General features: G+C 35.0%; 4 protein-coding genes across 5 annotated transcripts; 1 reads left to right on the top strand and 3 right to left on the bottom strand.

The window, feature by feature from the left end:
- Positions 1-37838: 37838 nt before the first annotated feature.
- Positions 37839-42217, bottom strand: LOC139862378 (uncharacterized GPI-anchored protein At1g61900-like). 2 transcript variants are annotated; one of them, XM_071850972.1, is made up of 8 exons: positions 41929-42217; positions 40948-41054; positions 39822-40670; positions 39160-39405; positions 38870-38887; positions 38452-38592; positions 38145-38189; positions 37839-38030 (listed from the first exon to the last, which is right to left on the bottom strand). In XM_071850972.1, the coding sequence occupies exons 2-8, from the start codon at positions 41003-41005 to the stop codon at positions 37954-37956; spliced, it is 1434 nt and encodes a 477-aa protein (XP_071707073.1). In that variant the 5' UTR covers positions 41006-41054; positions 41929-42217; the 3' UTR covers positions 37839-37953. The 2 variants fall into 2 exon arrangements, with proteins under 2 accessions (XP_071707073.1, XP_071707074.1); XM_071850973.1 differs by having other exon boundaries at positions 40972-41054.
- A 2618-nt stretch (positions 42218-44835) lies between these two features.
- On the bottom strand, positions 44836-50104 carry LOC139864587 (putative calcium-transporting ATPase 13, plasma membrane-type). Its single transcript, XM_071853168.1, has 2 exons — positions 48698-50104; positions 44836-46327 (listed from the first exon to the last, which is right to left on the bottom strand). Exons 1-2 carry the CDS (start codon positions 50077-50079, stop codon positions 44932-44934), a joined length of 2778 nt encoding a protein of 925 aa, XP_071709269.1. The 5' UTR covers positions 50080-50104; the 3' UTR covers positions 44836-44931.
- A 706-nt stretch (positions 50105-50810) lies between these two features.
- LOC139862235 (peptidyl-prolyl cis-trans isomerase FKBP16-3, chloroplastic-like) lies at positions 50811-59215 on the bottom strand. Its single transcript, XM_071850803.1, has 7 exons — positions 59129-59215; positions 58429-58712; positions 57927-58010; positions 57627-57676; positions 57452-57500; positions 57007-57081; positions 50811-51144 (listed from the first exon to the last, which is right to left on the bottom strand). The coding sequence occupies exons 1-7, from the start codon at positions 59157-59159 to the stop codon at positions 51022-51024; spliced, it is 696 nt and encodes a 231-aa protein (XP_071706904.1). The 5' UTR covers positions 59160-59215; the 3' UTR covers positions 50811-51021.
- Positions 59216-60023: 808 nt separating this feature from the next.
- LOC139861425 (uncharacterized) lies at positions 60024-63648 on the top strand. Its single transcript, XM_071849815.1, has 3 exons — positions 60024-60135; positions 60240-60292; positions 62181-63648. The coding sequence occupies exons 1-3, from the start codon at positions 60078-60080 to the stop codon at positions 63558-63560; spliced, it is 1491 nt and encodes a 496-aa protein (XP_071705916.1). The 5' UTR covers positions 60024-60077; the 3' UTR covers positions 63561-63648.
- The last annotated feature ends 8441 nt before the right edge of the window (positions 63649-72089 follow it).

The following is a 72089-nucleotide window of genomic DNA, read 5'->3' as shown; positions in this document are numbered from 1 at the left end:
TTTCATGCTTTATGTAAAATAAGCGGTATTGTAAGTTTGTAAAATATTGTATAAAAGTTTGAACGCGAAATATTATTATAATCAGTTTTTCATATAGAATTGTAGTAGTTGAATTGTATATTAGCTACTAAGTATGAACTTAACGGGTAGGTACTACCCGAATTTAAACTTATAAAACGCTAATATGAAGAAAAAGCTTTTATAAATGAGTTCATATTATGCTACGAAATACTATTAACTACTCTTAATATTTTGTATGATTAACTTGTTCCATTTGACTATTTTGAAGGAAATGGCACCGACTACTCGACACACCGTGAATATGAATGAATAGGAATTCCGTACTTTTCTAGCTTCAAACATAGCCGCAGTACAGGCTGCGCTACATACCAACAATAACCTTGGATCTAGCAGTACAAGAAATCGTGTAGGATGCACCTACAAAGAATTCACTGCCTGCAAACCTTTGGAATTTGATGGAATCGAAGGACCGATCGGATTGAAACGGTGGACCGAGAACGTCGAATCGGTGTTTGCCATAAGTAAGTGTACTGAAGAGGACAAAGTAAAGTACGCTACGCATACCTTCATAGGTTCTGCGTTAACATGGTGGAATACCTATCTAGAGCAAGTGGGACAAGACGATGCGTACGCACTACCGTGGTCAGCATTCAAGCACTTGATGAACGAGAAGTACCGTCCCAGAACCGAGGTCAATAAGCTCAAGACAGAACTTAGAGGGTTACGAACCCAAGGATTTGATATTACCACATACGAAAGACGATTCACAGAATTGTGCCTATTGTGTTCGGGAGCATTCGAAGATGAGGAAGAGAAGATCGACGTGTTTGTGAAAGGATTACCAGAAAGAATCCAAGAAGATATAAGTTCACACGAGCCCGCCTCCATACAACAGGCATGTAGAATGGCTCACAAACTAGTGAACCAGATTGAAGAAAGAATTAAAGAACAGACTGCTGAAGAGGCCAATGTGAAGCAAGTCAAAAGAAAGTGGGAAGAAAACGGTGATAAGAATCACCAATACAATAACAACAGCAATTACAACAATAATCGCAACAATTATCTCGACAATCGCAACATCAATCGCAACTACAACAAACGGCCCAACAACAACAACAACAACAACAACAACAACAACAACTACAATAATCATCCCAACAACAATAATAACCGTAACAACAACAACAATCAGAAGCAGCTATGCCAAAGGTGTGAAAAGTATCACTCGGGGTTCTGCACCAAATTTTGCAACAAGTGTAAAAGAAATGGTCATAGCGCGGCGAAGTGTGAGGTCTACGGACCAGGGGTTAATAGAACGAAAGGAACAAATGGTGTCGGAATGAGTAATGGCGGAGCAAGTAGTGTCGGAGCAAGTTATGCCAATGTAGTTTGTTATAAATGTGGAAAACCGGGCCACATTATTAGAAATTGCCCGAACCAGGAGAACACGAATGGACAAGGCCGCGGAAGAGTTTTCAATATTAATGCGGCAGAGGCACAGGAAGACCCGGAGCTTATTACGGGTATGTTTCTTATTGACAATAAATCTGCTTACGTTTTATTTGATTCGGGTGCGGATAGAAGCTATATGAGTAGAGATTTTTGTGCTAAATTGAGTTGTCCATTGACGCCTTTGGATAGTAAATTTTTACTCGAATTAGCAAATGGTAAATTAATTTTAGCAGATAATATATGTCGGAATCGAGAAATTAAACTGGTTAGCGAAACATTTAAGATTGACTTGATACCAGTAGAGTTAGGGAGTTTTGATGTGATAATCGTTATGGACTGGTTGAAAGAAGTGAAAGCAGAGATCGTTTGTTACAAAAATGCAATTCACATTATACGAGAAAAAGGAAAATCCTTAATGGTGTATGGAGAAAAGGGCAACACGAAGCTACATCTTATTAGTAATTTGAAGGCACAAAAACTAATAAGAAAAGGTTGCTATGCTGTTCTAGCACACGTCGAGAAAGTACAAACTGGAGAAAAGAGCATCAATGATGTTCCCGTCGCAAAAGAATTTCCCGATGTATTTCCGAAAGAATTACCGGGATTACCCCCACATCGATCCGTTGAATTTCAAATAGATCTTGTACCAGGAGCTGCACCAATAGCTCATGCTCCTTACAGACTCATCCCCAGCGAGATGAAAGAACTGCAAAGCCAATTACAAGAACTTTTAGAGCGTGGTTTCATTCGACCAAGCACATCACCGTGGGGAGCTCCTGTTTTGTTTGTCAAGAAGAAAGATGGTACATTCAGGTTGTGTATCGACTACCGAGAGTTGAACAAACTTACCATCAAGAACCGTTACCCACTATCGAGAATCAACGACTTATTTGATCAACTACAAGGCTCGTCTGTTTATTCAAAGATTGACTTACATTCCGGGTATCATCAAATGCGGGTGAAAGAAGATGATATTCCAAAGACTGCTTTCAGAACACGTTACGGTCATTACGAGTTTATAGTCATGCCGTTTGGTTTAACTAATGCACCAGCTGTGTTCATGGACCTTATGAACCGAGTGTGTGGACCATACCTTGACAAGTTTGTCATTGTTTTCATTGATGCCATACTTATTTACTCAAAGAATGACCCAGAACACGGTGAACATTTGAGAAAGGTGTTAGAAGTATTGAGGAAGGAAGAATTGTACGCTAAGTTTTCAAAGTGTGCATTTTGGTTGGAAGAAGTTCAATTCCTCGGTCACATAGTGAACAAAGAAGGTATTAAGGTGGATCCGGCAAAGATAGAAACTGTTGAAAAGTGGGAAACCCCGAAAACTCCGAAACACATACGCCAGTTTTTAGGACTAGCTGGTTACTACAGAAGGTTCATCCAAGACTTTTCCAGAATAGCAAAACCCTTGACTGCATTAACGAATAAAGGGAAGAAATTTGAATGGAAGGATGAACAAGAGAAAGCGTTTCAGTTATTGAAGAAAAAGCTAACTACGGCACCTATATTGTCATCGCCTGAAGGGAATGATGATTTTGTGATTTATTGTGACGCATCAAAGCAAGGTCTCGGTTGTGTATTAATGCAACGAACGAAGGTGATTGCTTATGCGTCTAGACAATCGAAGATTCACGAGCAAAATTATACGACGCATGATTTGGAATTAGGCGCGGTTGTTTTTGCATTAAAGACTTGGAGGCACTACTTATATGGGGTCAAAAGTATTATATATACCGACCACAAAAGTCTTCAACACATATTTAATCAGAAACAACTGAATATGAGGCATCGTAGGTGGATTGAATTGTTGAATGATTACGACTTTGAGATTCGTTACCACCCGGGGAAGGCAAATGTGGTAGCTGATGCCTTGAGCAGGAAGGACAGAGAACCCATTCGAGTAAAATCTATGAATATAATGATTCATAATAACCTTACTACTCAAATAAAGGAGGCGCAACAAGGAGTTTTAAAAGAGGGAAATTTAAAGGATGAAATACCCACAGGATCGGAGAAGCATCTTAATATTCGGGAAGACGGAACCCGGTATAGGGCTGAAAGGATTTGGGTACCAAAATTTGGAGATATGAGAGAAATGGTACTTAGAGAAGCTCATAAAACCAGATACTCAATACATCCTGGAACGGGGAAGATGTACAAGGATCTCAAGAAACATTTTTGGTAGCCGGGTATGAAAGCCGATGTTGCTAAATACGTAGGAGAATGTTTGACGTGTTCTAAGGTCAAAGCTGAGCATCAGAAACCATCAGGTCTACTTCAACAACCCAAAATCCCGGAATGGAAATGGGAAAACATTACCATGGATTTCATCACTAAATTGCCAAGGACTGCAAGTGGTTTTGATACTATTTGGGTAATAGTTGATCGTCTCACCAAATCAGCACACTTCCTGCCAATAAGAGAAGATGACAAGATGGAGAAGTTAGCACGACTGTATTTGAAGGAAGTCGTCTCCAGACATGGAATACCAATCTCTATTATCTCTGATAGGGATGGCAGATTTATTTCAAGATTCTGGCAGACATTACAGCAAGCATTAGGAACTCGTCTAGACATGAGTACTGCCTATCATCCAAAAACTGATGGGCAGAGCGAAAGGACGATACAAATGCTTGAAGACATGCTACGAGCATGTGTTATTGATTTCGGAAACAGTTGGAATCGACATCTACCGTTAGCAGAATTTTCTTACAACAACAGCTACCATTCAAGCATTGAGATGGCGCCGTTTAAAGCACTTTATGGTAGAAAGTGCAGGTCTCTGATTTGTTGGAGTGAAGTGGGGGATAGACAGATTACGGGTCCAGAGATTATACAAGAAACTACCGAGAAGATCATCCAAATTCAACAACGGTTGAAAACCGCCCAAAGTCGACAAAAGAGCTACGCTGACATTAAAAGAAAAGATATAGAATTTGAAATTGGAGAGATGGTCATGCTTAAAGTTGCACCTTGGAAAGGTGTTGTTCGATTTGGTAAATGAGGGAAATTAAATCCAAGGTATATTGGACCATTCAAGATTATTGATCGTGTCGGACCAGTAGCTTACCGACTTGAGTTACCTCAACAACTCGCGGCTGTACATAACAATTTCTACGTCTCGAATTTGAAGAAATGTTTTGCTAAAGAAGATCTCACTATTCTGTTAGATGAAATCCAAAATCAACGAAAAACTTCAATTCATCGAAGAACCCGTCGAAATAATGGATCGTGAGGTTAAAAGACTTAAGCAAAACAAGATACCAATTGTTAAGGTTCGATGGAATGCTCGTAGAGGACCCGAGTTCACCTGGGAGCATGAAGATCAGATGAAGAAGAAATACCCGCATCTATTTCCAGAAGATTCGTCAACACCTTCAACAGCTTAAAATTTCGGGACGAAATTTATTTAACGGGTAGGTACTGTAGTGACCCGAACTTTTCCATGTTTATATATATTAATTGAGATTGATATTTACATGATTAAATGTTTCCAACATGTTAAGCAATCAAAGTTGTTAAGACTTGATTAATTTAAATATGTTTCATATAGACAATTGACCACCCAAGTTGACCGGTAATTCACGAACGTTAAAACTTGTAAAAACTATATGATGACATATATATGGATATATATATATAGTTAACATGATACTATGATAATTAAACATATCATTAAGTATATTAACAATGAACTACATATGTAAAAACAAGACTACTAACTTAATGATTTGTAAACGAGACATATATGTAACGATTATCGTTGTAAAGACATTTAATGTATATATATCATATTAAGAGATATTCATACATGATAATATCATGATAATATAATAATTTAAAATCTCATTTGATATTATAAACATTGGGTTAACAACATTTAACAAGATCGTTAACCTAAAGGTTTCAAAACAACACTTACATGTAACGACTAACGATGACTTAACGACTCAGTTAAAATGTATATACATGTAGTGTTTTAATATGTATTTATACACTTTTGAAAGACTTAAATACACTTATCAAAATACTTCTACTTAACAAAAATGCTTACAATTACATCCTCGTTCAGTTTCATCAACAATTCTACTCGTATGCACCCGTATTCGTACTCGTACAATACACAACTTTTAGATGTATGTACTATTGGTATATACATTCCAATGATCAGCTCTTAGCAGCCCATGTGAGTCACCTAACACATGTGGGAACCATCATTTGGCAACTAGCATGAAATATCTCATAAAATTACAAAAATATGAGTAATCATTCATGACTTCTTTACATGAAAACAAAATTACATATCCTTTATATCTAATCCATACACCAACGACCAAAAACACCTACAAACACTTTCATTCTTCAATTTTCTTCATATAATTGATCTCTCTCAAGATCTATCTTCAAGTTCTAAGTGTTCTTAATAAATTCTACAAGTTCTAGTTACATAAAATCAAGAATACTTTCAAGTTTGCTAGCTCATTTCCAATCTTGTAAGGTGATTATCCAACCTCAAGAAATCTTTGTTTCTTACAGTATGTTATCATTCTAATACAAGGTAATAATCATATTCAAACTTTGGTTCAATTTCTATAACTATAACAATCTTATTTCAAGTGATGATCTTACTTGAACTTGTTTTCGTGTCATGATTCTGCTTCAAGAACTTCGAGCCATCCAAGGATCCGTTGAAGCTAGATCCATTTTTCTCTTTTCCAGTAGGTTTATCCAAGGAACTTAAGGATGTAATGATGTTCATAACATCATTCGATTCATACATATAAAGCTATCTTATTCGAAGGTTTAAACTTGTAATCACTAGAACATAGTTTAGTTAATTCTAAACTTGTTCGCAAACAAAAGTTAATCCTTCTAACTTGACTTTTAAAATCAACTAAACACATGTTCTATATCTATATGATATGCTAACTTAATGATTTAAAACCTGGAAACACGAAAAACACCGTAAAACCGGATTTACGCCGTCGTAGTAACACCGCGGGCTGTTTTGGGTTAGTTAATTAAAAACTATGATAAACTTTGATTTAAAAGTTGTTATTCTGAGAAAATGATTTTTATTATGAACATGAAACTATATCCAAAAATTATGGTTAAAATCAAAGTGGAAGTATGTTTTCTAAAATGGTCATCTAGACGTCGTTCTTTCGACTGAAATGACTACCTTTATAAAAATGACTTGTAACTTATTTTTCCGACTATAAACCTATACTTTTTCTATTTAGATTCATAAAATAGAGTTCAATATGAAACCATAGCAATTTGATTCACTCAAAACGGATTTAAAATGAAGAAGTTATGGGTAAAACAAGATTGGATAATTTTTCTCATTTTAGCTACGTGAAAATTGGTAACAAATCTATTCCAACCATAACTTAATCAACTTGTATTGTATATTATGTAATCTTGAGATACCATAGACACGTATACAATGTTTCGACATATCATATCGACACATCTATATATATTTCGGAACAACCATAGACACTCTATATGTGAATGTTGGAGTTAGCTATACAGGGTTGAGGTTGATTCCAAAATATATATAGTTTGAGTTGTGATCAATACTGAGATACGTATACACTGGGTCGTGGATTGATTCAAGATAATATTTATCGATTTATTTCTGTACATCTAACTGTGGACAACTAGTTGTAGGTTACTAACGAGGACAGCTGACTTAATAAACTTAAAACATCAAAATATATTAAAAGTGTTGTAAATATATTTTGAACATACTTTGATATATATGTATATATTGTTATAGGTTCGTGAATCAACCAGTGGCCAAGTCTTACTTCCCGACGAAGTAAAAATCTGTGAAAGTGAGTTATAGTCCCACTTTTAAAATCTAATATTTTTGGGATGAGAATACATGCAGGTTTTATAAATGATTTACAAAATAGACACAAGTACGTGAAACTACATTCTATGGTTGAATTATCGAAATCGAATATGCCCCTTTTTATTAAGTCTGGTAATCTAAGAATTAGGGAACAGACACCCTAATTGACGTGAATCCTAAAGATAGATCTATTGGGCCTAACAAACCCCATCCAAAGTACCGAATGCTTTAGTACTTCAAAATTTATATCATATCCGAAGGGTGTCCCGGAATGATGGGGATATTCTTATATATGCATCTTGTTAATGTCGGTTACCAGGTGTTCACCATATGAATGATTTTTATCTCTATGTATGGGATGTGTATTGAAATATGAAATCTTGTGGTCTATTATTATGATTTGATATATATAGGTTAAACCTATAACTCACCAATATTTTTGTTGACGTTTTTAAGCATGTTTATTCTCAGGTGATTATTAAGAGCTTTCACTGTCGCATACTTAAATAAGGACGAGATTTCGAGTCCATGCTTGTATGATATTGTGTAAAAACTGCATTCAAGAAACTTATTTTGTTGTAACATATTTGTATTGTAAACCATTATGTAATGGTCGTGTGTAAACTGGATATTTTAGATTATCATTATTTGATAATGTACGTAAAGCTTTTTAAACCTTTATTGATGAAATAAAGGTTATGGTTTGTTTTAAAATGAATGCAATCTTTGAAAAACGTCTCATATAGAGGTCAAAACCTCGCAACGAAATCAATTAATATGGAACATTTTTAATCAATAAGAACGGGACATTTCAGCATGTTAGCCACTTTTTCTAAATCACGAAGTACAATATTCGGATATATTGAGTCAAAATAATTTCTTAACCCATTGCGTAAAATAGCATTTGGGTTCCCCGCAATATATGCGTCAAAGTAAACACATCGTAACTTATGGATTTCCCAATGTGATATCCCCCATCTTTCGAACGAAAGCCTTTTATAAACCCAGGCATTCTTGGAACGTTCTTCGAATGTCTTACAAACTGATCTCGCCTTAAATAGTTGTGCCGAAGAATTCTGACCGACTCTAGACAAGATTTCATCAATCATGTCTCCGGGTAGGTCTCTTAAAATATTGGGTTGTCTATCCATTTTGTGTTTTTATACTGTAAAATAGATAAGAGTTAGATTCATAAAAAAAAATACTTATTAATACAAGCAATTTTTACATATATCATAAAACATAAGCACACTATATTACATATATTACACCACACGAATACAACTATCTTATTCCGACTCGCTTGTTTCTTCTTCTTCGGTTTTGGTTCGTTTTGCCAAGTTTCTAGGGATATATGATGTTCCCCTAATACGAGCCGTAGTTTTCCACATTGGTTTAGAAAAACCTGGTGGTTTAGAGGTTCCCGGGTCATTGTTACAACTTAAGGACTTCGGGGGTTGACGATACTTATAAAGTTCATCGGGGTTGGAATTAGATTTCTCTATTTTTATGCCCTTTCCCTTATTATTTTCTTTTGCCTTTTTAAATTCAGTTGGGGTAATTTCTATAACATCATCGGAATTCTCGTCGGGATCCGATTCATCGGAGAATTGGTAATCCTCCCAATATTTTGCTTCCTTGGCGGAAACACCATTGACCATAATTAACCTTGGTCGGTTGGTTGAGGATTTTCTTTTACTTAACCGTTTTATTATTTCCCCCACCGGTTCTATTTCTTCATCCGGTTCCGATTCTTCTTCCGGTTCCGATTCTTCTTCCAGTTCCGACTCTTCTTCCGGTTCCTCTTCGGGAACTTGTGAATCAGTCCACGAATCATTCCAATTTACATTTAACTCTTCATTATTATTAGGTGAGTCAATGGGACTTGTTCTAGAGGTAGACATCTATCACATAATATCAAACGCGTTAAGAGATTAATATATCACATAATATTCACATGTTAAAAATATATAGTTTCCAACAAAATTTGTTAAGCAATCATTTTTCAAGTAAACACGGTCGAAGTCCAGACTCACTAATGCATCCTAACAAACTTGATAAGACACACTAATGCAAAATTCTGGTTCTCTAAGACCAACGCTCGGATACCAACTGAAATGTCCCGTTCTTATTGATTAAAAACGTTCCATATTAATTGATTTTGTTGCGAGGTTTTGACCTCTATATGAGACGTTTTTCAAAGACTGCATTCATTTTAAAACAAACCATAGCCTTTATTTCAACAATAAAGGTTTAAAAAGATTTACGTAGATTATCAAATAATGATAATCTAAAATATCATGTTTACACACGACCATTACATAATGGTTTACAATACAAATATGTTACAACAAAATAAGTTTCTTGAATGCAGTTTTTACACAATATCATATAAGCATGGACTCCAAATCTCGTCCTTATTTAAGTATGCTACAGCGGAAGCTCTTAATAATCACCTGAGAATAAACATGCTTAAAACGTCAACAAAAATGTTGGTGAGTTATAGGTTTAACCTATATATATCAAATCGTAACAATAGATCACAAGATTTCATATTTCAATACACATCCCATACATAGAGATAAAAATCATTCATATGGTGAACACCTGGTAACCGACATTAACAAGATGCATATATAAGAATATTCCCATCATTCCGGGACACCCTTCGGATATGATATAAATTTTGAAGTACTAAAGCATCCGGTACTTTGGATGGGATTTGTTAGGCCCAATAGATCTATCTTTAGGATTCGCGTCAATTAGGGTGTTTGTTCCCTAATTCTTAGATTACCAGACTTAATAAAAAGGGGCATATTCGATTTCGATAATTCAACCATAGAATGTAGTTTCACGTACTTGTGTCTATTTTGTAAATCATTTATAAAACCTGCATGTATTCTCATCCCAAAAATATTAGATTTTAAAAGTGGGACTATAACTCACTTTCACAGATTTTTACTTCGTCGGGAAGTAAGACTTGGCCACTGGTTGATTCACGAACCTATAACAATATATACATATATATCAAAGTATGTTCAAAATATATTTACAACACTTTTAATATATTTTGATGTTTTAAGTTTATTAAGTCAGCTGTCCTCGTTAGTAACCTACAACTAGTTGTCCACAGTTAGATGTACAGAAATAAATCGATAAATATTATCTTGAATCAATCCACGACCCAGTGTATACGTATCTCAGTATTGATCACAACTCAAACTATATATATTTTGGAATCAACCTCAACCCTGTATAGCTAACTCCAACATTCACATATAGAGTGTCTATGGTTGTTCCGAAATATATATAGATGTGTCGAAATGATAAGTCGAAACATTGTATACATGTCTATGGTATCTCAAGATTACATAATATACAATACAAGTTGATTAAGTTATGGTTGGAATAGATTTGTTACCAATTTTCACGTAGCTAAAATGAGAAAAATTATCCAATCTTGTTTTACCCATAACTTCTTCATTTTAAATCCGTTTTGAGTGAATCAAATTGCTATGGTTTCATATTGAACTCTATTTTATGAATCTAAACAGAAAAAGTATAGGTTTATAGTCTGAAAAATAAGTTACAAGTTGTTTTTGTAAAGGTAGTCATTTCAGTCGAAAGAACGACGTCTAGATGACCATTTTAGAAAACATACTTCCTCTTTGAGTTTAATCATAATTTTTGGATATAGTTTCATGTTCATAATATAAATCATTTTCTCAGAATAACAAATTTTAAATCAAAGTTTATCATAGTTTTTAATTAACTAACCCAAAACAGCCCGCGGTGTTACTACGACGGCGTAAATCCGGTTTTACGGTGTTTTTCGTGTTTCCAGGTTTTAAATCATTAAGTTAGCATATCATATAGATATAGAACATGTGTTTAGTTGATTTTAAAAGTCAAGTTAGAAGGATTAACTTTTGTTTGCGAACAAGTTTAGAATTAACTAAACTATGTTCTAGTGATTACAAGTTTAAACCTTCGAATAAGATAGCTTTATATGTATGAATTGAATGATGTTATGAACATCATTACTACCTTAAGTTCCTTGGATAAACCTACTGGAAAATAGAAAAATGGATCTAGCTTCAACGGATCCTTGGATGGCTCGAAGTTCTTGAAGCAGAATCATGACACGAAAACAAGTTCAAGTAAGATCATCACTTGAAATAAGATTGTCATAGTTATAGAAATTGAACCAAAGTTTGAATATGATTATTACCTTGTATTAGAATGATAACCTACTGTAAGAAACAAAGATTTCTTGAGGTTGGATGATCACCTTACAAGATTGGAAGTGAGCTAGCAAACTTGAAAGTATTCTTGATTTTATGTAACTAGAACTTGTAGAATTTATGAAGAACACTTAGAACTTGAAGATAGAACTTGAGAGAGATCAATTAGATGAAGAAAATTGAAGAATGAAAGTGTTTGTAGGTGTTTTTGGTCGTTGGTGTATGGATTAGATATAAAGGATATGTAATTTTGTTTTCATGTAAATAAGTCATGAATGATTACTCATATTTTTGTAATTTTATGAGATATTTCATGCTAGTTGCCAAATGATGGTTCCCACATGTGTTAGGTGACTCACATGGGCTGCTAAGAGCTGATCATTAGAGTGTATATACCAATAGTACATACATCTAAAAGCTGTGTATTGTACGAGTACGAATACGGGTGCATACGAGTAGAATTGTTGATGAAACTGAACGAGGATGTAATTGTAAGCATTTTTGTTAAGTAGAAGTATTTTGATAAGTGTATTGAAGTCTTTCAAAAGTGTATAAATACATATTAAAACACTACATGTATATACATTTTAACTGAGTCGTTAAGTCATCGTTAGTCGTTACATGTAAGTGTTGTTTTGAAACCTTTAGGTTGACGATCTTGTTAAATGTTGTTAACCCAATGTTTATAATATCAAATGAGATTTTAAATTATTATATTATCATGATATTATCATGTATGAATATCTCTTAATATGATATATATATACATTAAATGTCTTTACAACGATAATCGTTACATATATGTCTCGTTTAAAAATCATTAAGTTAGTAGTCTTGTTTTTATATATGTAGTTCATTGTTAATATACTTAATGATATGTTTACTTATCATAGTATCATGTTAACTATATATATATATCCATATATATGTCATCATATAGTTTTTACAAGTTTTAACATTCGTGAATCACCGGTCAACTTGGGTGGTCAATTGTCTATATGAAACATATTTCAATTAATCAAGTCTTAAAAAGTTTGATTGCTTAACATGTTGGAAACATTTAATCATGTAAATATCAATATCAATTAATATATATAAACATGAAAAAGTTCGGGTCAATACACAACAAGTATCCAATAATACTTACAATCAGCAAAGACCTAATTTTCAAAACAAACCACCACAAACCGATGATAAAAATCCAAATTTAGAAGATATGATATCGAAGCTAGTTGATTCTCAAACTCAATTTTTCACATCTCAGAAACAAACGAATGAACAAAATGCTCAAGCATTTAGAAATCAACAAGCTTCGATTCAAAATTTGGAACAAGAAGTGAGCAACCTAGCAAGGTTAATAGGTGAAAGAAAATCGGGAAGTCTACCTAGTGATACAAATGCTAACCCCCGGAATGAAACAGCTAAAGCCATTACCACGAGAAGTGGTATCACACTTAAACCACCTGAAATACCTGTAATTTCTGATGAAGCTATTCCTACTCCACAAGAACCACAATCTGATCAAGATAAGGAAAAAGAACCGGTAGTTGAAAAGGTTAATGAAGATAACACAGTTAAGGTTAAACCTTATGTTAAACTATACCAACCACCACTTCCTTTCCTGAGTAAAATGAGAAAAGAAAGACTTGAAGCCGAGCAATCCAAATTCTTGGATATGTTTAAACAGATAAATGTAAATCTTCCTTTCATTGATGTGATTTCAGGAATGCCTAGATATGTTAAATTTTTGAAAGATCTAATCACAAATAGAAAGAAAATGGAAGAACTCTCAGCTGTTACTATGAATGCTAATTGTTCTGCAGTGCTGTTGAATAAGATACCAGAAAAATTATCAGATCCAGGAAGTTTCACAATTCCATATTTTCTGGGTAGTCTTAGTTCAATAGAAGCATTGGAAGACTTAGGTGCTAGTATAAATCTAATACCGTATTCACTATACACTAAACTAGACCTTGGAGAATTGAAACCAACACGAATAAGCATACAACTAGCCGATAGATCAGTAAAATATCCTAGAGGGATAATGGAGAACATGCTAGTTAAAGTTGGTACTTTAGTATTTCCAGTAGATTTTGTTATTCTGGACATGGAAGAAGATTCTCGAGTACCTCTCATATTAGGAAGACCATTCTTAAACACGGCTAAAGCAATAATAGACGTGTTTGGTAAGAAAATGACCCTAAGTATAGAGGACGAGAGTGTTACCTTTTCAGTTGATAGAGCCATGCAACAACCGCAATATGCAGATGATACATGTTATTATATTCAAACTATAGAATCACATGCAGAATTGTTAGAAGAATTTCCAGAATTACAAGGAACAGGAGAATGTTCTTTAGGAGAAGGAACTGAACCAATTGATGAAACTGAAATGTTAGCTACACTTATGGCTAATGGATATGAACCAACAACAGAAGAAATTCAAATGCTAAAAGAGGAAGACAGATATCGATATAAATCATCGATAGAAGAACCACCGACATTAGAGTTAAAGCCACTTCCAAACCATTTGGAATACGCTTATTTACATGGTGAATCTGAATTACCTGTAACAATATCGTCTTCTCTTACTGAAAATGAAAAATCTCAACTCATTTCTGTGCTAAAAGCTCATAAACCAGCTATTGCATGGAAGATTCATGATATTAAAGGAATAAGTCCTTCGTATTGCATACATAAAATCCTTATGGAAGAAGGTCATAAAACATATGTGCAACGCCAAAGAAGACTAAATCCTAATATGCAAGATGTTGTTAAGAAAGAAATTATTAAACTGCTTGATGCAGGTTTAATTTATCCAATTTCTGATAGTCCATGGGTAAGCCCAGTTCAATGCGTGCCTAAGAAGGGTGGCATGACTGTCATCACAAATGAAAAAAATGAGCTTATTCCTACTAGGACTGTAACAGGATGACGTGTTTGTATTGATTATAGAAAATTAAATGACGCCACCAGAAAAGATCACTTTCCCTTACCTTTCATTGATCAAATGTTGGAAAGATTAGCCGGAAATATTTACTATTGTTTTCTTGATGCTTTTTTCGGATATTTTCAAATTCCAATAGCACCCGAGGACCAAGAGAAAATCACATTCACGTGCCCTTATGGTACTTTTGCTTACAAACGCATGCCATTTGGACTTTGCAACGCCCCTGCAACCTTTCAAAGGTGCATGATGGCGATTTTTCACGACATGATAGAAGAATGCATGGAAGTTTTCATGGATGACTTTTCAGTCTTCAGTGATACATTTGAATCATGTCTAGTTAATCTTGAACGAATGCTTATTAGATGCGAATAATCAAATCTAGTACTTAATTGGGAGAAATGTCATTTCATGGTTAAAGAAGGCATCGTTCTTGGTCATAAAATTTCAAAGAAAGGAATTGAAGTGGATAGAGCTAAAGTAGATGTAATTGCTAAACTTCCACATCCCACCAATGTTAGAGGAGTTAGGAGTTTTCTAGGGCATGCCGGTTTTTACCGACGTTTCATAAAAGATTTTTCTAAAATTGTCACTCCTATGAATAAACTCCTTGAAAAGGATGCTCCATTCATCTTTTCAGATGAATGCATCAAATCTTTTAATATACTTAAAGAAAAACTCACTAATGCGCCGATCATGATAACTCCAAATTGGAATCTACCGTTTGAACTTATGTGCGATGCAAGTGATTTTACAATGGGAGCCGTTTTAGGACAAAGGATTGAAAAACGATTTCAACCTATATATTATGCTAGTAAGACGTTACAAGGAGCACAAACAAATTACACAACTACTGAAAAAGAACTCCTTGCCATTGTCTTTGCTTTTGACAAATTTCGATCATATCTCGTTCTAGCTAAAATAGTGGTCTATACCGACCATTCTGCTCTTAGATACCTATTTTCGAAACAAGATGCCAAACCAAGATTAATCCATTGGATCTTACTCTTACAAGAGTTTGATATTGAAATCCGAGATAAAAAGGGAGCAGAAAATCTCGCCGCTGATCATCTTTCTCGTCTAGAAAATCCCGAATTAGAAGTTCTAAATGAATCAACCATACAAGACAACTTTCCTGATGAATATCTATTGAAGATAGATTATAATGAAATTCCATGGTTTGCAGACTATGCAAACTACTTAGTATGTGGATTCCTTGAAAAAGGATTATCGTACCAAAAATGAAAGAAATTCTTTAGTGATATAAAACACTATTTCTGGGAAGATCCACATTTGTTTAAAAATTGTCCCGATGGAATAATACGCCGATATGTATTTGGATATGAAGCTAGTCAAATTTTAAACCATTGTCACACAGGACCAACAGGAGGACATTATGGGCCTCAACTCACAGCAAGAAAAGTTTATGATGCTAGATTCTATTGGCCTACAATTTTTAAAGACGCACACCTTCTTTACAAATCCTGTGATGCTTGTCAAAGGACCGAAAAAATAAGTCAACGTGATGAAATGCCATAAAATATCATTCAAGTATGTGAAGTATTTGACATTTGGGGTATTGACTTTATGGGTCCATTTCCAAAATCTCATAATAATCTCTACATTCTCATTGCCATTGATTATGTATCTAAATGGGCGGAAGCACAAGCTCTCCCGACTAACGATGCACGAGTTGTAGTCAACTTTTGAAAACGTCTTTGTGCCAGGTTTGGAACACCGAAAGCTTTAATAAGTGATCGGGGTACTCATTTTTGTAATAATCAACTTGAGAAAGTTCTCAAAAGATATGGAGTAACTCATAAAATCTCCACCGCTTATCATCCACAAACAAGTGGACAAGTTGAAAATACCAACCGAGCATTAAAACGTATTCTAGAGAAAACCGTAGGATCAAATCCGAAGGAATGGTCTATGAAATTGGAGGATGCACTCTGGGCTTTTAGAACAGCCTACAAAACTCCAATTGGTACCACACCTTTTAAACTCGTTTAAGGAAAAGCATGTCATCTTCCAGTAGAAATTGAACACAAATCATTTTGGGCTTTGAAGACATGTAATCTTGATTTACATGAAGCCGGACATCTACGATTAAGTCAGCTAAACGAATTAGAAGAATTAAGACATGAAGCATACGAAAATTCGTTAATCTATAAGGAAAGAACGAAGAAATGGCATGATAAAAGAATTAGAAGTTCAAAAGAATTTAAAGAAGGAGACAGAGTTCTTCTTTTCAATTCACGATTCAAGCTATTTCCTGGAAAATTGAAATCAAGATGGTCTGGACCATTCATAGTCAAAAGAGTTTTCCTGTACGGAACGGTAGAATTAATAAATTCAAATGGGATTGAATTTAAAGTTAATGGTCACAGAGTTAAACATTACATAGATAGTCCAATGGAAGTTGACAACGAAGTTAATCACAATTTCGACACCACAGCTAACTAAGTGTGGGGAGAATCAAGTCTTTAAAGGATAATATGTATTTCTGTTAGAGTTAGATTTTCTGTTTTCGTGTAGTTCTCAAAAATGGAACCCGAATGGTCTTTCCCTAGCAGACCATAAAGAACTAGTCTTCTTCCCCCATTCTGAATTTTTATTTTTTTTAGGTTTTACGAGATGAAGACTTCCTGTGAACTAAACCATGGTTTAATGCTACACGCTTTGATCACTAAACGTAATAATGACACCCTTCTAAGTGAAATAGTATCATTAATCAGAGGTAAATTGGACGGAGTAAGAAAAGAATCCAGAAACGAAAATAATAAGTTACAGTTTGGTAAAGGAAAATCAAACTCTGCAGCGAAAAGAAGAGCACGACACCTTGAAAGATATCACAAATGCGGAAAATGGTCACACGAAGGAAAATGTTCGACGAATCAGACATATTTCAATACCGAATTTGTTACTTTATGCATAGATGGACCGTTCATATGTTTAGAAGAAAAAACGTTGAATGCTCGAGGTTACGCCTATGTAGCTATGGAAAACCAATTAGTCCGACTATCTTATGAGTGGGCTAGAGCATATCACTAAGAAATCTATCTCACAGGTAAGTATGTACAGTTTTTATTTTTATTTTTATTGCTTTTAACCTTTTGATAATAAACGCTAAATCGTTCGCTATAAAGTATTAAATTGGTACTCAATAAAATTAGGTTTTGCGACCGAAATTATTGATATCATACAAAAATTTATTACATCACTGCGAAATTTACCGTTTATTCTTAAGGTATAAATTTCTTTAATCAATCAACCCAAAATATTTCAAAAATTCGTCAGGAGTAAAACTAGGTAATATAGCCGAAATTACTTTACCGAAAAGAGGGGCATATATTTTTGATAATATTTGATTGATTAAAGTGGGATAAAAGACCAAAAAGATTTTATTTTATTTTTACTTTATTTTTAAAATAATATTGTAAACTTTTTAAATCAATATATTTAAAATTGTAAATATTTGAAAAATTAATATTTTTAATATAAGTTTGTATGTATAAAAACAAAATTATAATTTAAGTTTGGTGTGAATTTTTAATATGAATTTTTAATTTTATGCATTTTAAATTTAAGTTTGGTGTGAATTTAAAAACAAAAATTTACTTTATTTCGTTAAGTTAAAAATTTGATTTTTAAAATTCGTCGTGAGTTGAAGACTAGGTCGTTGAACCGAAATTGCTCTACCCGAGGGAGGGACGAGAACTTTTATTATCATTATTTTTAATCTTATTGAACTAAAGTATGCCAAAAACATAAAAAAAAAAAAAAAAAAAAAACCAAAAATCTTTACTTTTAAAACTGCGCTTAAAAATTGACAAATTTTAAAATTTTGTCGAGGGACGGACTAGGACAACGATCCGAAACGCCCTCATCCTAAAAAGAAACAAATTTTTAAAATTTTATTAATTATGTGTTTTATAAGTTATAAAGTTTTATATATATAAAAAAAAAACCAAAATCACTGTACCCGGACCCCCATGCGATCGCATGGGTTTTGAACTTCAACTCCATGCGATCGCATGGAGCTGAAAATCAGGCCAGGATCATATAGCAGTCGACCTGTTCTGTCTCACCACAAAACACACACATATACACGAAATCCTCTCAAAATCTCACCAAATTTCACCAAATTTTCACCGTAATTCGTCAAATTTCTCGCTCTAATCGTGAAATTGTTCAGAAGTTTATCAAGAAAGGTAACAATTACACCCCTAAACCTCTTTAAATTTGATTTTTAGTGTTCTTGAGCTATATTTTTCCTAATTTGATTTTGTTAGTTTCTAGTGTAATTAGAGTTAAATTGTTAGTATTTTATGCATGTATAACCTAGATTGATGCTATTTAACATGATTTGAAGCCAAAAACTTCAAAATTTTTAGAAATCTAGGGTTTGTGTTCTTGAGCAATTTGGGGCTTTTTGATATAAACAGGTTATGGCCGATTTTTGTCATGAATTATTGCTAAATTGAGTAGTGTAACATGTTTAGGTAGTTAAATGATCCAAACATTGATCCTAAACATGATTTTTGGAGATTAAAGTGGACTTTTTAGGTGCAAAATTAATGAACTTGATTAATTTGATATAATTTGTTGGGATTTAACAAGTTTCAAAATGCTTAAAACATAATAAGAATCAAACTTAGCGGAAGCATGTAATTACCAATTTTAGACTTGTTAAACTTTAACCAATTAAAGTTAAATCCCAATTAGGATCAAGTTGTGAGACATACTTACAAACTACAAGATAGATGAGAGATTATACCTTCTCCAAGCTATGTAGTTGATGATGAAAATGATGATGAAGAATAGAGCTTCAAATGGATGAAACCTCAAGTAGTTATACCCCAAACTTATGCACCAACACCTAGCCTTTGGTTAGGATTTAATTACACTTAAATATAGACTTGCAAAATTGAATTTAGAACCTCCTATTGGCACCAAAAGGCCACGGCCTACAGCTCAAAATTGAGCAGAATTCTGCAGTTTTTTATGTCTTTTTTTGCATGTATCACTTGAGAGAATAAGTGCAATACTTGGTAGAAGTGTTAGGCATGCTTATGAGGAGTTGTGTAGTATTAAAAGTAACAAAACAAGCATGTGAACCCTTCCTTGGAGTCCAAAATTCTGCCACATATTTGTTTAATAATAATACTTGTAAGTTTATAAAAGTTTATAAACTTATTATAAACTTATGTATTATTTTGTTACTTGTATATTTTATAAAACCTTTTATAAAATATAACACAATATAATCATTTAAACCCATAAACAATTATATATAAATTATCCAAATAATTTATCTCAAGTGATAATATTTTAGAAACCCGATTTTCTAAAATCCAAGTGTCGCGTATTTGTTTAATGATCCAATCGTTAAGATCAAATACGTATAAGGTGTCGGTAAGTTTTTTATTGGGTATGACCCGACTTGGATCATAACATATTAGCCACATTAATTTAATATGTCTCTCGGGCATACGAAATACCTTCATAATTGCCATTTGAGACTTGTTTAATTGTTAGTAATGACTATTTTGACATGTTATTTGAGTTAAATTCTTATGAACTTTGTCTACATTTTCATATGTGCTTATTTGAAAAAGTATAGAATTGTAAAAATTATGAAAATGCATATAAGTTTAAGTTTGATTTAACATGTTATTGTGATTGTTTTAAATTATTATTTTGCTAACACTAATGCATATTTGGATGTACAAATTTTGTATTTAATGTGTTTTGCAGAGAGCCGATACTGGAGGTTCATAATCATCATCATCTAGACGACCTGCTCCAGCTCCAGAACCAGAACCAGAAATGCAATATGAACCTGAACCAGAACAACAACAGGAACAACAACATCAGCCTGATCAACATGTACCTTATTATGATCCACTACAGTTTGTTAATGAATTCATAGTATTTCCGATGCATCCACCTGTAGAATACCCAACGATCCCTGAACACACATTGCATCCTAATCTGAGATTCGATAGACGATGGAGAGATTACCCGGCATATCAAAGTAATAAATTCAAATTAGTAACGAAAGATGTAGAGGTGCCTAGGGTAATTGATTGGGATCCTTTGGAAAGGGCCCAACTTGCTGACCGTGTTAGGGAGCATTTGATACAAAGGTATGACAGTTCTTCTTTTACAGATTGGGAATGATTATTCACCATTCGTAGACCTGTATATAAGGAATGGTGTGTAGAACTTATGAGTACTATAGCATTAAATGTAGATGCAGATAGATTAGATGATAGAAGTTTTCTTAGGTTTATACTAGGCGGTAGGATGTACAGGATGTCCATGCTGGACATGGCCAGGGCATTACAGATATATACGCCCGCTGAATTACTACTACCAGATTGTATGAATTTGATTTATCGTGGTGAAAGGGTAGATAGGAATTTTGATGCGAACGCCGTTTGGAGGTGTATGTCCGATTATAATGTTTTTGGGCGGGGAGGAACACATACCTACTTACATATTAACAGAGCCGAGCTTCATATAATTCATAGATTTTTGGCTAACTCGATTACATAGAGAGGTCACAACAAGGAAAATTGAACTTACATGATTTATTTTACCTAAAGTGTATTCGAGACCCAAGAGGCTTTGTTAATATCCCCTACTGTGTTGGTTTTTATTTATCTAAGATGGTTGAAGGAATACAGGAATGGGGGATAATTGGAGGAGGTATTTTTGTTACTCTCATTGGAGAGTATTTAGGTGTAGATAAGAACCAAGGGGGTCCACTTATGGAATGTAGGGAGCAGGTTGAGCTTTTAGGATTGAAGGTTTATGCGGGTGCTAAGGTATTGAAGAGTAGACACAACCAGGCAATACCCTATGTAGGTAGTCAACCTCAGGTAGAGAGAGGCTCCGACGAGGAGATGGAGGAAGCGGATGACATTAGGGATGTCATTCGGGAGGCTATGACTGATGTCTACCAGCGTGTAGAGGAGGTAGATATGACAAACGCGGAGAGATTTTGTCGGATGGAGCAGTGGCAAGCCCGAAATGATTACGAGCATTCCCGGCAATGACAACATAATAGATGGGACTATCATCAGCGTCAGATTATGAGCCGGCTGTCACCGCAGGAGCCCTACATCCCGAACCGACCATCTTACTATCCTCCACACTAGCCCGAGATGAGACCGCCATTCACTCTCTACGATCCTAACCAGGCCTACCAGTACACCTATCACCAACCATGGAACCCGAACGATAACATGAACTGGAACCCCTATCCAGATTGATTTAGTTCCGGTTGGTAATTTATATGATTTTTAATTTTTATTATTTCTGTTTATTTATGTTTAAATACATTATATTATGATACTTTTATTGTAATATTTAATATTTTTATTAGGTTGTACTAATATTTCATATTTGATTTGAAAGTGGGATTTTAAGTCCCATTTCAAATTATCATGCATATTTATATTTGTATTGTATGTATATTGTCGATTGTACAAAACAGGGTAAAACAGCGCATTTAAATCCAAGATGTCATGTTAAATCCAAGAGATACAGAGTGATCACTCTCTTTTAGATTTAACTTTATCAGGCCTTGGACATCTGACTCTCAACGAATAAGAGGGACAAATTCCATCTTGACTACATACGTCCTAGATATATACTTTGTATCACACCTGAGCTCTTCCTTATGAACTACCATATTTCAGAATAGTGAAGGAAAGAATCAAGGCACAATACTTGGTAAATATCCGATTCCAATATGTATCTCAGGTCAGAGGATACAATGATATTCACCTTTACTCAAGATTACAAGTGATCAACCACAAAGGCTCTATTTAGTAAGTCTTGAGAGCGGGTCTTCCAATATTTGTATCCCATAAATATCTATGAACCTTGGTTGCAACCTTGCCCCACATTCATCCCGTGAATGTATACCAATCCAAGTTCATAATAGTCTAAACCTCACACTTGTTCCCACAAATGTAATCGACTACGGAATTTAGAATAATTACTTATTCATGGATAAAATATGCAAAATAGGAACATGACTCAAAATAAATTAATACCATAATTATATTTATGAGTTTGAACAATTTCGTTCCGTTACAATACTTAAAACAGATCATGACCAATCACTAGAATATCGAAGCCCTAATGCACAAACATGTCCTGCATGCTTTGCTCCATGTAAGAGCTTCGTGAGAGGATCCGCTATATTAAGATCTGTGTGAACTTTGCGAATACATATCTTTCCCTTTTCAACTTCATCCCTTATATAGTTGAATCTCCGCTCAATGTGACGTGTCTTTTGGTGAGCACGAGGTTCCTTGATTTGAGCAATCGCACCCTCGTTGTCACAAAAGATCTCAAGAGGGTCCTGAATGGAAGGGACTACTCCTAAGTCGTCGATGAATTTCTTCATCCATGCAGCTTCCTGAGCTGTCAATGAGGCGGCAATGTACTCCGACTCTGTAGTGGATAATGCAACAACATCCTGTTTTGAACTCTTCCAAGAGACCGCACCTCCATTTAACGTGAAGACATAACCGGACTGTGATCGAGAATCATCTCGATCAGTTTGGAAACTCGCGTCCACGTAACCTTTTACAGCGAGTTCCTCCTCACCAGACCCATATATTAGAAACATATCCTTAGTCCTCCTAAGGTATTTCAATATTCTTTTGATAGCAATCCAATGACTGTTTCCTGGGTTATTCTGGTATCTACTTGTCAGGCTTAGAGCGCATGACACATCCGGTCTCGTGCATATCATTGCATACATGATTGACCCAATAGCAGATGCATATGGGACTTTCTTCATTCTCTCATGTTCATCTTTCGTGGTGGGGCACTGAGATGAACTGAGAAGTGTTCCCTTTTGAATAGGTACCAAACCTTTCTTAGAGTTCTCCATCTTGAACCTTTTCAAGATCTTTTCAATGTATGCACTTTGATTCAAACCTATCAGTTTCTTGGATCTATCCCTATAGATCCCAATCCCCAAAACGTATTGTGCTTCTCCAAGATCCTTAATGGAGAAGCATTTACTTAGCCAAGTTTTAACACCTTGCATTGCCGGAATATCATTTCCAAATAACAATATATCATCCACATATAGTACAAGGAACATGATAGTGCTCCCACTAGCTTTCTTGTATACACAAGCTTCATCACCATTTTTAATGAAGCCAAATTTCTTGGCCTCCTCATTAAAACGATGATTCCACATTCTAGATGCTTGTTTCAATCCGTAGATTGACTTCTTTAACTTACATACCTTTTTAGGATATTTCGGATCAACAAAACCCTCAGGCTGAACCATATAGACATCTTCCTCAAGATTTCCGTTTAGGAAAGTGGTCTTGACATCCATCTGCCATATTTCATAATCATAATGAGCAGCAATGGCAAGTAATATCCTAATAGACTTTAGCATTGCTACAGGTGAAAAAGTTTCATCATAGTCAACCCCTTGAGTTTGAGTGAAACCTTTTGCTACAAGTCTAGCTTTATATGTATCCAAGTTTCCATGTATATCGATTTTCATTTTGAAAAGCCATTTACAATCAACTAGCCTTGAGCCAGTAGGTTGTTCAACAAGTTCCCAAACTTGGTTGTCATACATGGATTGCATCTCAGCGTTCATGGCTTCCTGCCATTTATCTTTATCAATCCTTGATAAAGCATCTTGGTAGTTTGTTGGTTCATCCAAATCAACCACGTAGCAACCATCCATGAGAAACCCATATCTCTCAGGAGGATTACTGATCCTACCAGATCTGCGAACGTCTTGTGTATTTTGATCATCCATTAGATCACTCTCAACATTTTCATGTTGAGTGCTAGTGTCAACCAATTGTGTATCATCTACTTGATCTTGAACCTCTTCAAGATCTATCTTCCTTTCACCATTTCCTTCCATTAGGAACTTAGTTTCAAGGAATTCAGCCTTTCGAGCAACAAATACATTTTGCTCGGTTGGATCATAGAAATAGTATCCCATATCATCCTTGGGATATCCTATGAAGATACACTTTGTGGATCGAGCACTCAACTTATTAGGGACGTAACGCTTAGGGTAAGCTTCACATCCCCATACCTTTAAGTATGATAGAGATGGAGGTTTTCCAAACCACATCTCATGAGGTGTTCGTTCCACTTTCTTGGTTGGGGCCATATTTAAAATACGAGCCGCGGAGCATAGACAATAACCCCAAAATGATAGAGGTAACGAGCTTCTAGCCATCATAGATTGAACCATATCCATTAGGGTTCGGTTTCTCCTTTCGGATACACCATTAAGCTGTGGTGTCCCGGGTGGAGTAAGTTGCGAGATAATCCCACAACTTCTAAGATGATCTTGGAAAGCATCGCTTAGGTATTCACCTCCTCTATCGGTACGAAGTACCTTTATTGTCTTGTTGAGTTGATTTTGTACTTCGTTTTGATATTCCTTGAATGCTTCAAAAGTTTCGTCCTTATGTCTTAACAAGTAGACATATCCGAAACGACTAAAGTCATCAATGAAAGTGACGAAGTATCTTTCATCTTTCCTAGTCATGGGCTTAAAGGGTCCACATACATCCGAATATATCAATCCCAATAAGTCCTTAGCCCTTTCATATGTCCCTTTGAAAGGTGCTTTGGTCATTTTGCCTTGTAAACAAGATTCACATACATCAAACGAGTCTAGTTCATTTGATTTCAAAAGGATATTCTTTTAAAGTGTATGCATTCGATTCTTGTTTATGTGACCAAGGCGACAATGCCATAAGTAGGAATCACTCAAATCCCTTTTGAGTTTCTTGGTGTTTGCATGGTATATTGAGCTATTGTATGATGTGTCATCATGAACCAATTCATAAATACCATTCGAAGGCGAAGCCTTAAAATAGAACACATTATCTAACGAAACATGGATATCATCATTAATGAAATTAAGATTAAAACCATATTGTTTCAAACGGGATACAGAAATAATGTTTCGAGACAAATCCGGTGCATACAAAACATTTTTCAAAATAAGCTCCAAACCACTTGGAAGCTTTAAAACAAAGTCTCCATGAGCTTTCACTTGCACCCTTGCTCCATTTCCCATGAAGAGACTTGTTCCCGCATCTTGATCACTTCTTTTGAACCTCTGCAAAGAATTGCAAATATGAGTTCCACATCCTGTGTCTAATACCCATGTATTAGAAGAAGTAATACTAAGCTCAATGTATACCATATATACATTACCTGAGGTTTGCCCTGCATCCCTCTTTTCCTTCAACTCCTTAAGGTAGACCGGACAGTTGCGTTTCCAGTGACCCATTTCACCGCAACCAAAGCACGGATCTTCCTTGAGGTTAGCTTTTCCGGCAACCTTTTGCTTCTTGTTAATGTTAGTTGGGGTAACCATCTTCCCCTTTCCCTTGCCCTTGCCTTGGTAGGCGGGTCTTTTCCTCTTAGCTGCCTTTGGCTTAGAAGTGTTATTGTTTTTGGACCCACCTTCATTGATCATAAACACGGGTGAAGCCCTTTTACCCATGCTTTCCTCTGCCGTCTTAAGCATGGCATGTAATTTGCCAATGCTTTTATCCCATCCATTCATGTTGTAATTCATTACAAATGTGTCAAACCTCTTTGACAAGGAATTAAGGATAAGGTCCGTGGCTAATTCATTAGACACGTTGCAGTTTAGACGGTTCGCTCGATCAATTAGGCTTTTCATCTTAAGGACATAAGATGAAACGGATTGGGAGTCGTCCATCCGACATGCATGAAGCGCTCGGACCGTTTCAAAGCGCTCGACACGAGCTTGTTGAAGGAACATCTCCTTCAACTGTGTAATCATGTCATATGCACTATGATGCTTAAAATCCTTTTGGAGTTCTAGTATCATAGTCCCAAGCATGAGGCAAGAAACTTGCAATGAATCGGTGCAATATTTCTCCCAATAGGCCATGCCTGCCGTATCATCCTCGTCCGTTTGATCGGGAATGGGGTCTTCCAACACATACGCCCTATCCTCTAGTTTGAGGACAATTCTTAGATTGCGAAACCAATCCAAGAAGTTCGTATGGTTGAGTTTTTTCTTTTCGAGGATTGACCTCAATGATAGGTTGTTAAAGTTTATTGGTGCGTTTGGAATGTTGTTGTTGTTATTGGCGGCCATCTACAAAATTTAACAAAGTTGTTTAAGTATTAATTTTAATTTAACAATCAATACCCTTTAAATCCAATTGATATTTATTAAATTTTAGAATCCAACGGTAAACCAAATTTCGGTTAGGTGACCTTTATCCCGTCATTTGATTTAGCTAGGTAGTCATTATATGACAATTGCAATCCTTTTGCAACTTCTAAGTTATGGGATCATGCAATCCTTTTGCATGGCATATTATCCCATCAACGCCTATTTGTTCATCATGCTTCGGTGACCCTAAGTTCATGATTTCCAAATCAAGTCGTCCTACTTGTGTAAACGTGTAAATTTAACATACAAGTGGTTAGGTGACCTTTATCCCACAAGTGTGCGAAATTCACCTTAATCATATTAGTTTGCTCATAACGGTTAGGTGACCTTTATCCCATTATGAGTTCCCTAATATTTTTAAGTGTTGCACAAAAGGATGGCGTTTAACTTTTTTACCTTGTTAATTAAGGGATTTTGAGTTTTCATTAATTCTAGTTTGAGAAAACTTTTATGTCATACACTAACATGCATTTAGTGTATGGTTTATATGAAATCCATTTTCAAGTCTTGTAATTAAGCCAATTACTTGATATAAACCATTTTATATATATGATCCTTTTAGTGTTCTTAATAACCATTTATTAATGTCCTTTTGTCATTTCAATTTAACCATTTAAATTGCCGTTTTGCATGTTGTTAATAACGTCTAATTTAACCAATTAAATTTTAGCTTTATTTGTTGTTAACTTGTGTGATTAATTTGTAGCAACCAAATATACAATCCATAATCAAACAAACAACCATGCATGCAAAACAATATGTTCACAATCAAGCCATTTTGGTAGACATTTGTTTAGCTGAAAACAAATGTCACCGGTAAAGGGTTATAACACAAAGTAGGAGATTTTAAATCTCCCACTTAATCTTGCATCCAAATGCTTCTTCTTGTGTTCTTCATCTTGCATCTTCATCTTTTATAAAATATATATCCTAATACATTTTTCTCTAAAAAATGAAAATACAACCTAATCTATTTTACATGCCAAATATAAAATAAATTACATAACCAAAATAATAATATTACAAACCAAATGAATGAATTAATATTACATACCAAATGAATGAATTAAATCAACCAAACATGCATACATTCAAACATAAGGTCAAGGCTTGATTGTGAAATTCAACATACAACAAAATATGACCAAATGGCAAGTTCCAAACCCATTTGGAAGCTCCCAAAATTCGGCCAAACCATGAAACCCACCCAAACAATTTAATTTTTGCATTTTACAATCATGCATGTACATAAAATGCAAAATATATAGTGAGTTTAATAATCATCTCGAAGCATATTTCAACAACTTCGGCTCTAGATACCATTGTTGGGATTTAACAAGTTTCAAAATGCTTAAAACATAATAAGAATCAAACTTAGCGGAAGCATGTAATTACCAATTTTAGACTTGTTAAACTTTAACCAATTAAAGTTAAATCCCAATTAGGATCAAGTTGTGAGACATACTTACAAACTACAAGATAGATGAGAGATTATACCTTCTCCAAGCTATGTAGTTGATGATGAAAATGATGATGAAGAATAGAGCTTCAAATGGATGAAACCTTAAGTAGTTATACCCCAAACTTATGCACCAACACCTAGCCTTTGGTTAGGATTTAATTACACTTAAATATAGACTTGCAAAATTGAATTTAGAACCTCCTATTGGCACCAAAAGGCCACGGCCTACAGCTCAAAATTGAGCAGAATTCTGCAGTTTTTTATGTCTTTTTTTGCATGTATCACTTGAGAGAATAAGTGCAATACTTGGTAGAAGTGTTAGGCATGCTTATGAGGAGTTGTGTAGTATTAAAAGTAACAAAACAAGCATGTGAACCCTTCCTTGGAGTCCAAAATTCTGCCACATATTTGTTTAATAATAATACTTGTAAGTTTATAAAAGTTTATAAACTTATTATAAACTTATGTATTATTTTGTTACTTATATATTTTATAAAACCTTTTATAAAATATAACACAATATAATCATTTAAACCCATAAACAATTATATATAAATTATCCAAATAATTTATCTCAAGTGATAATATTTTAGAAACCCGATTTTCTAAAATCCAAGTGTCGCGTATTTGTTTAATGATCCAATCGTTAAGATCAAATACGTATAAGGTGTCGGTAAGTTTGTTATTGGGTATGACCCGACTTGGATCATAACATATTAGCCACATTAATTTAATATGTCTCTCGGGCATACGAAATACCTTCATAATTGCCATTTGAGACTTGTTTAATTGTTAGTAATGACTATTTTGACATGTTATTTGAGTTAAATGCTTATGAACTTTGTCTACATTTTCATATGTGCTTATTTGAAAAAGTATAGAATTGTAAAAATTATGAAAATGCATATAAGTTTAAGTTTGATTTAACATGTTATTGTGATTGTTTTAAATTGTTATTTTGCTAACACTAATGCATATTTGGATGCACAAATTTTGTGTTTAATGTGTTTTGCAGAGAGCCGATACTGGAGGTTCATAATCATCATCATCTAGACGACCTGCTCCAGCTCCAGAACCAGAACCAGAAATGCAATATGAACCTGAACCAGAACAACAACAGGAACAACAACATCAGCCTGATCAACATGTACCTTATTATGATCCACTACAGTTTGTTAATGAATTCATAGTATTTCCGATGCATCCACCTGTAGAATACCCAACGAATCCTGAACACACATTGCATCCTAATCTGAGATTCCTGAACACACATTATATTTTAATTTTAATTTTAATTTTAATTTCTAATAATAAGGGTATGTTAGCGAATGTTGTAAGGGTGTAAGTCGAAATTCTGTCCGTGTAACGCTACGCTATTTTTAATCATTGTAAGTTATGTTCAACCTTTTTAATTTAATGTCTCGTAGCTAAGTTATTATTATGCTTATTTAATACCGAAGTAATCATGATGTTGGGCTAAAAATATTAAAATTGGGTAATTGGGCTTTGTACCATAATTGGGGTTTGGACAAAAGAATGACACTTGTGGAAATTAGACTATGGGCTATTAATGGGCTTTATATTTGTTTAACTAAATGATAGTTTGTTAATTTTAATATAAAGATTTACAATTGGACGTACCTAGAAATAACTATATACACTCGATCGGACACGATGGGCGGGATATTTATATGTACGAATAATCGTTCATTTAACCGGACACGGGAATGGATTAATAGTTAATAGACTTATTAAAACAGGGGTGAAATTATGTACAAGGACACTTGGCATAATTGATAACAAAGTATTAAAACCTTGGGTTACACGCAGTCGATAACCTGGTGTAATTATTAAACAAAGTATTAAAACCTTGTTACAGTTTAAGTCCCCAATTAGTTGGAATATTTGACTTCGGATATAAGGATAATTTGACGAGGACACTCGCACTTTATATTTATGACTGATGGACTGTTATGGACAAAAACCAGATGGACATATTAAATAATCCAGGACAAAGGACAATTAACCCATGGGAATAAACTAAAAATCAATACGTCAAACATCATGATTAAGGAAATTTAAATAAGCATAATTCTTTTATTTTCATATTTAATTGCACTTCTAATTATCGCACTTTTATTTATTATCATTGTATTTAATTGCACTTTTAATTATCGTACTTTTTAATTATCGCACTTTTATTTATAGCAATTTCATTATCGTTATTTATTTTACGCTTTAAATTAAGTCTTTTATTTATTTAGTATTTTACATTAGGTTTTAATTGCGACTAAAGTTTTAAAAATCGACAAACCGGTCATTAAACGGTAAAAACCCCCTTTTTATAATAATAATATTACTTATATATATATTTGTTTTTTTTTAAATTAAAACTAATATAGCGTTAAGCTTGTTTAAAAGATTCCCTGTGGAACGAACCGGACTTACTAAAAACTACACTACTGTACGATTAGGTACACTGCCTATAAGTGTTGTAGCAAGGTTTAGGTATATCCATTCTATAAATAAATAAATATCTTGTGTAAAGTTGTATCGTATTTAATAGTATTTCGTTGCAAAAATAATACTATTTCCTAGTACACCTCGCACACATCACTTAGCCGTCGTATTATTTAATCACAAGAGGGGTTTTCCTGTCGGCCACAAAGGGAAAGGATAAACACGCAATAGCAGTAGAAATATCATTATATCAGTAACAGGAAATAGATGGTAGTGATGGTGTTTGTTCGCCCAAAACAGAAAAGAATAGCAGTAGCAAGGAAGTAGTTTAAACAATGGTGTTGGGTTTGTGAACTAGCGATCAAAGTCACTAAAAAAATGTATAGCAGCAGTTTGTAATACCAGTGGGTGTTGTTGATTGTTTAAATGGGTTTGGGTTTGGGGGATGTTTGTTGTCATTCGAACTAGAAGGATATGCAGGTTTAAGTAATAGAAACTATGCATTAATAGCTGCAGGTCTGGTTTTAACGGGGAAGAAAAACAGAAATAATTAGCAACAGTTAGAAGGTGGTGATGATGGCTAAAAACCGATTGGGTTTTGAGGTGAAGCTGAACCAAAAAATAGCAGAGAACCGTAGCAGTAGTAGGGGTCTGGTTTGTGGCTATTCGAACAGGGATTAGACGAAAACAGTAATACAAATGGGTGCAGCAAAATAAACGAGTAGTTGTTGGTTTTTAATGGTGATGGTGGTTTGTTTTCGGATAGAAATAGAAACGAGAATAGCAGTAGTAGTAAACGGGTTCCATGGGGTTAATGGTGGTGTTATACAGTGAAGAGAAACAACCAAATGGGTGTTGCATTTGTTAAAAGTATAAATTAAAGGTAGTGGGTTTTGTGTGAGGTTTTCGAATGGCAAAAATAGTAGCAACAATGGGTTTGTTTGTTTCCTGTCTTGGCTCGACAGAAACAGTAGTAGTAACAATGGTGGTCTCGGTGGTGGTTAAATGATGAAGGTGGTGAAGCTTGTGATCAAGTTTAAGTGTGGTGGTGAGGTGGTTGCTAGGTGGTGGCGATATTAAAGGAAATAGCAGTAGCAATCTATCAAGTGGGTGGTGAGCAATGGTGTTCTCCGTTTCGATGCATGTGTTCGAGTTTTTGCCACATTTGGTTACGTCCATCACTCTCACTCTCATCGTATAACTAATATGGAGTATCACTTGTTCTTATTTAATTAAAATGGCCAGAGAATGAAATTAGAGAGAAATATTAATCAAGTTAATTATAGGGAGAAGGTATATGATGCTTGAGGTTTTATATATAAAAAAAAAATTGTAAAGAAAATGTGTTTGGCAATAATGGGTTGGATTATGACCGAAATATAAACAGAAAAACTTATGCAAGTGTATGTGTATTATATTATAATAAATACTATAAGATCCCATTGAAAATTGTTACCACTTGTTGTTTTGTTCGATTCTAAGCAGGAGACAACAACAAATGTGTGTTCACATGTATCATTAATCAATATGGATTATATATAAAGATCTTTATTATACAATAATATATATATTTAGTTAGTTGTTTGTAAAGAGTCAGTCAATCACGTAGAGTAATCATATCCGTGAATCTAAGTTTTCATTATCATCTCAATATTAATAATAATATATTAATTATTATAATATAATTTAAAATATAAACGTGTGAAATTATTAACCGTCGCCTTTCACGGACTAAATTTCGTATCCCCGTTGTAAATCAGTGACGGATAAAAGTCTTTGGGAAAATTCCAAAATTTTATATTAATCATCTTTATTTATTTCAGTCATTATGGTGTAAAATTCGGTTATTAACTGTTTAAAATTATTAAATAAAAATTAAATCAACTGTCCGCGCTCGATCCCATGTAAAATATTAAAAGTGTTAAAATTTAACAAATAGCTCCTAAATATATATTTAATAAATCTATAATTTATGTAACTCGTTTTCGGGTCACCATTTATTTTTATTTCACATAATTACTTTTAATAACAACAACATATAATATATCAAATTATATTTTCAATTATTATTTATATATATATATACACACATATCTATTTACAATTAATTGTTCGTGAATCGTCGAGAACAGTCGAAGGTCGATTGAATATATGAATCAGTTCAAAAATTTTGAAACTCAACCTAACAGACTTTGCTTATCGTGTCGAACTCATATAAAGTTTAAGTTTAAATTTGATCGGAAATTTCCGGGTCGTCACACCTCTCGTTGTTTACCTTTTTACAGGTATTGTGATTTTGAAGCTAGTTAGTTGTTAGACTAGATGCGTAGGAGCGCTCGGGCTCGATGGGGGTAGCTTTTGGATATTTGGACGCGGATTGGGGATTTGGTAGTCCCCTGAATTATGCTCTTGGTATCGGGTTGGGTTATTGAGTATTAACCCGTATTTTGTGTGATTCGGAAACAAATGCCTTCGTAATGTGTCATTAGTGTACCAAGGGTCATTATAAATTATTAAACCTATCATTATGATATTATGCTTTTGGTTAATACAGAGTTGGAAATATTATGTGTTATGAACGTTTTAATGTGACCTAACTTATAAAAAAAACAGTGCTTCGTTTTGGTAAATGGATTTGGGGTCGTTACATTCATTCACCCAACACAATAGTTGTAATACTGTGTATATCATTTCGTTAATTGATATACAGTTGTTCGTTTCAATTTAGTGTGATTGAGAGTCACCGTGCAACTCACGGGCTCTTAAATCTAGATCTACAAACTCAAAATGCTTAGATCTATAAATATATGAAAATCAAATGCTTAGATCTACAAACTCAAAAAACTACTAAATCTCTCTCTCTTCCTCATCTTCTTTTTACAATCATCTTCTTTTTCCAGATCTAATTTTCTCTCTAATTCAAATCAAGATTTCGGTCAGGTTTAATTTTTTTTCTCAATTATGTTTCATAAACATTTCTTTATAGTTATTTATTTAATGATATTGTATGTTTTCTGAACTTATGTTATCTTTTCATTTTAGTTTTAAATAATAATACTCTTCCATCTTCTCTTTCACACACTTCATTTTCTTACAATTACAATCTCTCAATCTTAAGTATATTTTTTTATGCAAGGTACTTGACGATACAGTTTGTGCGGTTTTCTAGAAAAGGGAGTCAAATCAGAAAGCTTGGACTTTGAAGGTAATGAAGATATCCCATTTCTCGCAATTATTACCAATTGAAAATGATCTTATTCCCCACCTTTTAGTTTATTAAAAATGTGTGTGATTGAAATATCCGTATCTCAATGTGACTTTTTCAATGTTTTGTTGACTTCTTGCACTCATGAAAAGAATAAAAAAAGTGTGAAAACAATAAAAAAGAAATTCAAACTTTTTGGTCAACTTTTATATGGGTTATGGTCCAAAAGACAACCTATATTAACAACCTTTATTTTTTTGATTAACAATCTGTATTAAAATAATGTCTCTTTTGAACTTTTATCATAGGTTATACGTATTTTATTTTATTTTATTTTTTTGGCAAAAAACATGAATTAAATTAAAAGAATTTCTTACAAAAAAATGAGAAATTGTCAAGAACATGAATTAAATTGTCATAGGTTATACGTATATGATGCAATCCAAAGTGTTCATAAATGTTACTTGCAATTCAAAGTGGCGCAAAATTGTCCGTTTCTTGCAAAATCAGAATTTCAGACCCGAAGACATACCCAAAATATTATGTAGGCTATTTGAAATGAAGCTATAAAGTATGATAAAAGACTTCAAAGATAATCATATATTTGGTGAGGTTGAAACAAGTATTTTCAATCAATATCTTGATATTCATTAAGTGTATATTCACTAAAACTCAAACTTTTTTTTTAAATTGAACTCTAATTATTTAACGTTTTCATTGTAGTTGTTTACACAACTGAATTTCAAAAACGTGGCGTCCCCCATGCACACATATGTGTGTTTTTGAAGTCTACTGAAGATTAACATAGAATGTTATCAGGAACGGGCAATTCTTGCTCTCACTGATGAAGTATTTAAAATCATTAATGATAGAGTCATGGAGTCTTTGCAATGACAATAAATAAAAGTCAAGGACAATCACTATCGCGTGTCTGTTTATTTCTTCCAAAACCGGTCTTTTGTCATGGACAACTATACGTTGAAATATCTCGAGTTACTAATCGGCAAGGAATCAAGATATTAATCTTAGACAAGGATAACAAACTATCTAACAAAACAAAAAATGTGGTATACAAAGAAGTCTTGGTATACTTATAGACTTAATTGAAGAAATGTTTTAAATAATTTCCATTTGTATCATATCTATGAACTATTATGTATATGTAATGTTTTTTTTAAATAATTGAATTATATTTTATTCATATCAGATATATGAAACATAGTATATGTTTTAATGTTATGTTACTAATATTATACGTACACTATCTTTGAAATAATATTAAATTCAACGTGCAACGCACGGGCTCTTAAACCTATATATATATATATATATATATATATATATATATATATATATATATATATATATTATTTAAAATCTTTTCTTTTACTTATTCTTTTTCTCTATTTTCTTTACAATTTTTTTCTACTCCCACACTTACTATTGATTTGAAACATATTTTCAATTTTAATTTTGTTAGAGTTACTAATGTTTAAGTATTTAATCTAAAATATAAGTTGTGTACAACAAAAACTGACTTATAAAAAAAAAAAAAGTAAGGGGTCCGCCTTCGCAGCGCGAGGCTGACCCCAAATAATATTAAACGATAATTTGAATTATTTGTCAACATCATAAAAATTACAAGAATAAATATAAATATTCTTTTAGTAATATAATTACTAATTTTATATATCAAAGAAATTATAGGTTTATTATAAGAAAATTGTTTTAAATAAAAATAATTAAATTAAGAGAACCCTATTGTCACATACTTTCTAACGGTTTAAGTCATACATGCTTGCTTTGACTCTACTAAGTCAACCTTCTTAAGACCTTTATAATAATTTATAATTTAAGTAATTAAAAGAGAACAACTGAGATCAAGAAAACTTTTATATTGATTGTGAGAAATTAAATCAAAAACTTCGAAGCTTATTGATTGTGAGAAATTAAATCAAGAACTTCGAGGCTTGTTGTGTGCCAAATGAAGACACTCCTATATATACTACTCCTATTACAATAAGAATGACTAAGATTAAACTAAATCAATGTTAGGGATCAAAGTGCTAGTTCAAGTATGTACATTGGTATAGAATATAATGGATTTTCCATACCATTTCAAGAATAAGGAAAAGAGTTCTAAGAACTTCCATAGGCTTCTTGTCATTCATTGATAGGTGTTAAAATCTCAATATTGGGCCATAAACTTATAGCGGCTAGTTCTAAAGTATTGTACAATACAATACTATAAAGTATAATAGTTGTGTACACAACAAAAATTTGTTGTGTAAATATCACTCCCCTTCTAAAAACCAAAACAAGCGAGAGCTTAAACTTATAATATGTTATTTTATTTTATAAGCTCGTACCTTCTTTTTATAAGATATTTCAGTTTCAAATTTCAATACTTGAATTTCAATTAGCTTTTTTTTCTTTCTACACCTTATTCATTAGCTCTGAAGATTTTATCTATTAAACAAAGCTAAAAGTTAAAGTGTATAGAAAGAATGAGTTTAAACTCTCGTAAACTTCTAAAAGCTAGTCACCTAACAGTCCAACACCACCCTATTAATATTAATATAATAAATATATCGATTATGAACATTTGCAGATAAAAAGGGGATCTATATTATATATATATATATATATATATATATATATCTATTAAATTCCTAACTTGATGATGTCATAAAAAAAACAATTTTCAAGGTTAAAAATAATTCAAAAATAAAAAGAAAAATTCTAAGACCTCCATGATGATGTCATTATTAATAAAAATATAAATATTTAATTATTAAGCAAACTTTATTATTATTATTATTATTATTATTATTATTATTATTATTATTATTATTATTGTTGTTGTTGTTGTTGTTGTTGTTGTTGTTGTTATTATTATTATTATTATTATTATTATTATTATTATTATTATTATTATTATTAATAAAAATATAAATATTGTATTCTTAAGTAAGTATAGGTTCATTTTACGGGATTTATTATGTTACATATGCATGTTAAGTTAGTTCATTTATTATGTCCAAGTTAAGTACATCAATATGTTTGTAGTTTATCTTAAAAAAATTCGGATGCATATGTTCCACATAAATAGAGACGTGGAGACGAAATTGAGTGCGGAGCAATACAGAAGCAATAGAGACGAATAGAGACGAATTGAGAGTTTTTTTTTTTTTTTTAAAGAAATAGTGATGCTTCTGCAGGGTTGTAAAAAAACGTGCCAGCCGGCCGTCTAGACGGGGTCTAGACGGATTTTTGAATGATCCGTTCCGTTTGTACCTGAAACGTTTGAACAACGGAAATCAACCAAAAAAGGTTAAACGACGGTCAAACACGGGTTAAAACGGGTTTTTCAACCAAAAAAAGGTTAAACGACGGTCAAACACGGGTTAAAACGGGTTTTTTGCTTTTTCACCAATTTTTCACGTTTTGTTTTTTTTTTTTCAAAATTAAAACTGGCGGTACGGTATTACTTAGGGTTTCTTTTCCTTTTATCACGACCTTAGTACTCGACTCGTCACAAAACTTAGGGTTTTTTCTCTAGACCGATTTAGCATGACGACTTGAGGTTTATCTTCTACACCAATTTATCATCTACAAAACAAGAGATATTAACAACTAATTCTTCTCAATTTCATTGTATTTCACTATTTCTCACTTACAAAGGTATGATTTCTTCTCGATTTTACTTTATCTCTCACTTACAAGTTTCTTAGTCGGAATTCGTGGTTCCACGGGTCATTAAATAAAATGACTATAACATTTACATTCACTTAATACCTAAAACATATTATTAAACTGTTTCGTGTAAACAAACCCGTGATTTCACGGGTCATTTCACTAGTGTATATATATATATATATATACACCACATATAAACATAATAAAGCCGTTTGGTGTAACATTCTCAAGAACAAAAGCCAACAAATAAATGGGCACACTATACATTGAAGATCAATCTCAAAATATACAGGAACTCACTCTGCCACCATTCTCTATTTAAAACTCACTCATCCCCACTACAACTAATGATAATCATTTAGAGGAACTATAAAAAGTGCAAACACGATTATAAGGAGATCCAAAAGAAAACTGTTGCACCCTGCACATTCACATTGCAGCAGTATAAGAATTGTGACTTTCTACATATTCTTTGTAGTTTGTATATAAAGTTGTTTTATTCAAAAAGTACACTCTTAGATAAAAAGATACGCACCATGATATACCGTCTCTGATGTTGGTAGTGCTGGTAATGACATCTCTGCAAAAGTGATTGGTAAATGTTACTCCGTATTTAGGTGACCAATTGGGTAGGCTGGATCGTTGGGTATGGGTCAAAATAATAGCTTATGAAAATATACAGCTAACACGGACCATTTTATGCCTATAAACTTTATACTATTTTATAGAGACTTTGTTTCAAAATCAATATAAGTTTCACAAGTATATATCTTCAATCACAATCTAAATTATTTCAGTAAGATGATTAAAGATGTTTAATGAACATATAAATCGCATTTTACCAGGAGCACAAAGAGAGAAAGATGCCATAGATGATGATGAAGGCCATGGAGCAGCAATATTGTCACTTAAGTCGCATGTAAAGCTGAATCCACTTGTATTGTCGTATACCACGTCATCAGGAAAGCTTCTAAGTAGACACCCTGAACACACATACGAAAATGTATATTATATTAATATTTAATATCAATTATTATTATTATTATTAATAAAGGTAACATTAGAGACCATTTCTCTTTTTGACATTTGTTTATCAACAACAGAAACGCCTAAATATATAAAGTTATATGTCAGTTCCTAAAATATAGTACAAGTACTTCATTTTACAAAAGTTAAAATATCTCTAACATGAGTCAAAAGAAATTGCATGCTAATGATGTAAAATAAAAGCAGAGTCAAAATAAAAGCAAATGAGGTCACCTTCTTCTCCATAAGATACTTCAGCGCCAAAAATCGTAGTCGAATACAGAAAACAAACAAAGATCAGATAATTTCCAGAGATCATATAAGCATAAGATGCAATATACCCAAGTTCTAAAAGTGTCAATTTTCAGCCAATCATGTAGTAACATAGGTCTACAAACTGTGTAGCAAACTAATTACTTAAATTTTTTTTGGAAACGTGTATACAAAAGTGTATGGAAGTTGTTCAACACTTTTTGACCCAAAACCCCCACTCTCCAATTTTGCAAACTCGAGAAGTTATTCACCTTGGAGGCTAAAATCTTTCAAGTCAACATCACAAAGTTCATAAACGTTTGTTAGTACTCCGCCTTTGCGTAACATGGACCCCAAAAACGATGCACATATTATTGCTTGTCTGTTTGTTATTAACATTTGCCTTTGTACACCCGCAATGTAGGAATTCAATGAGCTACAACACGAAGGACTGGGACCAGCCGCATTTCGACAAGCTTTTATCACCTCAACTGGCTGATTTAACTCCAAAGGGCAAACTGCATCCAAACTTATATCAATTCATATAAAATTCAAATAATTTTATGGAGTATACATCAATTAAAAAGAAACCCTTAAAATTTGTACTAACAGCAACTTAATCATCACCACTAGAGGTGACATATTTCTAATGGCAAACTTAAGAATGTGTCGATTAAAGTTGTGGTTTATTTCAAACAGGTAAAAATTATAGTAGTGTAGCTAACATGGGAACCGGTCAAATGGGTTAAACCTATTGAAAGTTACCACGATGTAACTTTTATGCAACTTCTATTCGGACAAACTGGTAAATCATATCATTCATGATAAAATTAAAACCGTAATATACTAATATTGTTACTGTGTAGTCATGAATAGCACATTCTTTATTCAGCTAAGATATAAAAACAGCATCGTCATAGATAAGTAACAATACCTTTGTTAACTTTACAGGCAGATAATATTCTAAAAGAAGAATCTGCAACTTCTAATGGAAGTTTCCTTGAAAGCCATGAATACACAACCCCCTTGCAATCACTTAAAACGCCAATATGAGTCGATAAACCCGTTTCCACATTTTCACCAACTACTGATTGTGATGAAGAAATTTGAAACGCAGCTTCCATAATTGCAGGTTGACAAACCGATCTGCAACACTCTTTAAGAGGATCAATTACACTACAAGCCTCCAATAATTTACTCGTGTTTACAATTTTCTCAAACGTATGTATATCCTTTACAGGACACGAACCTCCGGTCAAATTTGACGACTTAAATGAACACATAGCCGGGACCGAACTGTTTGCACCTCTGCTTGCTAAAACTTCTACTATATCTGAGAAACAATCATCAGCAGTGGTATTTTGAAGAACTAAGCTATCGGAATTATTATTACCATAATGCCCCTGAAATATGTGAAGTGAACTAGCGAATTGTGGGCAACATATGACATTTCCCACGAGTGGTGCTAAAAGTAAAGTACAATCGGATGCGGTTTTTTCTATGATATCTGAAATAGAAGAAAAATTAAACGGGCATCTACCGGTCAGGACCGGTTTGTATGTTTTTGGAAAGGTTGGGTACATAGGTGGCAAGTTCTTTAAAGGAAAGGGGTAAGTTGGTAAAGCTGAAGGGGATATTTCTATAGGTTGGAAGATTCCGGAACTAGGAAGACTAACGAGTTGAGATGCAGGTGGCAGATTTTCACCAATTACATACAAAAATTTGGATAATGAGATCGTTAAGAGAAAAATCATTAACAGAAAGAGACGAAGGCCCGATGAACCTGCAATCATGTAGTGATATTTGTTAGGCATCATTGAATAAATATCTAAGTATAGAAAGTTGACCTTTCAGCTATTATTTTATTCGATCAATTTGGCAACTTAAAGATAAAGTATCATAAAACACAACAAAATTAGAAAATGTTGAATATGAGGCCCACGACCTGCACCTGGACTGTATAGTGCAGATTACAGGTATTATTTGAATGAAGCAATGAACTTGAACAAATTTTATATGAAAAAAAGTAATCTGATGGAACTATGCAAAACAGGAATTACAATTTGATATGAAGAATAAGATACCCTTGAGAAGAGTGGCACCCTTGACACAATCCATTGCTTAACTACCCCTCTGGCAACATGAAGACAGTAGAAATCTTCTATCGCTGTTAACGAAAAATTCAAATCCATGTCAGACACAACTAATAAAATACCTGTAACATACATGAAATAAATCCAACTTGAATATGGATCAAGAAAAGATACAAACTTTAAGCATATGAGCTATGACTTCGATTTTGGATATATTAATATGCAGGAAGTAGCTTGCAGTCGTTTAGTACTAATAAAAATAATAAGCCATTCATGTTGACGTATTAGTTCACGCAAGAGTATACGTGAAATACCAAAGGGGCCTATATTGTGTTTTAGTAAAAAGAATAATATCAAAAGGACATCAAAAGCCGAGTTGTAGCCCTAATATTACTAATTGTACTTTATGAAGAGGTTAAAAGATGCTTAACAGTTAACACCTAGGCAGAACTTTTGAAAACAGGGATTTATATATCAATATAACATTTTGTGGTTGGCTTCCTTAATTAATAGAGTTCTAAACTTGTAATAAAAATCATCCACAAGTTCCAAGTTCGAATCTTCACACCGCAGTAAACTACCATCATTTGCAGTTCCTAATTAATTCTTCTATGAAGCATAGAAAATATCCACACCCTAATATCACTTATTCTACTCCATGGGCTTCAAAATTAAGATCTTAAATATTCATATCCTCATCTTAAAGAGATAATACCTTTCTGTTTTAGCTAAAAAATGATTTTTTTTTTTTTTATTACTGTACTTTTTTTTTGCAGTGTAAGTGTCTATCATTTAACCTAAAATTAAAATCTAGAATCTAAATATTACGAATAAGCTACCAAACAAACATGATAATGCAAGCTAAACAAAATCAGAGTCTTAAATCATGATAACAAACTGAAATCAGCTCAGTTTAGTAAGCTAATAATAACCTGCAGAAGCACATACCTAAAAGTATTGATTGGATAAACTGTGATCTGAACAGATTTGGGAGAAATGGCGCGATACAAGTGATTACAGCAATCAATCTCCTTTGTCATTTATTTAACAATTTAACAATAAATAAGAAAATTGAGGTTTATATTTGGTTAAAATGATGGTGTGTATTAGTAGTAAAAGACGTCGAATTCAGACATCCCTTTTTATTTAGGGCATTTGATTGACGTTCTTCTGGATTATTATTAGTTGCAGAAAAAGAAAATGAAACCCTGAATTAATTGAAGTATGTGTGTTTTTGTGTGTGAGAAAAAGTGCTTGGAAAGGTGAATGATGATTGGTTGTGTAGAAAAAGAGTAACAACCGGTGGGTTAATGTTTGAAAGAATTTGATGTATGGCCCACTTGTTATTTGGTGGGTCGTACACAGCCCAACACTCATCGTACACAGCCCAACACTCATTCAGCCCAATAATTGTTGCTTTCTCATGTCATTTTATGTTAGATTTATGATCCAAGCAAGAGCAATTTCGAGCTCGGACGTACAAGTCAATGTCAATAAAGCGTGAAACTAAACGAACCGAGACTGATATCTATTTATAGTTTTTATTAAAATTCTATAATAATAATGTCATTATTATGCTAATTCCTATGTTAAAAAAAAACCAAAAAAGAAAAAAGAAAAGGTGATTCATTAATCTAATTAATAACTAATTAAATTAAATTTACTTATTTATTTATTTCATGTTTTTCGAAAAAAAAAATTCACTCTCATTAATATTTAATTATTATTATATTATTATTCAAATTCAAATATGAGTTTTCTTTACGAGATTAATTACGTTATATATGTATGCGAAATACACGTCTCAATAAAAGGTTTTAATGTAGACTTTTATGACAAGGAAAAATAGTAATTGTGATGAAAATTGGAAGATGATGGCGAGAGAATAAATGTAGTTCATTTATTCCGACCAAGTTAAGTACATCAATGTGTCTGTAAAAATAACGAAAAGTTTCTTAGTCGGAATCCGTCGGGTCATTAAACTATATGGCTTCGTTTAAATTCAGTTAATATCTAAAATATATCATTAAACTGTTTTATTTAAACAAACCCGTGGTTTCACAGGTCACTTCACTAGCTGTTGACTGAAAATGTGTACGCTTTAAGCAATATCAAACGAACTCATAGGAAGAGGATCATTGGAGCTAACACCCTTGAACGTTCTCGGTGGCCATCTTGTTCATCATATCATCAAACTTGGCAAAATGGGAGGTCGGGGATGTGGAAATCTTCGAACCCGTCCCCTCGATCACTTGATTCTTTCCGTTAGATTTAATGAATTCAAGCACGAGAGGATCAAAGGAATTGGCCCCATTACCAACATTGGACCCCGGCCCAATAGCGTTCCCTCAGAACTCGAATACAAAACATGACTAATACCACAAGTGATGGGCTTCAAGCCCACTAATCCTATAACACCACTTGCCTCACCAGTATGAACAAAACTACACAGGCCCGATTTAGAGTTAACAGAAACAGCAGAAACCTTTTCCTTAGTGACCGGCAACACCGAAACATCAACACCCGAATCCTGAAACAAGTAGAAGGCTTGTTATGTAACAAAGATTGTAAGAAAATGAAAAACCTACTAAGATCATTTTATGTAATTTAGCAAGGATGACTCTGGTAAGTCTCTTGAAGAAGTAGGCCCGAGTAATGAATCACCACCCATGATTGTTGTTGTTACTGAACTAGTTCCATTCAATTTGTTATACTGTTGATTTCTTTTAAACGTTGTGATGTTTACATATGGGTAATAAAACGGACACTCTTTGAAGTATTAGGCATTACATGTACTACTCGTTCGATTTTACATTGAACTCAACTTTATTGACAACCATAGAAGAAAACAAGGATTATAAACAAGTTGAGACTTTAAGACAGTGTTTCCTTAACTTTACTTCCGTATATGATTAACATGCTCAATTAAGCTTTTAATACAAAAAGGTTTGAATTTCAAGTGCATCAGGAACATCATCACATCATATAATCATATATGGTTGTAGTCAATTGTACTTGCAGATTTTTTCAAAGTTTCAATTGTTTATTTATTTACACTTGTTTAGATTAAAAACGATAATCACCATGTGCATTAGTAACATTCGTTGAGATTATATGATCTTAAAGGGTATCATGCTGTGTACTTCAACCAGTAATAGATAAATTGTTACATATACAATATGTAAGAAAACAGGTATGAAAATAGATAAATGGATTGGTTCCTGAATTGTAAAACACTTTCCTAATTAAGTATTTCGCTCCTCACAAGCCTCGAGTTTACACGAAATCCTAATTGGGATAAGACAAGAACGATTTTGTTTCCAGGCAAGAAGAAATCAAAATCACGTATTAGAGAATCTGTGTGTTTTCTGTATATGTTTTGAATGAATCCAGAGAGAAAGCATAAAACCGAAATATATTCGGTTTATTGAAGTTTTCATGAAGAGACACAAATCCTAATTGGGACCCCGCCATGGGCGCTGCCCCTTGGACCCCGCAAGGGGGCAGCCCCCTTGACCCCCCGCAAGGGGGCGCAGTCCCCTTGACCCCCGCAATTTATGCGACAGTTAGAAGCCAACTCTTACGTGCGTGTACTCCACACTCTCCAAACCCGTTGTTAAGTATAACTAGCTAACTCTTGCATTCAAGTAAATCCCAATTCACTAAAATGTATGTTGGATGACACTACAATCACCAACACAATACACCATAATTCAACCTAATATCAATCTTAGGTGATCACATTGAGCCATGTAAACATCATTCAACATTCCAATAAGTTGATCGACATGGAAGAAACAAACAGTTGACAAACTTAGGAAATTAATATATACAGTAACATATGCACATTGAAGATGACATGAATGTTTTAAAAGACGCGTAGTATTGATAAACAGCCTCAATAACAACCCAATATATAAACTCGAGTGAAAGAGAATGACAACTTACTCATTAAGTTCGTTTATTAAACCATTCTTCAATATAGCTTGAAAATGCTTTTTCCGGAACTGGTATCAACTTCACAAACATCCCCATAGGCCACGATAAGGACGCGAATCCAAAACATATTCCCCATTGTTTCCCATTTAATTTCTCTGCAACTGCAAAATTCTTGAGGAACTCCACCAACAAAACCTGAACAACGATAGTCACGCCAACAATTCCCATAAACAATCGGTTCTTGTCAAGACCTTCAAAAACATTACTCTTTTCCTGATTTCTTGAATTGAATACATTGAAAACTTGACAAAGAACAAAAGTGTTGAAGATCATGGTATTCTTAACTCTCTCATCTACACTAAACATTTGTTTACCTCCGAACAGGAAGGTGAGAAGAACGGTTATCTGATACAGAGATTGTGCCAATAGGTTCCTCCACATGATATTTGTTATGAGAGGTGCATCTCGGTTAATGGGCGGTTTATGCATGAGTTCCTTTGTGGGCTGCTCTGTAGCAAGTGCTAGAGCACCTAAAGTAGTCATAATGAGGTTGACCCACAATAGTTGAACAGCTGTTAGAGGAATTTCACCATCAAAAACTGCTGCAACAAAAATGATGACAAGAGCTGCAACAATTGCAGTAAGTTGAAACTGAACGAATGTTTGGATGTTGTTATACAGATACCGACCCCAACTTATCACAGGTACAACGGAAGCAAAATTGTCATCTAAGATGATGATATCTGAACTTACCTTAGCCACCTCACTGCCTTGAATCCCCATTGAAAGTCCAATATCGGCTTCTTTTAGAACCGGTGAAGCGTTTGTGCCACCACCTGTGACTGCAACCACATGGCCTTTCCTTTTCAAACATTGCACCATTAGAAGCTTATCTAAAGGTGATGATCTTGCCATTACTCGGATATTGTCAACTTTATCCATTTTCTCACCTTCCGTGTAATTATGAAACTCTTCACCTTCAACTACTTCTCCTTTGTTTTCTTGTTGACCAAGTTCAAGTATCCCTAGTTCCGTAGCTATGGCTTTTGCAGTGAAAACATTGTCTCCTGTTATCATCTTAATCGCCACCCCAGCAGACCTACAAGTATCAATTGCCTCTTTTACCCCTGGTCTACATGGGTCCTTAATCCCAACAATACCTAACAATGTTAACCCTTCTTTATTTAATGATTTATATGAAGTCCCAACTTCATAATGAGCAAAAGCCATACACCTGAGGCTATTCGCTGCCATCCCTTGGATTATATTCTCAAACCGTGTCCTCTCTTCCTGATTTATCGACTCAATAAGACCGTTCTTCTGATAGAAATTTGAACACATAGCTAGTACCATCGCAGCAGCCCCTTTCCAGTGGACATGAATGGTGTCATCTTCATAGGCTGGGTCACTAGTTAAGTTACCTCATGATAAAAGGGCATTGCAAAGCAAATGGGTATATAGAATCAAGAATGAGATGGATGGCAAGAAAAGGTACAAGGCTCGTTTGGTAGTCAAAGGCTTTCAACAAAAGGAAGGGGTTGACTACAAAGAGATATTTTCACCGGTAGTTAAAATGACTACTATCCGTTTGGTACTTTCTATGGTTGCATCCGAAGACTTACATCTTGAGCAACTAGATGTAAAAACTGCATTCTTACATGGTGATCTTGTTGAAGAGATCTACATGAGGCAACCCGAGGGCTTTGAGGTAAAGGGTAAAGAGAAGTGGGTTTGTAAGCTAAAGAAAAGTTTGTATGGGTTGAAGCAAGCACCTCGGCAATGGTACTTGAAGTTTGACGAGTTTATGAAGAAGATTGGTTTCTTAAGATGTGAAGCGGATCACTGTTGCTACTTGAAGAAATTCAAGTCTTCTTACATAATCTTATTGTTGTATGTTGATGACATGTTACTTGCAGGTTCAAACATGTCCGAAATTAACAAGTTGAAGGGATTACTTTCCAGAGAATTCGAGATGAAAGATCTTGGCGGTGCTAAGCAAATACTTGGCATGAGTATTGTGCGTGATCGTGTGAAGGGTACTCTATACTTGTCTCAATCCAAATATATTGAGAAAGTAATAGAGAGGTTCAACATGGAAGATTCAAAGGCTCGTTCTATGCCTTTGGGAAGCACCTTAAAGTTATCGAAAAGTCAATCACCAAAAACGGAAAGAGACAAGAAGGATATGGAAAAAGTTCCATATGCATCGGCCGTGGGTAGTATTATGTATGCCATGGTTTGTACAAGACCCGATATTGCTCAAGCAGTGGGAGTTGTAAGTCGTTATATGTCTAATCCGGGAAAAGAGCATTGGGAAGCGGTCAAATGGTTGCTTCGTTATTTGAAAGGTACTTCTAATATGGGATTGTGTTTCTCCAAAAACAATCTCATACTTAGAGGTTATGCGGATGCTAATTTGGGTGGATGTGATGATTCGGGGAAAAGCACTACGGGTTATGTTTTCACAATGAGGAAGACGGCGATTAGTTGGTTATCTCGATTGCAAAAGAGTGTTGCTTTGTCAACCACCGAAGCCGAATACATGGCTATTGCGGAAGCTTCTAAAGAGCTAGTGTGGTTGAAGAACTTCTTAGGCGAGTTGGGTAAAAGACAAGACTATTGCGTCTTGTATTGTGATAATCAAAGTGCGGTTCATCTTGGGAAGAATCCGGTGTTTCATAGTCGAACGAAACACATCAAGATAAGGTATCATTTTATTCGACAACATATAAATGATGGCACTTTATTCTTGGAGAAAATCCTTGGTACGAAGAATCCTGCCGATATGTTTACTAAGGTGGTTACAACGGAGAAATTGAGGTTTTGCATTACCTCAATTGGTCTTCTCATGAATTGATGAGAGAAGACCCCAACTAGAGATGTGAATGGTGTTACAAGTTTAACAAGTAGTATTGAAGACCTTTTATCGAAAGTCTACTCATCAGAAGTATGTGTTGAGCGTGCGTGTCCCAAATGGTATTTGGCGGTAATCGAAGGTGGTTTAATGTTCTTGGTTAATTCATTGATATGATTGGAGTTTTGTTCAAAGTCTCCAAGTGGGAGATTTGTTAGAGTATGGAGACATTTATACAAAACGAGAAAAAAAAAATGTTTCAACACTTGCACGGATTTTGCAGATTTCGGTAAGCGTGAAACAGAGAAAAACAGATCAAAAACAGAGCAAGTTGATTGTGCGCGGTGATGGTGCGCGGCGCGCTCCCTGCGCGCACTAGAGAAGTTTTGATCAGAAGGCTTGCTCGAAATTTGGGAGTGTGCACGGCGCGCACGTTTAAGTGTGCACGGCGCGCACGATGTCTGGCAGCAAGTGGGCAACTTGCACACATGGGATCCGATCTTGATTGATTCTCCTTTCACTTTAGGTGCTTAGTGGGTTGCTTTACACCACTAATTGTGGCTGTGATCATGTCATTAGTGGGTGTAAAGCATGGCTAGTTGGTTTATCTTTCATGATTACTAGCACACTTGAAGATCAAGTTGTAGTTTGGTTGGTTTCTTGTTTGCTCTATATATAGAGCTCATTCATAGTCATTGTAACACACCACTCTCAAGTATTCAGTAATATAACAATCTCTAGTTGGTCCGTGGACTAAAGCAATCACAACGATTGCATATAACCACGTTATATCTTGTGTCGTTCTTACATTTTCGCATTTATTATCTTTCGTTCATTAAGTGGGTTGAGTGATCTTGATAGTATCACTACTCGGCTAGTAATCTTGTAGAATTACTAGCGTTGTTTGGGTCCTAATATCCTAACACTTTCATTTTATTTAAGGTCAATGTCCCGGTTTTATGGGTGCATATAAGTGTTGCAGATCCCATAGCCTCACACGCAAACAACTTCCTAACCATGGCTTGATCAGCCATCATTCGCTTAATAGAATAAGCAAGGGTGAAAGGGACAGCTAGAGGTAGGCATATAGGGACTGCCACAAACAAAATTGCTAATGCCGTCGCAAAAAATCTTGTAACAGAACCGATTATCTCATATGCATTCGTGTGTTTTCCGTTGTATTCACGGTTCCCGTTCTCATCTTTCGTATGTCCTGTGAAATAACGGATTAGCATAACTGCCAGAACAAGAACAACAACTGCAAGACCAATTGTCCCAATTGAAGATGCGAGTTCATCGAGACGTGAATATAGTGGCGTTTGATCACTGTAATCATCTGTTGTTATCGAACTCATCATCTCTCCCCAATCAGTATTCATCCCAACTGATATAACAAGCATTTTACCATGCCCATCAACCACTTTTGAACCAGAAAACAAAAAGGGATTCGTAACCGCATCAATCTCCATGTAATCACATTCTCCCGTTACGCTTGACTCGTCCATTAGCAAAGAATGCCCATTTATGAATAAGCCGTCTGCAGGAACCTGATCGCCTATATTAAGAATTATAACATCGCCAACAACCACATCGGAAATAGATATCTTTGTCCTCCTGCCGTCTCTTATAGCTTCTATCTCTATATTGTTGCTTACTTTCGACAAACAACGTTCAAACTCTCTTGCTTGTCTGAAGTCGGTAACCGCAGATACTATGATGACCATAAAGACCGCTAAAAAGATACTAGCTCCCTCATACCAACCTTCTTTAGCTCCATTTACTTTCATACCGAAACATAAAGAAAGGGTTGCGCATGCTAACAGTATAAGCACGATGATGTCGCTAAATGACTCCACCACGAACTGAATGAACCCTTTCTGGGTTGGTTTTTTGTACCAGTTGGAGCAATATGAAGTTCTCTGGTTCTCAACATCATGGCTATTAATTCCATTTTCAAGACTTGTGTGAAGAGATTCAGCCAATCCCGTGACACCATTAAACGTTTGAAGCATCTTCACATCTCTGCTTTTGACCAAGTTGGTGAGGCTACCTTGGTCAACGCTTAAGACCTGGACTGTGCTATGGTGATTAGGAATAGGATTAGCTGCTGGAGATTTTGGGAAAAGGTCTGGAGTGTTATAGAGAAGGATAAATGTTTCGTATAGAGGATTGTATATCAATTGTGGGATTGAAACATTTGATATCATCATGTTCAGCCCAAATTTATTAAACGGATATGAAACCAAATCCCATACTGATTTCAGATAACTTTTTTCTTTTTCGGAAGCACCGGCTGTTGATTTCATAGTGCTGATGGAGTAAATTGATAAATAAGTGAGGCGCAATAATTATTTGGAATAAGTCATCGATGATGGTTTTAAATAGATGATTTTGAGAGTCGATGTTGGGAAACTACTAGAAATTGCAAGTAAGTTGCAAAGAACAACGTACAGTCCCTTTGAAATTGTAATTCATCTGTCTGTCTACGGAAACTAAATGGTTACATTTTTCTTTCGACTACATGGCATCCTATTATTGGTTTAGTACTAGAAAAAGTTTGGATCATTTAGATATACGTTGTTTGATACCTGTTTGTACTATCAGACGATATTTATGTACAAAATGTCTACGTATGTTTACTATTTATTAAATACGTAACACGATATTAAACATATATACGTCCACGCGTTCGGTGGAACATTTTAAAGTCTTTTATGAAACTAATGTTGAGCGAGAACTGAAAAAAAAAATTGCGAACAAAAAGGAAAAAAGAAAAGAAAAAGCGGTAGAATGTCAAGTCTTTTCCCTCGGAAACTTGTAAACGTACCACTTGCTTTACCTATTCAATTGATATATTCCATATATAAACTTCATCTAAAATGTTTCCCTTTAAAAATAAGCTGTATTTCCAATATAATTAGTTGCGTTTTGTTCGTACTTTAGATATAGCGTCATGACTTATTGAAAACTAGTGAATTTTCATACTAGGAGTTTTTCAAAACTACTTGACTTCAAATGGCTATCTAGAAGGTTAAATATTTATTTTAAGTTACTCGCTCATTTTATTCCGCACATAATACAAAAACACTATTATATGTAAATACAGGTGGTCCATGTCAGTTGGGCAAGCAAAGACCATTTTGATTATCTCAAATTTGTCTTGTTTTAGATAAAGAAAGAAAAAAAATGCAAGTTGACTATTTGAATTGTAATCAAGCTCTATACTTGTTGTCGACTCGCACAATAATTTACTCTTCTTCATCATTATCGAGTCCGGGTATGTATTCCAAACTGACGTCGAAAATGACAGGACTATTTGCAGCCACTCTAGGCCGTCCTGGCGCAGAAGTTAGACCCTTAGGAAAAGCCAACTACAAGAACACGAGTGTCACTATAAGAGTACATATCATTACTATACGCATACAATGATAAAAACATTACAAAACAGCTTATGATCAGGCAGTGGTGGATCGAAATATTTTTCGACGGGGCAAAAATTTGAAAAAAAAAATCTGAAATTATATAAAAAACTTGACTGCTGCAATTCTTTGTTGGACCAATCTTGACATAAAGTAATAGTTAGAGGTTTATTTTGTGAAATTATATCTCAAATGGATTTGAGGAGGTGGAACGTGTGAACGGATAACAAGTGGGCTAGCCGTCATAGTTTTCAATTTTGCTTCTTCCTTGATTATTCTAATAGATTTTAGACTTGACTATTCTAATTTATTCTAGACTTGGTTATCCTAGATTATTCTAGACTAGACTTGATTAACTTAATGGACAAAGTTAATCAACTATAAATAGGGATGTAATAATAAGGTTGTAATAAGAGTTTTTATATAATTGAAGAAGGATTTTCAATAAGTTCTTGTTCTTAAATTTTACTATTCTGTCTTATAATCTGGTACCAAATTTCTTCAATTGGTATCAGAGCTAAGTTACAAAAGGGATCGTGTTGTTGATCAAAAGGACTAGATCAATCACCAGATTCTAAGACAGAAAAATACGAGCGTCGATCGAAGACCAGATTCATGGGGGATATTATCAATACCTCGGATGCAATCAAGGATACCAGCCATCTTACGTTCCAGTGCCCTATCCTAACTGCGACCAATTATCCCATCTGGTCGCTTAGGATCAAAGCGATTTTTAAGGCACATGGAATCTGGGAATCAATTGAACCTGGAACTGATGTCGATCAGAAAAAGGATAATGCTGCAATCGCTTATCTGTATCAGTCTTTACCTGAAGACTTGATTCTTCAAGTTGCAGGTTGCACCCATGCAAAGGAAATCTGATGCAATCAAGACCCGTCACCTTGGAGTTGAACGAGTAATGGAGGCTAGGCTTCAAACTCTTAAAGCTGAATTTGAAGCAGCAAGGATGAAAGATAATGAAAAAATTGATGATTTTGCCGCAAAACTTTCTGGAATTGCCTCAAAATCAGCTGCACTTGGAACCGTCATTGAGGAAACCACGTTGGTGAGAAAAATATTAACTGCCATACCAGAAAAATTCTTAAATATGGCAGCCACTATCGAACAACTGGTTGATCTCAAAACGGTGAAATTTCAGGAAGTTGTGGGTAGGCTAAAAGCTTACGAAGAACGAACCAGTCTAAAGACAACAAATAACAGCCATGACCAAACTCTGTTGTCCTATGAAGGATGGGACTCAAGAAAGAAAAGGGAAAACAGCTTTGGTCGAGGTCGAGGGAATGGCCAAGACACCCGGGGTAGGGGCCGAGGTCGTGGACAGTTTGGTGGTCTAGGAAGGGGTTCATGCCGCGGACAAAACTTTTTTGCTGGTAGACAAACAACTGAAAACTTAACTAAAGGTCGATCCAAGCTGCAGTGTTTTCGATGTGATGCATTTGGACACTTCTCATCGGATTGTCCAACGCGAAAGAAAAGCGAACAAGTAAATTTAACTCAAGCTAGATCAACCGAACTACCAGTAGCTAATGATGACAGACCTGCCCTATTGATGTCCGCAGCCAATCAAAGAAGCGAGAAGGAAGTAAATCATCTAAGTGAAAAGAAGGTTTTTCCAGCAAAGTATGAGTCACATGATGGTGGAGAAAACATGTGGTACTTAGATACTGGAGCAACAAACCACATGGCAGGAAACAAAGGACTGTTTTCAAAACTTGATACGTATATTGGTGGTACAGCGAGATTTGGGGATAACTCGTGTGTAGATATAGAAGGAAGAGGATCTATTCTTTTAACATGTAAGAATGGTGAACAACGTTTGTTGACCGACATACTTTATATCCCATACTTAAAAGCTAACATATTTAGTCTTGGGCAAGCTGAAGAAGGAGGTTGTGTAATCTTGATCAAACATGGTTTCTTGTATATGTTTGAGGTAGACGGATCGCTGCTAATGAAGGTTCAAAGGTCTCCTAATCGGTTGTATAAAATTAATCTCGAGGTTGGGACACCAATCTGTTTACATGCCAAGATTGATGATCCAGCATGGTTGTGGCATGCCCGTCTCGGTCATGTGAACTTTGATACAATAAAGCAGCTAGGGACCAACAATCTAGTTGATGGAGTGTCGGTTATTGATCACCCTACACAGATGTGTGAAGCATGTTTAGCAGGAAAACATTCACGACAAAGTTTTCCTGTTCAGACAACTTTTAGAGCCCAAAATCCACTGGAGCAGGTTTATGCAGATCTGTGCGGACCCATATCCACTGCCAGCCAAGCTGGAAACAGGTACGTTCTGTTGATTGTTGATGATCACAGCAGGTTTATGTGGTCTTTCATGTTAAATACCAAAGGAGAGGCGTTTGAGCAATTCAAGAAATTCAAGGCGATTGCTGAAAATCAATATGGAAGGAAAATAAAGGTCCTTAGAACTGATCGGGGAGGAGAATTTACATCCAACGAGTTCAATCAGTACTGTGATTATGCTGGAATCACAAGACAGTGTACTGCACCTTACACGCCACAGCAGAATGGTATCGTTGAAAGGCGAAATCGAACAGTGATGAGCACAACAAGGAGTATTCTTAAAGCAATGGATATGCCACAAAGTTTTTGGGCTGAAGCAGTACGTCACTCGGTTTATGTTCTAAACAGGTTGCCCACAAAGATTCTGAAAAATCAAACACCATATGAGGCTTTAAAAGGAAGAAGACCAAATCTTGATCATTTACGTGGGTTTGGATGTGTTGGATATGTGAAACTACCTTCAGATCAAGTAAAAAAACTTGATGACATAAGTATTCCTATGGTTTATTTAGGAACTGAACCAGGAACTAAGGCACATCGTATGTATGATCCCGAGAAGATGAAAATAGTAATCAGTCGAGATGTGGAATTTGATAAAGCACGCAAATGGGATTAGCATTCCGGAGTAGAATACAATCAAGAACCTAATCACAAAGGAGAATTCGTGATACATATAAACCCCGATGAAGTTGTCTCGGCTGATCAAAATTCCGAAAATGGGCCTACTGAACCAGGCAGCCCAAGTAGCTCATATAGCCTACAAAGCAGCAACTCCTCAAGTCAAGGAAGATCGACCAATGAGGAAAGCATAACCCATTCTGATGTTAGCAGTCCTGAAACAACAGTAAAACAACGAGGACCTATACTGTCTCGTCTCCCGACAGATACAGTCAATGAGTCAGATCCATCTATGGCAGAAGAGGAGACATATGATGATACACCACCTCGAGGTTGGAAAAATAAAAGTGATATATATGATCTTCTTCTTACTGAAGGAGAACCAACAAATTTCAAGGAAGCTACAAGACATAAAGAATGGAAGCAAGCTATGGAAGGTGAAATAGCTTCCATTGAAAGGAATAATACTTGGGAGTTAATGGATCTACCTCAAGGACACCGACCTATTGGACTAAAATGGGTATACAAAATTAAAAGGGATGCAAAAGGAAATGTCACACGACATAAAGCACGGCTAGTTGCCAAAGGCTACATCCAGACACATGGTGTAGACTTTGACGAGGTATTCGCACCGGTAGCTAGACTTGAGACTGTTAGACTTATTCTAGCTTTGGCAGCCCAAAGAGGGTGTGATATTCATCACCTAGATGTTAAAACAGCATTTCTACACGGTGACCTCAAGGAAGAAGTCTTCATATCTCAACCAGAAGGTTTTGTGATAAAGGGGAAGGAACAAAAGGTGTACAGACTGTCAAAGGCTCTCTATGGCCTGAAGCAAGCCCAACGTGCTTGGAATACAAAATTAGATGGAGTTCTAAAGGAATATGGATTTCAAAGGTGTAAGCTTGAACAAGCTGTATACACAAAAAGAAGGCAAGAAGGATCACTTTTGGTAGGAATTTATGTTGATGATTTGATTGTAACAGGTAATAACCCGGAGAAAATTAAACAATTCAAAAGGCAAATGGAAGATAAATTTGAGATGAGTGATCTGGGCTTACTTTCTTATTATCTCGGACTCGAAGTAATACAAGGCATAGATGGAATAAAAATTCATCAATCTAGATATGCTAAAAGAATCTTGGAGGAAGCAGGAATGTGGGAGTGAAATTCCACCAAATATCCAATGGGACCAGGTCTGAAGTTGATGAAAGATGATGGCAGCAAATGTGTTGATGCTACTGAATACCGGAAAACAATTGGATGCCTTCGGTATTTAACTCATACACGGCCAGATCTTGCATACTCGGTGGGATATGCAAGTAGGTATATGCAAACTCCTAAAATTACTCATCTTCAAGCTGTTAAGCAAATTCTCAGGTACTTGAAAGGTACAGTAGACCTGGGTATTCACTATCGAAGGAATGGTAGCAATAACCTACTTGGATTTAGCGACAGCAGCTTCTCGGTGGACCCAGATGATGGAAAGAGTACTACTGGATTAGTGTTCTACTTTGATGATGGACCTATTGCTTGGAATTCACAAAAACAACAAACAGTGGCCTTATCATCTTACGAAGCAGAATTTATGGCTGCTACAGCAGCAGCTTGTCAAGCAATATGGTTAAGGGGACTCTTAGCTGAAATAACTGGAAGAAAAGAAGAACAAGTTGTGATCAAAGTTGATAATAAGTCAGCAATATCATTGAGGAAAAATCCAGTATTTCATGGAAGAAGTAAGCATATCGACACACGGTATCATTTCATACGAGAGTGTGTTGAAAAGGAGAAGATTAAAGTTGAACACATCAATGGGGATCAACAACGGGCTGATATTCTTACAAAAGCATTGCCGAAGTTAAAGTTTGCTGAAATGAGAGAGATTCTTGGGGTTCAAAGGATTGAAGACTCAAAGAAATAAATGATGACTCAAGGTCAAGATTGGGGGGTGATTGTTGGACCAATCTTGACATAAAGTAATAGTTAGAGGTTTATTTTGTGAAATTATATCTCAAATGGATTTGAGGAGGTGGAACGTGTGAACGGATAACAAGTGGGCTAGCCGTCATAGTTTTCAATTTTGCTTCTTCCTTGATTATTCTAATAGATTCTAGACTTGACTATTCTAATTTATTCTAGACTTGGTTATCCTAGATTATTCTAGACTAGTCTTGATTAACTTACTATAAATAGGGATGTAATAATAAGATTGTAATAAGAGTTTTTCTATAATTGGAGAAGGATTTCCAATAAGTTCTTGTTCTTAAATTTTCCTATTCTGTCTTATAATCTGGTACCAAATTTCTTCATTCTCGAACGTGCACCTTTTTGCTTTATTAACAAGAAGTGCTAACCAACTGGGATAATAACAACCATATTTTATGTTCCTTATATATAGACGATATTTAAAAAAATTAACTGTGTCGGATGCAAGAATCGAACTTGCGACCTTCAGATTACTAGAGTGCTCGATCCAACTAAGCTAGTACGAATCATATTGTATATTTCTTACACTTATTATATAACTACATAGTCCAGTATCATTTTAAAAGAATTACCAAAATATTTCACGAATAATTTTTTATCATCGGGGGCGGATGACCCCGGTTGCCCCAAGGTGGATCCGCCCCTGTGATCAGGACCCTAAGATCCTTGCAAAAAGGTCTCAAGTTTAAATCTTGTGGTTGTGGTGACCAGAGAAGGTTTTTGAAACGGTGAGGTAATAATCCGGTTAGGTCACGTAGATCAGAGTAAACAATACTCGCCTTGCTGGGTAACCCGAACATGTAAAACTTTATAAAATTAACACATACAATGATAAAATGGTTACTGTATCAAGGAAAATATTATTGATGCTAATGAACTTACAGATCCTGGAACGTATAGTCGACGTTTTCCTCCGACTTTCATGCTCAGAATTCCTTCATCGAGTCCTTTTACAACCTACATTCATTAACTTCAGTTAGCTTCATGATGACGACACAATACGAAAAGTTAAATCAGGGAATCTATAATGATGTTAAAGAGAATGTTGTCAGTTCAGCAATAGAAACAGTTAAGGAAACTACTTTTATTTAACATTTGAATACATGATTTTAGAAGGTTGAATGCACTATAACTACAATTTGGACAAGTTTCAACCAGTTTTCGTATTCAGTTAAATATGCTATTCTTAATTTTATTTTACCCATTTCACCCCTTACAAAAAAAAAAAAAACATAACCCAATTGACACATTCAGATGCCAATGTACTCCGTATCTGAATTGCCACCTCTGCATACACATTATGTCAGCTTGTATCAAAATGGCTTACCTGACCCGATCCAACACGGAATATGTAAACTTGACGCTTTTCCAGTGAACTGAAATTTACGAAAAAGATATGTTACGTGGTGTTATAACGGCGTTGAAAAGTTACAAATTTAATGATGTAAATAGTAATCACACGGATAACTTATAAGCAAAGACAACATAAGTTAGCATATAACCTGTCAAATACTTGTCCAGAGGGAACCATTGCTACATAATTTGCCGCTACCTGTGTAATAACGAAGCATGAACAGACATCTTCTGAGATGATAAATTTTTGATATTAAGGTAAAAAAAAAAAAAAAATTAGCTATTGGGTCAAACTAAATCCTACAATCTTCAAACATCCAATTCTAACCACACACACAAAAAAAGAAGCAAATATTCATTGGACTACTGGAAAACAGACTCAACCACTATGCTTATAAATATAAAGATATAAATAAAGAATAAAAAGGCGCAAAATAATATACGTGTACCTGATAACCGACAGGGGGAGAAGGGCCAGAGCCAACTCTTATATCCTTGTATTGCAAACCAGATTCTGTAGTTACCATAGGAAGCTTCATAAGTTGGAAAAAATATATAAATCAGTACACTTTATCAAACATATGGTAGTAACATAATAGGTGGACTACATTACATATAATGTTATAAAGTTATGAGGTTTTCCCTGTTCGGGTTACGGAACCGGATTATTCCGTGACCGTTTTCAAACCGTTCCATGGCCACCCCAGGATTTGAACATGATACCTCAACCACTAGACTACAAATGTAAAACTCAAACTATTCACTTTATGCAGTTAAAAATTATAGACACCATGCTAGTTTAATATTTCAAAAACCAAGTCTAGGCTTAAAACGCAAGAACGACAAGACTTAATATGAAATGCTCGATAATAATTTCATAATATCATAACTATAATTAGTTTATTGTTTATAATGTGATGAAGGTGAGGGATATATGCAATCTCACCATACATTTTCAAGCTCTTTCTCGCATGAAGAATCACATAATCTTGGTACTTCCTCAGGTGGCAAGCCAGCTGACTCAGCATTCAAAGGATGAATTAGAAGGCTTGAAGCAGTTAATGCTAATCCAATCAAATCTCTTCTCTTAATTAATGAAACTTCACCCTCGTATTCAACAACTTGTGAAGCTTTCATTCTAATTCCAAAACACAAATGTTTGTTTGTCCTTCTTCTAGTTTTCCCTCTAGTAATAATTCGATTATTGTTGGACGCATTCCCAGCAAAAGAAGAACCTGTTAGGTAAGCATTTATCAAATGACTGTTTAAAACTTTTCAATTTTCAAAATCTCAGCAAAAGATGAGCACTCCAATAAAATAAAAGTTTAATATTTTCAAATTATTGCTACTATTGTATTAATTTGAAACTCATAACCCTTTATTTTATACTCAGTATAAGTTGCCTGCACCAAAATATAACCCCCTTTCTAATTTTCCCCATTGTATAAAACTTGCTTAATTTTGTACTGTTGTAACATATGTACATTACTATTTTCAATTGTGTATATTCAGAATATTCATTAGGTTAGAAGGTTTAAAAGTACAAAAGAAGAAGACGTGAAAATATGTTACAAAGTGGATAACAGCAAAAATTAAAGCATCGCATGATAATTGAAATTATTATAAAATAAAAAAGCAGTTAAGTGATTACCGAGTGGAAGTAGGAGAGAAATTGATGCCATTATAATTTGATTCTTGAAACCCAGAAAATGAAAAGAGATTAATACTGTAATATTTTTGGGATAGAATAAAAGAAAGTGGATAATGCAGAAAATCAGAGGGACGGCTACGAGGGATACCGATTGAGCGTTGACAATTTGACTTAGTTCCAAATTAATTTAAACGAAGTCTAGGCCCAAGCAACCAATTTAGCCCAACTACTTGGTTAGCCCAATTGATCCGTTACGATTTAAGAAGCTTAACACAAATTCGTAAGGATGCTAATTGTTGTTGTTTTGTTGGATAGTATTATCGACTGTCAGTAAAGAATAATAAATAAACGTAATAGACAATAAAGAGAGCAAGGAGAACAAGTAATTTGGGGCTAAATATTTCTTTGTTTTATTTCTCTCTGTGTTACACATACATAATTGGTAACAAAGAGGCTTCCCCCTTTTCTCTCAAATACATGTATTTATATACTAACAAATAAATGAGGCTAAATCTCCACAACCCATACGTGTAGCAACTGGTGGCTTAATTGTAGGATCATGGGCATGTATGGTCCCACGTAAATTAATTGAGAAAATACATGGGATCCAACTTTGACTTCTCCTAGTTCCCTTAATTCTCGGACAAGAATGTAACGGATCACCAATAGCCGATTACAAAATGTTACAGTTCAACGACAATCTTACGCTATCATCTTCGACCCTATTTCATTTCGTTCAATACGGAATCTAGTTGCAGGTACGTTCCTTCACAGAAGCCAACCGATAACAAAATCCCTAGAAAAGGTGCATTATTGTTATTTTTCTCTCTTCTTGTTCTTCTTCAATTATTTAATTATTTTATCCCAATTGATTTAATTTAAGGAGGTTTAAGAATATATTTATTTCCTATTATTAACAACCTGATGATTGATTTACTGTTGCAGAAAAATGCAGGATAAACAAATAGCAGCAGCTACTGATGCTGATTCATATAATCCAGAAAGAGGTACGCTTGTATACTTATTTTTCTCTCATCTTCTTCAATTAATAAATTAATCTCAATTTTTAATTATTTTCCTATTAATAATAACTTGACTTGATTGATTGTAGCCAAACAAAGCAATAATTGGGATCCTGAGTTATTAAAAGTGCAATTTGATCAGGTTAAAACCCTTCCTTATGAACAATATTGAGTTTACTATACTACTACTGTACTCTTTTGGTACTTTTTGTATCGTTACAATTTTAATTATTATTATTGTACTCTTTTGATAAAGAAACCGGTTGTTGCGCCTTGGGGTGTGGACTGGGATCCTCTGAAAGAAGAACGTATAGACAGGAAGTTATCGGGCATTTTAACACAACACTACAAACCATATGATGGAGGAAGAACTTATTTTTATGAGGACTTGAAAGAGTTGGTTGATAAGCATGCGCATCTGCCTATTTATAAGGAACTTTGCTGCGAGTTTCATTCCACCTACTTTTTAAAAGAACAGCCGAAAAGCTTGGATGATAAGGATTTCATGAGGTTTAAATTGGGCGGTGTGGACCGACAGATGTCTTTGATGGATTTTACAAGGTGCTTACAAATTTACTCAGATGAACAGATGGGTGGGCAACACTTTTGGGGTTACATCTGGTCGGGTAGTCGGGTTTCTGCTATTTCAAAATGGGAGGAGGATTTTTCTAACACAGATAAAGTTTGGAAAGAGTTTAGCAGGTCCGGGTCCACTTGGTCCCCCGGTCAAGTCTCGTGTTCAGATGTTGATATGGTCTCTATTCGTCTATTCCACCTGGTTTTGACCCGTAATATTACTCATCGGACGGTGGACACCAACATGGTCTCATTGTCTGACCTTTGGTTCCTGGAAAACATTAGGACCTTAACTCATGTCAACATTCCTTATTGTGTGGCCTACTATCTGAAACATTGGGCCACCGGTGTCCATCCCAACAGCCCAATTTGTGGGGGTCATTACGTCACCTTAATAGCCCGTCACTTGTGGGTCAAATGTGATGCATTTCATGAGGAACTCTTGGACAGGAGTTCCATTGGTTTTAGTGAGTATTCCGAAGCAAGTGTTTTTTCTCAGCCAGATCAAGAAGAACCCGAAACAGATTCAGATCAAGAAGAACCCGAAACAGATTCAGATCAAGAAGAACCTGAAACAGATTTAGATCAAGAAGAACCTGAAACAGAGCCACCGTCCATACCCTATACCACGGCCTATACCACACTTGAAATTGTGAAGTGGTTGAAAAATTTCAAATTGATGTATGAAGAGATTCTAAGTGATAAGAATAAGTTGGAAAAATTGCACCAGGAAGGAAATCTAAGTGAAAATATACGGCTGGAACTTGAGCAAGTAGATGAAATTGAGAAAGTCAAAGAAAAATATATTGCTGAAATGGAGTTGCAACTGCCTTAGTTTCCCCGTTGATGGATTGGGGAGATATCGAGAATGTGTCCAAAACTAATAGTCACGTGTCTATGGTGTGGTCCTGGTTTAGATTTTCATTGCTTATTAAGACTCACATCAATTGGCTATGTCTAGATATTTATTTGTGTTTTATGTGTCTACTTGACATTTGCCTGCTGTGTGGCGCTGTTTTCATTGGTTTTATGTTTTGTTGTATTGTCATCTTTTTTCTGTTTTACATCTATAATCAGGTTTCTTAAATTTAATAAATTGGTCTAAAACCTGTTTTAGGACTTGCGATAAACCACATGTTTGTTATCTATACATATTGTTCAACTTATCTCTTAATCACGTAATTTTCAACTATTTTTATTTGCCCTCATGGGCGGTTATGTACAAACAGAACTGAATGGCATCTGGACCCGACCCATAACCTTTGCGTTTTTTTTAGTTGGTCCACATGGTTTTTTTTAATAGGTTGATTACTTTAATTATTTTATGATGAGCGGTTGCGCTTTTTGTGACTATATATATGGTATTCATTGTAGTTAGGATAAATGTATGATGTTATGTTAACTTGTTACATACATGATCTACTTATTTGGTTTAATTAATTGGTTGTTTGCAGAGATCCAAGAAGCAACAAACCTCCACATCAACAAAAGCAAGCATCGAAGTCATCCTCTCCGAGTTTCAGATTGACTCACCGAGTTTAACTCCTCATTATAAAGAATATCGTTGGAGGTTAACTCGGCTGATGAAGAAACAGTTTGAAGCTACCTGGGTTGTGAACTGGGATCCTTTGATACGAAATTACCTATACATACGTTGTCGGGGCATGTTGAGACAACTGTACTTGTCACAGAATGGAAACAGTATACGCAGCTCGTATCAGGACTGGGATAATTTGCTTGATGAGGATCATAATCCTATTTATCAAAAACTTTGCTGGGAGTTTCATTCGACTTACTTTTTAAAAGAAAATCCAGAATCCATGGATGATAAGGATTTCATGAGATTTAGATTGGGTTGCGTGGACCGACGCATGTCTTTATTGGATTTCACCAAGTGCTTAAAAATCTACTCACCCGAAGAGATGGGTGAAAAATACTTTAGCGATTACATCTGGTCGGGTGCTCGGGTTTCTTCTGCTATTACACCGAACGGGGAGGATGATTTTTTTGACGCAAGTAAAGTTTGGGAAGAGTTTAGAAAAAGAAGCTCATCTGTGTCGTCCCGTTGGTCGAATCCCGAAGGTATGTCGGTGTTAGATGTAGATGATGTTGGTTTGCGTTTTTTACACCTGGTTTTGACCCATAGTTTTACTCATCGGACAGAGGACACGAACAAGGTGACCTTGTCTGACCTTTGGTTCATGAAAAAAATAGGTTCCAAACATACTCGTGTGTGCATTCCTTACTGTGTGGCCTACTATCTGAAAAATTGGGCCACTGGTGTGGTAGTGGATCCCAACAGCCCAATTTGTGGGGGACATTTCGTCACCTTAATAGCCCATCACTTGGGGGTGAAATGTGACCCCGCAAGTGAGTTAACCTTGGAGAGGCGTACCATTAGTTGTCGTAAGTATCTCGAAGCAAATGTTATTCATTACCTATATCCAGAAGATGAAGAAGAACTCAAAAAAGAAGAGGAAGGACTCAAAAAAGAAGAAGAAGAAGAAGAAGAAGAATTTAAAAAAGAAGAAGAACCCAAAGAAGAAGAAGAAGTAGTTGTAGACTCTGAAGAGCAACGTGGGGCCCAACCTGAAATGATTAGTTGGAGGGAGGAGATATTCGTGCAGCCGGAAGGGAGTCCTTTAAGGAAAAGGATTGAGATACTTCGACGCCAATTGGATAAGATTGTGAAGCGCCACTTGAAGCAGGTAGATACTCTAACAGAAATGATTCAGGACCTCAAATTGAAGCACCCAGATGAAGAAGAGACACATCACCACAACATATCTTTGCGACTAGCTGATATTGTCTTGCAACTGAAGCGCTTGAGTTGAAAAGAAAATACTATTCATCCTAGTAATTGTTTGTTTAAAACGCTTTATATTGCTAATATAGCTTGTTTAATAGTAATTACCATTCATGATCCACAAAAAATCATTGTGTTTTATGTGTCGTACTTTGACATTTGCGTGCTGTGTCGCTTTCTTCATTGGTTTTTTGTTTTGTTGTTTTGTCATCTCTTTTTTATTTATTTTTTTTTTTTTTTCTTTTTTCAATTTGAGTAGGGTATGTGATTAGGGTTCATGTAAATTGGGTTATTACTAACTTGTGTCATGAGGTGCTTTGTGTCTATGTTGGTGATTAGCAACCTACATTTTAAAAGAAAAGCCGGACACCATGGATGATAAGGATTTCATGAGATTTAAATTGGATGGCATGGACCGACAGATGTCTTTGATGGATTTTACGAGGTTCTTACAAATGTACTCACCCGAACAGATGGGTGAAAAACACTTTAGCGATTACATTTGGTTCGGTGCTCGGGTTTCTGCTATGAGTGAAGAGGATTTTAATGCAGATAAAATTTGGGAAGAGATTAGCAAATCCGGGTCCACTTGGTCCCCGGGTCATGTCTCGTGTTCAGATATTGATATTGTTTCTTTCCGTCTATTCCACTTAGTTTTGACCCGTAATATTACTCATCGGTTTGAGGACACGGACAAGGTCTCCCTATATGACCTTTGGTTACTGCAAGAAAAAAAGTCTATGACTCATGTCAACATTACTTATTGTGTGGCCTACTATCTAAAACATCTATGGTTTAAATTTTCATTGCTAATTTAGTTAAGACTTGCTTGAATTGGCTATGTCTCAATATTTAGTTAAGACGCATTCCCAGCAAAAGAAGAACCTGTTAGGTAAGTAGTTATCAATTGACTGTACAAAACTCTTCAATTTTGAAATTCTCAGCAAAAGACGAATACTCTAATAATAGAATAAAAATTTAATATTTTCAAATTATTGCTACTTCACGTTAGCAGACACAAGATCAGGTAGTCGGCCACTACTGTAGAGATTCGTCGGTGACAAGTTTTTTGGAGTAAAATTAGGTGTCTAATCACCCTAATGTATTGTAACCCAAGCATGAAAAAAAAGTTAAGGTTTGTCATGTTCGGGTCTCGAGATTGCGAGTATTCCAATCCCATACTTCAATATATGCAACTAGCATGATTACTCTCAGTTTTATTCAATCTGTGTATATAATATTTATTTCTACTTTTCAACTTAAAGGAGTAATACGTTTTACACATTACATAAATTTGCCCCCTCGAAAAATTCATCTAAGTTCCGCCATTGATTACTACTCCATGCTGTTTCCAACTCTTCCGTTGCACCACGAACCCATATTAATTATAATTATAAATATTAACTAACAGACAAAAGTTATGAATAGTATCAGAGTCATTTTTGACGTTTCATATTTTTTTTTTTTAATTCTAACTAAATTTCATTTTACCAACAAAGGCCCCCACACTTTTTTGAAAAATTCAAATCGACCCCACAAAAAAAGGGGGTAAAGTGTCAAATAACCATTTTCATAAAAAATCTTAAATAAACTCCACCCAAATATTCAGCGGGTCATATATTCTCGCTCGCAACGAGTTAAATTTTTCCGACACCATCGTTAAACTCGAAATAATTTTAGGAACACAATGTCACTAGCTATACGCAAAACGGACGCTTTTTATACGTTGATTTTGCGTTAAATTTTTAAAAGTCGACAATTCCATAGCGAAACGCGGAGACACACATATATTGTTAATTTAAAATAACATTTAAATCTCTCACGGGTTATACCCTTTAGTTCGACTCGAGTTGCGCTTCAACGATATCATCGTTAGCCACAAAATAATTTTACTAAACGCAATAAAATACATTAAAAATCGAACTCCCGGCACGAAGCGAGGGTTCAATAACTAGTTAATTATAAGCGAAGTCTAGGCCCAGGCAACCAATTTAGCCCAACTACTTGGTTAGCCCTATAGCCGCTTACAGGGGTTTTGTACAAGCGACAATCTTACGCTACCATCTTGATCAACCGTTCGTTCCAGATGGAATCAAGTTACAGGTACGTTCCTTTAATTGTTCTAAATAAATTAAATCGATTCCACAAAACATAACGTTTTCTGTTTCTATAGGAACGACCGAAAAGAGTTTTCGGTTCAATTTTTTTGATATACCAATTAAAATACCAGTTTATTGTATCAGGTTTAATGTATTATATTTTGTATGAAAAAATGGATTGATTTATTGATCGTAGCAGAGAAGAAACAATGTCGGATAGAGCTAACGATAAACGAATAGCAGCTGTTGATGATGATTCACAAAAATCAACCCATAACAAAATCCCTAAAAAAGGTACATTATTGTTATTTTTCTCTCTTCTTGTTTTGTTCTTCTTCAATTATTTAATTATTTAATCCCAATTGATTTAAGGAGGTTTAAGAGTATATTACATTTCTATTATTAACAACCTGATTGATTTGCTGTTGCAGAAAACATGCAGGATAAACAAAGAAATAACTGGGATCCTGAGTTATTAAAAGTGCAACTCAATCAGGTTAAAACCCTTCCGAACAATAGTGGGTTTACTATATACTACTACTGTACTCTTTTCGTACTTTTTTTTATCGTTCCAATTTTAATTTATTATAATAATAATATTATTGTACTCTTTTGATAAAGAAACCGGTTGTTGCGCCCTGGGCTGTGGACTGGGATCCTCTGAAAGAAGAACGTCTAGACAGGAAGTTAACAGGCATTTTAACCCAACACTACAAACCATATGATGAAGGAAGAACTTATTTTTATGAAGACTTAAAAGAGTTGGTTGATAAGCATGATAAGCATGCGCAGCTGCGTATTTATAAGGAACTTTGCTGCGAGTTTCATTCCACCTACTTTTTAAAAGAATAGCCGAAAAGCTTGTATGATAAGGATTTAATGAGATTTAAATTGGACGGTGTGGACCGACAGATGTCTTTGATGGATTTTACAAGGTGCTTACAAATTTACTCACCCGAACAGATGGGTGAGCAACACTTTTGGGGTTACATCTGGTCGGGTAGTCGGGTTTCTGCTATTTCGAAATGGGAGGAGGATTTTTCTTACACAGATAAAGTTTGGAAAGAGTTTAGCAGGTCCGGGTCCACTTGGTTCCTGGAAAACATTAGGTCCTTAACTCATGCCAACATTCCTTATTGTGTGGCCTACTATCTGAAATATTTGGCTACTGGTGTCCATCCCGAGAGCCCAATTTGTGGGGGCCATTACGTCACCTTAATAGCCCATCACTTGGGGGTCAAATGTGATGCAATCGATGAGGAGCTTTTGGAGAGGCGTTTGATTGGTGCTAGTAAGTATTCAGAAGCAAATGTTTTTCCTGAGCCAATTCAAGAAGAACCCGAAACAGAGTCACCACCCTTTCTGACCTTTCTGACGGAATATACCGCACTTGAACTTTTGACGTGGTTGACAAATCTCGAATTGATGTACAAAAATTCTCTAAGTGTTGGGGGGTATTCGTTGGTAAGATTGCCGAAACAAGGATAGATATCTAAGTGAAAATATCCACATGTTACTTGACCAAATAGATGAAATTGAGCAACTCTTGAGTAATATTAGGGATGTTAATCCCGATTCCGAAGAAAATGTTATTTCTACGCGAGAAGAACCAGAAATAGAGCCAATGGTTTTAGTTCCGCCCGCGACCATACATGATATTGTGACTTGGATGAATGATCTCAGAATGGGGCTTGAAGAAACTCTAAGCGATACGAACGAGCTGCTCCGATTGCAGCGGTATTGGACTCTAACTGAATATGTGCGTCAGATATCTGCCCGACTAGCTGGATTTAAGCAATCCTCACGCATCAAGTTAGCTGAAATTGAGAATTTGTCTAAAAATAAATAGCTGAAATGGAGTTGCAACTGTCTAGTTTCCCGGTTCGAGGATTGGGGAGATATTGAGAATGTGTATAAGAATAATAGTCATGTCTCTATGGTGTGGTGGTCCAGCTGGTTTATATTCTCATTGCTAATTTAGTTTAAGACTTGCATGAATTGGCTATGTCTGGATATTTATTACGTTTTATGTGTCGTACTTTGACATGTGGCCGGCTTTAAATAAATTTAATAAATAGGTAAATGTATAATTGTACTCCGTATAAAACATGTTTTAACGGATATTTCAAATAAGACATAGTAGTAATTAGCAGCTGTCGATTTTGAGGAAATATTTTAATGATTGCCATGGCTTAAGTAAGTAGGCTTGATCGGTTTTTTTTTCATGTATTGGTAGTTTAAGACTTGGAAATTCGTGCGATAATGAAATTTTTTTATTGTGGTGAAGTTATACAAGTATATGTATCTCTTTTATGTACTAATTACATGGTGCAAGATTAACTTTAGATCGATCATACATAGAGCAACAAGAACAGCCAATTTTTCTTAGACCATTCGCTACGCTTGACCACGAGACACATTCGTTGCACTACAACTACCACAACGGGCTCTATTGGGCAGTTGTGGGAACTGATGTCGTGGTGGGATCAAACCACGAAGGCTACAACGATCGCTTTTGCCACTTGTATCATGTTGATCGGTTTGTGCTATTTGTTTCTGTTTTGTATCTGGAAAATGAAGAAATGAAAAATGGGACAAAAATGGCGATTTCTTCTAATTTGGAATTGGGGATCTGAGAGGTTGACGAAGACAGAAAAATATAGTCACATTTCAATTTATCATTTTACTACAAGATTATCTAAATAACCAAAAAGAATAGTTTATTTACAATTCAACCCTTGAAGTAGACAAATTAATGGGATTATCACCAAAATACCTTTTTTTTTAAGCTTGTTGACTGACAGCCCTAAAAAAAAAAGTTTGACAATTTGCCATCGCAAGGCGCAAGACACCTTGCGTCTTTGCGACCTTGCGTCTTTGCGACATTGCGACCATGCGACCTTGCGACAAACGCAACAAAGAGACTTGCGTCCTTGCGTATTGCGTATTGCGTCTTGCGACTTGCGCCTTTGCGTCTTGCGTCTTGCGTCTTATCCCGATAAGATTTTCATGATTTCGTGGATAAGATTTTGTACGATTTTTGTACTATTACGGATAACTTTTTCAATTCATATAAGGTATTACCAGCTCTATTTTTACTTCATTTCCACCATTTCCACATAAATCATATAATTTCAAGCGTCATTAATGTAACTTTCTTTGTTTTAAATAAATAATGAGTTTTAGTGATAATGAAACCTTTGTTATTCATATATGTTGTGGTGGTTCTTTTCAATTTATTAATAACTTAATTATGTATTTGCCTCTAGATTGTTTTAGAACACGATTAAAACTCTCAGTTGCTCCTCAAAAACTAATTACTCGAAGAATATTGTTAAAAAATGTTCTTAGAAAAATTAATTTGCCATCTAATGCTCCTGTTTCAATGAGATATGTTGTCGATAATCTTGTTTTTGATATTACTGATGATTATGAAGACTTTCGTGATTTTCTACAACATGCAATATCAAATGCTCCTATTAATATTTACATTGTCGACAAAGTTACAATGCATCAACTCCCAGAAAACTTACAGTCAGTGCAAATCCTACCAATACACAATGTCCATCAAAACCTACCAACACACGATGTCCAACAAAACCTACCAACAAACGAGGAGAGCACAAACCTTCAGACACCCAATTTGGAAGAAGCACGACCTGAAGTACCACCTCCAAACACAGAAGAGTTTGATTTCTTCAACTATGGAGTTGAGAACGTATGTAAAATTAAAAAAACAGATCACCCTTTTGAATCAGTTGTCGCGTCTAGTGCGTCGGAGGAAGAAAATGACAGAGAAGATCAAGATGAAGATGAAGATGAAGAAGAGGAATAAAAAAAGGATGTATTCTGAAATATGCCACTTTTATTGAGTGAGCATGACCAAGAGACTGAATCTACGAGCCAAATAACAACCAGTTATAGAGTATCCGATTTGATTAAAGTTCGACAAACTTTTTTAAACAAGGATGATTTTGTAAACCATCTATACACAAAATGTCTTGAAGAAAACTTCCAAATTAAGCCTGTAAAGTCTGACAAATCTCGATTCACTGCTAAATGCATGTTGCCAAATTGTGAGTGGAAATGTAGTGCATACAAAATACGCCACACTGACAACTTCATCGTAAAGAAATTGCATGAAATACACACATGCTCACGTACCCAAATTATGGGAAATAATAAACATGCTTCCAAAAAGGTGCTAGGAAGTATTCTGATGGAATCGTTCAAAGCTGCAAATCGAGACTATAATCCAAAAGATATACGTGATGATGCTGGCAACCGTTTTCGGGTGAGCATTTCTTACAATCAAGCATGGAGAGCCAAGTGTCATGCAATAGAGATGCTTCGTGGCAGTATGGATGACTCGTTCCGAATGCTTCCCATTTATCTTCATAACATTAAGATTCATAACCCAGGAAGCATGACAAATGTGGTGACTGACAATGAAAATAGATTCGTGATGTGTTACATGTCCTTTGGCGCAGTTGTAAGTATCACTCATCCTAAAATTGTTTTATCTTAAACTAACAGCAATCTCATTTGATTTGTTTGCGTGCAGATTCGATCATTTGTCCAAAATGTTAGCCCTATTATCATCGTTGACGGTGCACATTTGAAAGCTGGATACTTGGGTACAAATTTAGTCGCTGTTGCAATGGATGCCAATAACAGAATTTTGCCATTGGCTTATGGAATTGGTGAAGGCGAGATAAACGAGGTTTGGTCATGGTTTTTTGGCAATCTAAGAGATCATTTAGAGAGTTGTGGTATGAGTAATCGTATGTCAGAGATTACCTTTATTTCTGATCGTGCTCCTTCAATAGCACATGGTATTTCAAATGTGTTTCCTGAAGCCTTTCACTCTTTTTTCGCACGTCATCTATTCATGAACATAAAAACGATGTCCAACAAATTCAAATATTTTGAATGGCACTATTGGAAAATGGTTAAGGCTTATCGTTTGTCAGATTTTCAAGATCATGTTAGTGTATTTCAACGAAGATTAAAAGCGTCTCACAAGTATCTAAATGACGTTGGTTTCAACAAATGGTCCAGAAGTCATGCTGATCATGTTAGGTATGCATACCTTACTAGCAACAGTGTAGAGTCTATTAACGCTCTATCCAAACATGCTCGCAAACTACCAGTTTGCATGTTATTGGAATTTTTTCGCGCTTCTATACAGGATTGGTTTTTCAAACATCACAACAAAGCAGTTAGTCTCACTTCAACGGTTACTCCATATGTTAAACGTAAATTAGGTAAGAGGACGAACAAATCAAGAAGATGGCAAGCATTTCCATCGACAAACAATCTAATAGAGGTGCGTGATGGAAGGAAAAACGGCCTCATTAATCTAGAAGATAGAACATGTACATGTGGGCAATGGCAATTATCAGGCATACCTTGCGGACATGTATTGGCAGCAGCACGACTCTTCGGAGTGGAAGATGTTACATGTTATGTATCACATTGGTTCTTGTCTCAAACTTATATAAATACATATTCCAAACACATCCTTCCTTTACCCCATAGATCCGAATGGTCCGATCCAGGGGCCAAGATCCTGAAAATCGTAAAGCCCCCAATTCAAAAGAAAAGAGCACCTGGACGCCCAAAAAGTACCGATCGGATTCCATCTCAAGGTGAAGAAACTGAAAAGAAAGTAAGAACATGTACTCGTTACAAGTAAGCAGGTCATAACCGAACAACATGTAGCGCTTCTTATGACCTAACCGGTGAATCTACTTCTCAGAGGGTTAAAAAAACAGCCTCAAAATCAAAGTCAAAGTCGAAAGAGAAAGTCGAACCTTCGCAAGCTTATCAGTCTCAATTTTATCAAACGTACGATTTAGACCAGAATTAGGGGACCAGAATTAGTTGCTTGTTTATCAGTCTCAGTTTGTTGTTTATCAGTCTCAGTTTGTTGTTTATGTTTATCAGTCTCAGTTTGTTGTTTAAATTTGTGTTATGGATTGACCTACATACAGACGCAAGAACGCAAGAAAAATCTTGCGTATGTCATCAACCACATGCAAGTACGCAAACAATAACTTGCGTATATCTTTAAATAAGACTCAACTTTGCAAACAATACCTTGCGTATGTCATGAAACATACGCAAGCACGCAAACATCACCTTGCGTGTATCTTTTAAAGAGACGCAAGGACGCAAACATAACCTTGCGTATGTCTTCAAACATACGCAAGCACGCAAACAAAACCTTGCGTAAACCATTTAAAGAGACACAAGGACGCAAACAACACCTTGCGTCTGACAAAAAACCAGAAGCAAAGACGCAAAAAAAGCCTTGCGTCTGTCCCAGATTATTTACATTCAAAAATTACATGTTTTACCTAAAAACTGTATAATAATTACATCTACAAGTTAACTAATTAACAACCTTTGGGTCCTTCTGTGACGATCGCTCTAAATCCACTTGGACGAACACG

This window comes from Rutidosis leptorrhynchoides, chromosome 8 (assembly GCF_046630445.1).
Source record: "Rutidosis leptorrhynchoides isolate AG116_Rl617_1_P2 chromosome 8, CSIRO_AGI_Rlap_v1, whole genome shotgun sequence".
NCBI lineage: Eukaryota > Viridiplantae > Streptophyta > Magnoliopsida > Asterales > Asteraceae > Rutidosis > Rutidosis leptorrhynchoides.
Note: the sequence above shows the minus strand (reverse complement) of the source record. Positions and strands in the feature narration are given on the sequence as shown.

Excerpts from the sequence above, each read along its gene's own strand:
- LOC139862378 (XM_071850972.1), bottom strand. The coding sequence starts at position 41,005 with ATGGATTGTGTCAAGGGTGCCACTCTTCTCAAGGGTATCTTATTCTTC. Across the intron at positions 38,190-38,451 it reads TTTCTCTCTTTGTGCTCCTG|AGATGTCATTACCAGCACTA; the intron begins GTAAAATGCGAT and ends TCACTTTTGCAG. Across the intron at positions 38,031-38,144 it reads ATCAGAGACGGTATATCATG|GGTGCAACAGTTTTCTTTTG; the intron begins GTGCGTATCTTT and ends GTGAATGTGCAG.
- LOC139862235 (XM_071850803.1), bottom strand. The coding sequence starts at position 59,159 with ATGGCATCAATTTCTCTCCTACTTCCACTCG. Across the intron at positions 58,011-58,428 it reads GCGAGAAAGAGCTTGAAAAT|CTTCCTATGGTAACTACAGA; the intron begins GTATGGTGAGAT and ends CAACTTATGAAG. Across the intron at positions 57,082-57,451 it reads TCCGTGTTGGATCGGGTCAG|GTTGTAAAAGGACTCGATGA; the intron begins GTAAGCCATTTT and ends TAATGAATGTAG.
- LOC139864587 (XM_071853168.1), bottom strand. The coding sequence starts at position 50,079 with ATGAAATCAACAGCCGGTGCTTCCGAAAAAGAAAAAAGTTATCTGAAA. Across the intron at positions 46,328-48,697 it reads ACCTTAAATAAAATGAAAGT|TGACCCAGCCTATGAAGATG; the intron begins GTTAGGATATTA and ends TAACTTAACTAG.
- LOC139861425 (XM_071849815.1), top strand. The coding sequence starts at position 60,078 with ATGCAGGATAAACAAATAGCAGCAGCTACTGATGCTGATTCATATAAT. Across the intron at positions 60,136-60,239 it reads TTCATATAATCCAGAAAGAG|CCAAACAAAGCAATAATTGG; the intron begins GTACGCTTGTAT and ends GATTGATTGTAG. Across the intron at positions 60,293-62,180 it reads TAAAAGTGCAATTTGATCAG|AGATCCAAGAAGCAACAAAC; the intron begins GTTAAAACCCTT and ends GGTTGTTTGCAG.